This window comes from Brachyhypopomus gauderio, unplaced genomic scaffold, assembly GCF_052324685.1.
Source record: "Brachyhypopomus gauderio isolate BG-103 unplaced genomic scaffold, BGAUD_0.2 sc321, whole genome shotgun sequence".
In the NCBI taxonomy this organism is placed as follows: domain Eukaryota; kingdom Metazoa; phylum Chordata; class Actinopteri; order Gymnotiformes; family Hypopomidae; genus Brachyhypopomus; species Brachyhypopomus gauderio.
In genome coordinates, this window is record NW_027507142.1 from 39,355 (window position 1) to 100,613 (window position 61,259).

Consider the following 61,259-nt stretch of genomic DNA (forward strand, 5'->3'; position numbering starts at 1 on the left):
GTCCTGGGTCTCGCAGTGTTTGAGTCCAGGGTCTGTCAGTGTTTGAGTCCAGGGTCTGTCAGTGTTTGAGTCCAGGGTCTCGCAGTGTTTGTGTCCAGGGTCTCGCAGTGTTTGTGTCCAGGGTCTCGCAGTGTTTGAGTCCAGGGTCTGTCAGTGTTTGAGTCCTGGGTCTGTCAGTGTTTGTGTCCAGGGTCTTGCAATGTTTGTGTCCAGGGTCTCACTTTCTTTGTGTCCAGGGTCTCGCTTTGTTTGTGTCCTGGGTCTCGCAGTGTTTGAGTCCAGGGTCTGTCAGTGTTTGAGTCCAGGGTCTGTCAGTGTTTGAGTCCAGGGTCTCACAGTGTTTGAGTCCAGGGTCTCACAGTGTTTGAATCCAGGGTCTCGCAGTGTTTGAGTCCAGGGTCTCGCAGTGTTTGAGTCCAGGGTCTGTCAGTGTTTGTGTCCAGGGTCTCAGAGTGTTTGTGTCCAGGGTCTCGCTTTGTTTGTGTCCTGGGTCTCGCAGTGTTTGAGTCCAGTGTTTGAGTCCTGGGTCTGTCAGTGTTTGAGTCCTGGGTCTCGCAGTGTTTGAGTCCAGGGTCTGTCAGTGTTTGAGTCCAGGGTCTCGCTTTGTTTGTGTCCTGGGTCTCGCTTTGTTTGTGTCCTGGGTCTCGCAGTGTTTGAGTCCAGGGTCTGTCAGTGTTTGAGTCCAGGGTCTGTCAGTGTTTGTGTCCAGAGTCTCACGGTGTTTGAGTCCAGGGTCAGTCAGTGTTTGTGTCCTGGGTCTCGCAGTGTTTGTGTCCTGGGTCTCGCAGTGTTTGAATCCAGGGTCTCGCAGTGTTTGAGTCCAGGGTCTGTCAGTGTTTGTGTCCAGGGTCTCAGAGTGTTTGAGTCCAGGATCTCACAGTGTTTGAGTCCAGGGTCTCACGGTGTTTGAGTCCAGGGTCTGTCAGTGTTTGAGTCCAGGGTCTTACAGTGTTTGAGTCCAGGGTCTTACAGTGTTTGAGTCCAGGGTCTGTCAGTGTTTGAGTCCAGGGTCTGTCAGTGTTTGAGTCCAGGGTCTCGCAGTGTTTGTGTCCAGGGTCTCGCTTTGTTTGTGTCCAGGGTCTCGCTTTGTTTGTGTCCTGGGTCTCGCAGTGTTTGTGTCCTGGGTCTCGCAGTGTTTGTGTCCAGGGTCTCGCAGTGTTTGAGTCCAGGGTCTCACAGTGTTTGAGTCCAGGGTCTCACAGTGTTTGTGTCCAGGGTCAGTCAGTGTTTGAATCCAGGGTCAGTCAGTGTTTGAATCCAGGGTCTCACAGTGTTTGTGTCCAGGGTCTGTCAGTGTTTGAGTCCAGAGTGATTCGTTCCATGATCGCAGTGTTTCAGTCCATGATCACTTGGTGTTTAAGCAGCATCAAAGCCTGTTATTTCAAGCAGCAGTCCACATTTATAGATGATTCTATCCAGGCCAGAGAATCTAGATTTACTCGCACACGCACCCAAAGTAAATTGGGTTAATAGAGCTTGAGTTTGTGCTCTGAATTACACAGATAAGTTGCTGACTTCTCTCTCTCTCTCTCACACACACACACACACACACACACACACACACTGCATCTCTCTCTGTCCACCCCCAGAGAGGCAGCAGAAGGAGACGCTCTTCTCTCGGCTGCAGAAGTGGCTGTATGAGCGTTTTGGCGTTTACATCGAGGACTTCCGCTTCCAGCCGGAGGAGAACACAGTAGAACCAGAGGAGCCGCTCAGTGCGAAGCGGTAAAATATGGAGCACGGGGAGGGGCTGCATGTGTTCTGTTTACCCTCTGATTGGTTGATTTATGTGTTCTTGAATCTGAGATAAAGTCGAGTTCTCTGGATAAATGCTCGAGTTCTCCCCCTATTGGGCCAGAGAGATCATTACGTTGCTAATGTTACAGTGCTGTTAATGCTTGCATTACTAAGTGCTGACTAACCTCGCTGATCGTGTAACTCTGGGTGAATGAAATCAGCTGGACTTGTTCTCAGAATTAGAACAAGCCTGTAGGAGGCTAACCTTGTGTGTGTGTGTGTGTGTGTGTGTGTGTGTGTGTGTGTGTGTGTGTGTGTGTGTGTGGTTGAGTCATAAAATCATCACTGAGCCCATGATGACCACTGATAGATGTTCAGAAGATCAGGGTTCACAGAAGATCAGGCTGCACATGTACTGTAATATACTCTCTCTCTCTCTCTCTCTCTCTCTTTCAGGTTAACAGAAAACATGAGACGACTTAGTGAGTGACCTTTTAATTTGCATTATTGTACTTTTGTGTTAATAACGGTGGTCAATACACATAATGAGACGTGATCGGAACAAGTGTGTGTGGTGTGTGTGTGGTGTGTGTGTGTGTGCGTGTGTAATGTGTGTGTGTCCCCTACACACAGAGCGCGGTGCCAGACCTGTAACTAACTTCATGAGGAACCTGTCAGCGTTGTCCAGCTGGCACTCCGTCTACACGTCAGCCATTGCCTTCATTGTGAGTGCCCGTCTCACCTCACTTCCTTCTCACACTTTCTCTCCGTTCCTTCTTTCATTATTTACCTTTTCTTTTTTCTTTCTATGCCTCTGTCTTTAAAAATACATACTGCTACACAAATATTTCAGACCACAGAACCGCCACTACGTCCTCTGTAGTGTGTGTGTGTGTGTGTGTGTGTGTGTGTGTGTGCGTGTGTGTGTGTGTGTGTGTGTGCTGATAACAGCATGGATCACTCTGATCACATCAGTTCCCCAATTCTGATGATTGATGTGATCAATTACTGAAGGTCGTGTGTGTGTTTCACTGTTCTTAGGGTTGCACTCTCCTTCTTTTTATATCTCTATACGCCCATCAGTCATAACATTCCAAGCACCCAACATTGTCGGTTCTCCCTGTGTCAGCAGCACAGCTCTGACCTGTCGAGGCATATGCACTCCACAAGACCTCTGAATGTGTTCTCTGGTACATAGGATATAACAGTTAGCAAATGCTTTTATAAGATTTGTACTTGGCAAAGTGGGGCCTCTATAGGTCTTTGTTTTCAACACATTTCATAGATGACATATGGAGAATTTGTCATGTTCCCACCATCATCCTGCCCCCCCCCCCCCCCCCCCCCTGTATGAAGTTAAAAGAACACATGGTTCATCAGATCATCCCTCCATAGTCCATTCTGATACTTAAATGCCTTTTGAAGGCACTTTCTGCAGTGAAGAAGGATCAGCACAGGCACACTGATTGGTCAGAGGCTACACACCCAGAGGTGTGTTGGGACACCTGTCTGTCACAGCCAGCGTTCAGCTTCTTTGTGCTACGGTAGCTCTCCAGCAGGATCAGACCAGGAAGGTTCGCCTTCAGTCCCCGTGTCAGTGGGCCTGTCCCTGGTTCACGCTCGTCCTACTGTTTGGGAGATTCTCTAACCCAGTCATCGAACCATCACAGTTTGCTCTCGTCAAAGTCACTCTGATCCAGTTGTTACTGCTTCCAAACCATCAACTTCAAGAGGTGACAGTTACCATATGACGGGGTGTTGTTGTGACAAGATAATCAATGGCATTAATTTCACCTGTCAGGGGGTTTAATATCATGTCTGTGTATGGTGTGTGTGTGTATATATATCGGTACAGTTGGTTAGTGATGTATTAGGAACCACATTTGCAGCATTTTTACGAGTGAAATATAGTTGGAATATCACCTGAGGTCTCTTCCACATGGCAGCTGCTGTAGTGTGCTGGCAGTATTAGCTAGAGATTAACACTGTGCCAGTAATATTCCACCTGCAGATTGATGGCACTGGGTCCAGGAACTCCTGCCTAGAACAGCCAGCCATCTCTTTGTCCTCTGTAACTATTATCTGTAGTTATTTTAATGGATTATTATATGTACTGTGTGTGTATGTGTGTGTGTGTGTTTTTGTTCGTAGGTCTACATGAATGCAGCATGGCATGGTTGGGCCATCCCGATGTTTCTCTTCTTAGCCATTCTGAGGTTGTCTTTGAATTACCTCATTGCAAGGTAATGGTCAAATCCATTTCTCTGGGTTCAACTCTTTCACCCTGCCTTTTTTTTGGAGCAGGACTCGTGTCGTGCTGTTAATATGACTGCCCACACTCCAGACATAAAGTAATGCTGTGGAGTGCAGACCGAACCTAGATATGGGGTGGGGGGAGGGGCTTGTTTCTGAGTGTCGTTCGGCACTAGTTTTGGAAGGTGTTTGAAACCTGCCATCTTTCCTGTCTTCTCTACAGAGGGTGGAGAATTCAGTGGAGTATTGTGCCTGAGGTTTCTGAACCTGTGGTAGGTGTTCACGTCAGTCCCTCCGTGGTCCCTTTTAGGGGGCATGCGTGTGCAGGAAGTGACACGTTTGCGTGGGGCTTTCATTTCTTTTTTCCTCTCCGTTTCCCCATCACGTCTCGATTTAGGAGCCTCCAAAAGAAGACCTGACCGTGTCTGAGAAGTTTCAGTTGGTGCTCGATGTGGCACAGAAAGCACAGGTTTCCCACTATTTCCTGTTATGAATGGTGTTATTGGTCAGTTAGCATGCCCGTGTAGGTTCTTAAATGTCCAATCTTATCAATAGACCTTTTTTTATATTTGAGTAGACTTTAGACAAAATTTGTCCTTAAGTGGAACAAGGATTTTGTTCTGTGACATTCCTGCCTGTGTCTGAATTTCCATAGAATCTTTTTGGAAAGATGGCAGATGTTTTGGAGAAAATAAAAAAGTAAGTGACCTCATGCTGTGGTTGTAGCATCAATAACGTGGGCAGGAAATATGTGTAGGAAACATAAATATACACACCTCTAACCCTTTGCTCACATATGGAGATGGGAAAGTTAATGAGTGCTTGTTTGCGTGTGTATGCCTGCGTGTGTGTGTGTGTGTGTGTGTGTGTACAGTCTGTTCATGTGGGTGCAGCCTGAGATCACCCAGAAGCTGTACATTGTATTGTGGGTGGCCTTCATCACATCCTGTGTTCTGCCATACAAGCTTATGGGCTTCATTATCGGTGAGAGTATGCACGTACACACACACACACACACACACACACACACACACACACTCTCTCTCTCTCTCTCTCTCAGTGACATAGTTAGATAAATATCCCATCTGTTGTCATTGACAGCTTGTTTCAGGCCTACGAGTTGTGTGGGTGGGTGTTTTTGGGTGGTGAACCCACTCTCTGGGTCCATGCAGGGTTAGACATGTAAAGCCCTATACCTATGCAACCATACCAATACAATCAGAGTTATTGCTGTGTTGAGAATTCCACTTTCGTCACGCGAATAACCTCTGGTCAGTGGAACTGTGGTCAGGTGATAAGATACGTGATGGGTTCACTTAACGTCAGTGTGTGGGTTACAAGGTGAGTTTCCAGTAAAGTATCTGGTGGGTGAACACCCACTGATGAGCTGACTTATGTCACAAATTAACACACACACACACACACACACACCTCAGCTGTTGCCCTGGGCATCGTAGCTGTCACAGGGCTGGTATTTTTAGATTAGCTCACCACAACAGCGCGTTTGAGTTCTTGATGTTACACCGTATCTCTTCTCGCACTGCAGGGCTGTATGCCGGCATCAAGTTCTTCATCATCGACTTCCTCTTCAAGAGCTGCCCCAAACTGCGGGATAAGTACGACACGCCGTACATGGTGTGGAACAGCCTGCCCACGGACCCTCAGCTGAAGGAGCGGAACAACGCGGCCGTTTCCAGACGGGTACGCTGCTCACCTCGCCCGTCCAAGCGCCTGCACGCACCCGCTCAGCCGCCTTGTAGCCAGGCCGGCAGAGAACGTCGGAGAGGGTGGAATGTTCTAGTTAGTTCGCTAATGTTTGGTTTATATAGTTGTGCAGTTAGCAAGTTCGTGACTGTGAATACGTTTTAAGATGTGACGTGTGTGTGTGTGTGTGTGTGTGTGTGTGTGTGTGTGTGTGTGTGTGTGTTTTACTGTATAATAATTGTGTCTGTCTATAATTTTCTAGTGATGTTTATATGTCCATCCATGTGTATATACACATATACTACAATGTGTATATGTGACTGGTATATATGTCTGTCCATATATAATGAGTGCATGCATACATCTGTGTGTGTGTGTGTGTGTGTGTGTGTGTCTCCATGTGTGGTAAACACAGCAAGGGCCTATGAATGGGTGCTGGTTGTTCGTCACATCTACTCTTCTGTTCTCTCTCTCCCTCCTCTCCCTCCCTCCCTCTCTCTTTCTCTTTCTTGCAACCTCATGTTCTCTCACTCTCAGCTGTCTTGGTGTGAGAAGGTAGGGACTCTGGTGTTCCCCCCCCCCCCCCCCGACTGTGTGTGTGTGTGTGTGTGTGTGTATAATGCTACCAGCTCACCTTAGTCTCTATACCTGTCCGCTCGCGAGTGTTTGTGTGTCTGTGTGAGTGTGTGTGAGTGTGTGTGTGTGTGTGTGTGTGTGTGTGTGTGTGTGTGTGCGCGCGCGCGCGATCTGTTTCGGTGACGCACCCCATGAACACGAGCAGTGCCTGTGCACAAGCGGACCCAAACACCCGGTGATCTGCTCAGTTCTGTACTCTTATGATGAACACATTGATATTTCAACCCTTTCAACACAGGCGTTTCGCCGTACTCTCTGCAAACAGGTCCGGTGTTGTGGATCCGTTTTCACAGACGGCCTCCTGTATATGAGGAGTGACGTTTGGGTGCAGGAACTGACTTCCACCCTGTTATTTTACAGATGAAATGAACAGTTTCCCACAGAGCTGCAGAAGTATCTGCTGTGATGGCTAGCTGTTAGCGCGTCGGCCTTAGCGCTAATCCACCATTTTAGCCCCGCGTAGCTTTTCCGCCTCCCTCCTTCCACGTGGACGATTTCCTTTTTAGAGTTTTTTTTTTAGAGTACACCCGGTACTTTTCCGTCACCGGCACCCAGCCTAACTGTCATAGTTTTGTACCGGCTGACTGTACTGCACGACCTAGAATACACACATCCCTCCCGCATGAATTCACACCATTACTAAACAGACTAACCTCCGAGACTCGGCGATGACTGTCGGATGAATTAGGAGCCGGTGGAAGACGACGGTGTGGGCGGGGTTGTTCTGAAGGTCTGACTGGTGCGCCGGTGCTGTCGCAAGGCGTGGCGGCCTGAGGGAGGGGACGAGGGCGGGGTCAGAGGGAGGGGCCAGGGCTTGGGGGGAGGGGCATCTTTGAACAGTTGCTCAAAGCCTTTCTGCTGTGTGCCCAGGTCCAGCCGGTGGTGTCGCGGAGCAACTTGGCCACCGTGCCCGCCGGCGCAGGCAGGGAGGACGAGAGCGGCCGCTCGCACAACCCCAAGAGAGGCGCCTTCCACGAGATCTTCAGCCTGCCGGAAACGGAGAGGCCCCTCGCCGGTGCGCCCCCGCCCGCCCCCTCTCTCTCCTCTCCTGCACCTGAGAGTGGAGAGGCTTCGGTTCGGCCCTACGTGGCTGCGTGTCCGAATGTTCCACCTGGGGTGACTGTGGGTGTTTTGCTTGTCTGCAGTGTGCGAGAATGGATGGAGATGCTGCTTGATAAATCGGGACCGGAAGATGCCCACCGATTACATCCGCAACGGTGTCCTCTATGTTACTGAGAAGTAAGAAGCTTCTCCACACGCGCGTGCGCGCGCGCGCGCGCGCACACACACACATACACACAAAACCAGGGACATAGTTTCCCTGAGTTAGAGATTTTGACTGATATTAAATGAATTCATTATTTTCATTATTTTTATTTATGAATTCATTATATTCATTAGTTATTAGTTACACACCCTCATACTCCTGGAATTGGCTTCTCTAAGTTCTTGTTTGTGTCTCTCTCAGCTACTTGTGTTTCGAGAGCTCCAGTTCCAGATCGAGCTCCTCCAAGAAGAACAAAGTCATTAAACTATTAGACATCACAGATATCCAGAAGGTAGCTGAGAACATCTCCACATTTACCTCCTCAAGTTCAGATCTTTCTAGAGGCCAAAGCAGAGCTTGATTTTGTTCTCATTCTTTGTTCTCCACAGTATAAAGTTTTATCAGTTCTGCCTGGGTCTGGGATGGGAATCTCCATTGCCACACCCTCAACACAGAAGGTAAGCTACACTTGCACCCACAACAGTGATATTTACCTGTTTGAGGTCAGGTCAACTCCACAGCGCAACACTACAGCCTTGCGTTTTGCCAGCTAAAGGCAGGCCTGGCTCCTTAACAGGCTGAAGTACTCAGGACGAGTTGAATCTTGAGTTAGCCAGGAAAACATTGAACTGTGTAGTGCTGTGGACCTTCAGAACTGAACCTGTCGTAAAGATTTGCTCTCAAATTATTCTGTGAGCAATTTCAAACGATTCACTGTTTGATCTCCACGTGTCCTTCTGTCTGATCTCTACATGTCCTCCTGTCTGATCTGCCAGCCCTTGGTCTTCGGTGCCATGATCCACAGAGATGAAGCCTTCGAGACGATCTTCACACAGTATATGAAGATCGTGACCACAGGCTGCCCAGAGACCTAAAGCCCTTTCCACCTGCACAAGGGTTAGGAGAGAGTTATGGGCGTGCCAGAAACGCACCTTTCTTTCACTTCGAATGGTTAGGAAATTTCATTTGACGGACAGAAGCCTTGCACCAATGATTGGTGAAGAGGTGTGCACATTCCGGGGATGGTGAGGGTTTGGGACACTACTGGTTTTTAACTGATGGTTCATGGCGGAGGGCTTGGGGGCTGGACCTCCTGGCCAGCCCGACTGCTCCGTCTCGTACACTGGGCAGTTTCTGAACCCTCTCTAGACACCATTTTCTTCCTCCTGGAATTCTGATTCTTGCCTCGCACGTGGAGACGGGTGAACGAGGGCCGCCACTAATGCATATTACCGATGACGCGAAGCCTTTTTGCATTGGTTTACATTGTTGCTGTGCACACACACACACACGCACACAACACACATTCAACTCCTGTTTGACCAACGGTGTGCTTGAGTCTTGTGCATCAAAATTTGATGCCTTCTGCTATGTAGCTCTGTAGCAGGAGAACCCCTGTAGTTTCACATGTGAAATGTTTTAAATGCCTTTCTTTTAAATCATATATTTTTATAACCAGTAGAACAATTGATATTTGATTGAGTGACTGATTGATCAGCCGATCTCGAGATTGAATGTTAGGGGGAATTGTGCACCAAGTGAATCCATTCTTAAGACTAAATTTGTAAGGTCATCACCCAGGTTTTAAATCTTAAGTGCTCTTACTGAGCTAACATTAGAAAAGTCAAATTTATTTCGTAATAATTTTACTTCAGTATTTGTGTCAAAATTCCAGTGTAAAATTGTTTGAGGCGGTGTACAGGTACAATCACATTGCACTGGTTTGTGAGATTACGGTATCTGTTCCTTTGTTGAAGGACGGTGAGAACGAGTTGCACATGTTTAATTGCAATATAATTTGATCTAATTTCAAAGAGGTATGATGCATGTAAGACAGTGTGAAGGTATGATACCTTATGCAAAGATCTAGTTGTCTGTGTGACTGCTCTTTTAGTAGAGGTAAGGAAGTTTGTAACTAAAACCTAAACTTTGCTTTAGATCAACCTAGTTCTGAAACTATCAGACTGTCCAAATTTGGCTAATATTTCAGACTCAACAAAATTTTCATCTGGTCCTCCATTTGCAATTTCTCTATGAAATGTGTATTGGGGACCTTGGGCAAGTATAACTGTTTTGAACGTTGACATCCTTCAACAGTGACTATATTCAGTCAGTCTACATTTGAGAGGCTCTTGATTTGCCGTGTATTGGAGCACCTGGAGATGTTTTCTAGAGATGTGCGGATGATTGTTCAGCTTTACACGTCACCCTGCCACTGTGATATGGGTCCCCCACGCTGCCGACTGCATTATGTCACATGACTGTGGGAGGTCTTCTCAGTGTCTGGCTTGATCTGGCTTTGTATTTACGACGCACTACACCGAGCGGTTGTCTGGCACTGCGAGTTTGCAGAACAGTAGTTGTTGAGAATAAGCACTTTCGCTTTCTATATATAGCTGCACTTTCTGCAAAAGGGCACGTTCTCTGGTTGGAATAGCACCGTCTCTGGCTAAAAGCCGGTCTTTTGGCCGTGGGGGGATATTAACATAAAACATCTGCTCCGCATCTGCCTGGTCTTCAACTGATAATGATCTATCAGCCTGCAAGCATGAAACTGCTAGAATTCTAATAGTTTCGGAGGGAAGATGCAGGGGTGTATTAGCATCCGAGTTTGTGGCGCGGCGCTGAAATGCGCAGGCTTCTGATGCTGCTCTGTGCACGTGACCTTGGACGATCCCGGCACGGTGACTGTTTTCTTCTTGAACCGTTTCATGTGTTGAAACGTGCAGTGTGTCTGACGAGCAGCGCGGTTTGCAAGGACGAAGGGGAACCAGGCACGGAGGTGGCGAGGAAAACGCAGACGAAGGGTCAGCCAGTCGTTTAGATCTACATCCAGTGTTCACTCGCACAACTCGTACAACTGCACTGATTAAAAAAAACAAGCAGACCGAAGCCAGTTGGCACAGTACGGGTTTGGTGAGCACTGGGATTGTGGAATGGCCCTATAAAACAGAAGTCGTGAAATAACATAGAACATGGCCATCCTGGGGAAATGTCAGACCAGCTTGTCAAATGGAGCTCCATCCCTAATTTAAAATGCTCCCTCCGTGGGAAATTATGTTTCATACAAAACTGCTGTTTTCTCTGGATTTGTCGTAATCGTTCTCATTGTATTAAACTTAAGTCTCAGAAAAGTGTATTAAGATAGTAAAACCTCAATTCAATTATCAATAGGAAGTAAACAAAGTTTTAACGATCGTGATAAAGATGTTCCAAAGATTAGAGTTACAGATATTCTTACATAGTAATTCTTAATTCTTTAGCTGCCTTTTATTGTCACTTTAAAATTAAATGGGTAGTTTGCTCTGAATGTCTTATCTAGCCTGCTGACTTTTGGATAGGCAGATTACCCATCAGTGAGCTAAAACAACCATCATATGGATGCTTTGACATTAGTGTGCCTCCCAAATACATGAATGTCTTTGACATTACATACATAAGCTGATTATTGTACTGTACGAGTACTACTGAAGGTTATCCCAAGATTACCGTAACGTGGTAATCTCCCAGCGTAGCTCCAACACAGCAGACCTGAATATTTAGACGCTGCTGAAGGCTTTGATTAACTGGGCCAGGCCTAGTACATTTGGGTTAGAACTCAACACCACAGCAGTTATAGGACCAGGAGTCGAGCATCTCTGTCCTCTGCTTTTGAGGCGACCCCTTGTGGTCAGTTGTAATAGGGCATTCGAGGTATCTTGCAGCTGCACTAAAGAAGCACGGAATGTATTGTGTGATCACTAGTTTTGCCAAATGTTTGTTTTTTTATCTCCCTTTGGCCACAGTCTGTCTAAAACTGTGATGTTTATAGAAATACGTGGTTTAAATCCATATATTGTGCACCAGTTTGATCCCAGAGCACTTGTTGGGGGTATGAAAACTGGGTATGAAAATCTTTGTGATTTTTTTTTTGTAATTTTCCAGGGCAGCTTGGAGAGGTCACGTTAACACACACTCCTTTCCACCTTGTGGGGTTGAAGACAAAACTCTTAAATATATGTCTACAGAGTTCTCAATTTGACACAAATTCACTTCAGAACATGTGACTGTATTATGTATTTTGAAAATCAATACAGTTGCTTCTAAAAGTCATGTTGAGCTCTAGGTCTTATTATTAGAACATTGACGGTCACTGTGTCTCTTCAGATGTCTAGCTCTGGTATAGTATTTATGTGAATAGGTGTTAATGATGTATTTGTTCTAACTGTGTGTAAATGTTCACTAACTATTTTTCATACTTTTCTTACACCATGTACTGGAGCAAAAAGTGACATTTACATACAATTACATTGGACAGATGTTAATTTGTATTATTGTTATTATTATTATTATTATTATTGTCACATTTGTTGCTGGTGTATGAAATCAACTAAAATTGAATTTATATTAAGTTTAATGCTGTAATATAAACATAGTTCTGTTTTCAAAGAGAACAGTGTAATGTAAAATCATTTGATGTATTTTTTTTTAACTGGAATAAATGAGATTTAAAGTATTTTTTACTTTTCTTTTATATAATTTCAGTCTTTCCCTCACATCACCCCTATTTACTTACTCGCTACACCTTTGAAGCCTCGTCACAGATCATTTGGGTTTTGCAGCCAGACGTATTTAATTCTTAATTTTATATATTAGACCCGTTTTGCATAGACACATTGATAAAAGTATATTGCATACATTTTATTCTATTTAAACAAACAAACAAAAGCCTTATTGTTCTAAAATGATTGTAAAAAGGAAGCCAGAAATAACTGAAAAAAACATTTTTTGTTTTTGCACTTCAGTTGTACTCTTTAAACGTACAACAATAGATCACAAAATATTCATGTTTTGAAATCTAATATTGCAATCAGGGCAGATTCGTAAATTTTTTAAAATGTAAATTAACTACTTAAAGAGATTATATTAAAGATACAGCATCTGGAAACTTTCTGGATGTCATGGAGTTACTTAACATGCAGTAAGACTTTACTTTATTACAACCTCTAGAGACCCAACTGTTTTGTCACATTCATCATATATAGACTCAGGTGACCTCTTACCTACTTCAGCTGAATTATTCCTCTATGTCTGACAAGTTGTAATCTTCAGTGTCTCTGAGGACTTGATTAAAGTTAAAAGTTAATTGGCTATGTGAAGGAAACCAGATGTGATGCTAAATCCTGCCTTATTTGGTTTAGATTATTTGATGGCTATTTGCTGTTCTGTTAGATAACTATATGGTGTGATTTTTGTGTATATATATATATATATATATATATATATATATATATATATATATATATATATATATATATATATATATAATGAAGCAAAAGCAAAGAGAGATTCCAGAAGCAAAAGACCTTACTGGGAAAATCCAAAAAAAACAAAAAAAAAATGGAACCAAAAACTCAAAATGCAAACGAAAATAAGTTTCAAGTAACCATTTATATTTTTAAAATATACTTTTGATATATTTTTTTCTGTTTTGCATTCACAACATACACTTTCTGTTCTTGATGCTAAGAATTTTGCCTGCAGATTTACGTTTGCTTCTGTGGGACTTTTGATACAAAAATCACACCATATAACTACCTCTTGCATTTTTTTCTTGTGCTGTTGAATTACTCTCAGCTTCAGTTCCAGATATAACCACTAGATGTCTTCCCAAAACACGAGTTCGACAGTGAATACAACAATGCCATCTAGTTTTACATTTTTTTTATCTATGTGCATGTCATAGCGGTTTCCTGACCATCTGTTTAATTGCTAGCCTGTTTGTAAACAATTATTGTTCATATACAGTAATATTTAAATATTACTTATTTAAAGATCTAAAAATGGCTGCAACCATGATTCAAATTCTGTTAGTCCAATGTTCTGAAAATGTAAACATTAAGCAATACCGTACCCGACTTTTTATAACCACTATATAATCTCTGTATTGTTCATTTTAGTACTGAGGCAAAGATATAAAGCAAAACCCTCATATGAAGCAGCCTGAAGTCTGTTCTGATAATTCTATACCTATATGTGACCTCGGTTATGTCTAGCCCACTACCATTAGAGGGCACTGTTGTGTCATGAGAAAACAGAACCGGTAGCAAACAGGGAACACAGGGAAGGAAAATCGTCCCTGCATAAAGAGCTAAAATGTTTTTATTATATTCCACAATACTGTCAGCACTTTAAAAGGCTTCATATTGTGCATAATCATGCTTTTATTTAGACCAAGGGTCCAGGTCAATTGCCTTTCAACCTCAAAATCTTTTAGTAGTAGTGCACACTAGGTCTGCTTACTTTGTCTCCAATCACAGAGCGTGGCTTACAAACTCCCCTTTGCTCAATAACTTAAATTCACTAAACCCTCATTTGTGTCTTTGGCCTGGGTCACACCTCACCACTTTAGCCATCTGTGTTCAACGCAGGTAAAATAAATAAACAAATAAAGTCTGGCTTGTGGTCAGTCCCATAGCTCATAAGTGAATTTTGAAGTGCTTCGGTTGGGCAGTGTGACAGGATGATGAAATACCTCGGTGAGTTTGCCAGCGCACTGGTACAGCAATATCGCTGCTGGAAACGTGGACCTCTGATTAAACACATGACGAATGATACATGACGAAAAGGCATGCAGGTATGATAGTGTCTTAACGTTGAGCTTCTGTGACGAGGACTCTGGTCAGCTGACCACGATGTACGTTCAATAACTACTAATATTAAATTAAATTATTAAAATTATTTCATTATTTAAATTAAATTAAATTTTTAAGTCTTGTGTAAGATTTTACCATGATACCATTCTATATGTGATGACATGGTCTTTATAACAGAAGCCTGCTCTTTAGCAGAGCCCAAGACAGGACCTTGAAACATACAGATCAGATTTCCCCTGTCTAATCAACAATCTTTGCAGCTAGCCCTTAAATTCAACAAGGGATACTTAACAGGAGGAAAATGACAACAAAATGTCTGTTTTGAGAAGAAACAACATTCCAGTTAAGCCAGGGAGAGACCAAAAACCCCCCTCAGAATTCAGAATTAAGGTTCTCTCCTCATTTACCTCAGAATGAGAGAAGTGGTGATTACTTGCTCCCTGAAAGTCTCTCTGGCTTCCAAGCTTCTGTCAGCCGCCTGCTTACACTCTGGTCCTGCTGTACATACGGAATGCAAATGTCACTGTGAAATTGATTTGAGAATTGAATAAAACCTCACTGTGCTGACTTTGTGGAATGGGAGGAAGCTTACCAGCAGAAAATGGAAAAAGTCCAATCGTGAAAAGCATCGTGGAGATTGGCCCCAGTTTCAAACAGAGACAAACAGGGCGTTTTTGACTCTGTACTTCACCATTTTGGATTTGCCATTAAACAAATCCTTCCTTTGATTTTTAAAAATATTGGCACCACTGCCTTTTTCATCTTTGAATGACCTCTCCGGTCATTTCTTCTGATCCACGGCTCAACAACAGTAGTACGGTGCACAGGAATACAAAGTGTGAACACAGCCCAGCAGCATGAAAAGCACAGACCTAGAAGAATAAACAAGAAACGCAAGGGACAGTTACATGGGACTGGACACAGAGACAATACTGGGCTGCTGACGTGTCATCTGAGGAGGTCTGTGGAAAACTCTCCATTGTTTGTCAAAAGAATGGTCAGGGGGCCGGGGGTTTCATATCCCCAATATCCAAAGCTGGATCTGGGTAAATTTCTTAGTAGCATCCTAAGCCATGCTTCTTGGGTCATGAAATGGGCTTAAAGTCTCAAAAGCGTATTCCTTTATGGTCCATAGATGTAAATACTCTCAAACTAGTGCTGACAGATGGCATGGTAGTCTCATTGTCCTCGATTTATCTGCAGTCTACTAAAATCGTGTGTCTGTCCAATTACGAGCTGCGCGGTCCGACAGATCCGGCCGTTGGAACGGGAATACGGGCCCCGAAGACAACGCCGTCCCTCCTGGGCTTCAACCAGGACGGTTCCCACATCAAAGCGTCTGCAGCGTGCAGTGGAGTTAATGGTACTCTGTAGACCGGAGCCGTGAGCCAGGACTACGGCCGCGGTTCTCCGCTCTACATCCAGCGCCGTGTGGCCGAACCTCTGGGGAGGAGCAGATGTTGGGCTTTGTAATGAACGCAGTCAGAGGGTGATGGAGAAGGGATATTTTTAGGCACTCTGGTGGAGAGACACTGGCAGGGGTGGGCCGGGGCGGGAAACCCCCTCCTCCCTGATTTATGACACGGCAGTTTGTAAACGGAGGTGTGTGTCATTGTCCAGTATGGGGGAATCAGGGGGAGGGGCTGAGAAGCAAGAGAGAGACAGGAAGTGGAAGAGAAGAGCAGACGGAGGGGCTTAAGCTGGAGGGAATAGTGAGGACTGAGGTATGATTGTGGGAACAGGAAGAGAGAGGACTCGGGGCCCACAGTCCAGCCTAGTTTCTTCAGGAGACCAGATTAATGTCGGGACTCTGAGCAATGAGGCCCGACATAATGTGTGTGCCAGGGTGACCCGGCTCTGCAGTTAGCAAGCCGCATCAGACACTTGACACTTCATGAAGTGCCCATATTTTACGGGCGAAATGTTGGGAGCCGAGCGGCCACAGAGGGATGTGACCCAGAGCCATCACTCTCTCAACATTGACTGCTGCCTCTGTGCTGAAGAGAATATTTATCAGGGGGAGTACACCCACCAACATACAAATCAACCGACGCCTTATGTAAGACGACCTCGGACCACGAGCGCTAGCTGTCATTAGCATAAGTGTGTTCGCTCGGCTATCCACACAACTTGGCAGCCATTACCTTCGACAGGCAGACTTTACATTTATCAATAGCAAACATGCGTGTTTTTTTTTCCTGAGTTTCTATTCGGAAAGGTTTGACCGTTCATGTTTTATTCATTAAATCTAAGCCCAGCTGGCTTTACCAGGTTTCTATGCTGCAGAGAGGTCACATTAATACCGTAGGCCACATTACATACTGCCGTTGTAAGAAAATCCTGTATTTCTGAAAATAGAGAAATAAAAACACATTCTTAACATACCATCTTCCATCATGCACCCACAAAAGTTAATTCCAAGTAATTCTAGACTACATTTATTGGTCCATGTGTCAGGAAATACTCTCCTGATGTAAAATACAACCCCCCATGTCCATGATGAACATGTCGATGTGATATGCATACTGATGTTATAGGGTTTTTTTTATGAATAGTAAAATCATTTCGATGCCTGTCACCAAGACTAAAGCAAGCTAATGGATATTTCTGTGAGTTTTCCAATGAGGGGATGGTTTCAGAATGGTGACTGGCAGCCTCTTGCTGTGGGAACTTTATGCAATTAACAGCTGACATTCAGGAGCCCAATTAAGGCCAATTAAAACAAGGCTCACCAGAGTCCCCAGCCTCGTGTTAACTGAATGGTAATATATTCTGAAAGTCTAGTTCAGACATCTACTGTCACGCCTGCAAAACTTAAGAATTCATGCTACTTAATATGGAATTTTCATCAGTCCATTTGTGTAGTGGCAGTTGTGTTAAATCCATTCCCTTCACCCCACACATACACACAACAAACAGAGACACAAAAGTCACTATTCGTTTGTGAGTTTTCATTTTAAGCTAATGGCCACCGTGAATGATATAACCTAGTTTTCTTCGGCTTCAACACAGGTTTTATGTAAGTAAGAACCAAACACTTGCATGGTAGATGTCCTTTTAAAGATTATGGCATAGGTAATAATGGCAACTGGGAAAAAGAAAAACCCCTAACTCAGTATTATTATTGCTAGATAACAAATCTTCAGCGTATTCCTAGGAGAGCTGCCACTGGAGAGAGATGTCACGATGCCCCCGGACTTAACCAGAGAGTGGCGATACCTTGGCAACGTGTAGACCTGTGACTCTCATGTCCCTGTAAGACGTGTAGGTGTCTCGTATGTCCTGAAGATCGACCCCAGTGCCCCACCTTGGTTTGCGCTGCCGGCCTCCGGCCTGATCCGAGCGGTGATTACTATTCCACTCATCTCTGAGGGGAAGAACCGCCCCACTGTTTTGAATACTGAAATCGACGTGGTCATAAAACACAACACAGCTGCCATGGTTTTTATGATAATAGTCTTTCTCTCACTCGACATTATGATGGCTGCCCGGCCCAAATCTTCATACTGATTCACCCTTCATCTCACTCTCTACCCACATCCACCCCCCCCACCTCCTCCTCCTCCTCCTCCTCCTCAACAAACGTTTCTCATGAATAACTGAATTTCTTCCTGCTTTTCTCTCGGCGTTAGCTCGTCCCCCTCGCTTTCAAAATGAATTCAGCCGTTGAGCCCTCCGAGGGAATAAACTCTATCGCTTTCACGTTTTTTTTTGACGTTAGCGTTAAACTGAGCCTGTCTGATTGTCAACCGCTAATGAGCGCGAGCTCTTGTTTTTCCCGCCATGGCTGCCGCACACGCGCACAGGGGTGACGGCTGCGCGCTTTTAATGATGTCGCTCTGCCCGAACATGCGGGAAGAGGGAGCGTTTGGCTCTAATCGACAGATGTTCGAGTTGAAAAAGGAACACCACGCTCAGATAGCTTCTAATTTCCTCTCAGATAGCCAAGCGGAGCCGCTCCCCTCACTCAACAAGTACAGATCTGCTGGCTGTCGGATCGTTTAATTACAGTGCAGCTATTAACATATAATCTCCTGTTGTATTGTCACGCGCACTCACCTGCTTTCAATCCGTCCTGGTTAATACATACCGAAATGGCTCCGTCTGAGGTTTTCATTGTTTTTGTACGGATGCGCTGTTCTGTTAAACTCACCAGAGCACAAGGTGGATACCTTATGTCCTTCAACTATTTCTATTTCTTCGTAGCTGACGACCATTCCCACGGTCTTATTAATATCAATTCTGATTCCACCCTTTGCAATAGCTCTGAATGTTACTGGTGGTATGGTTCTGCTATGGCATTGTGTTCTGGGATTTTTCGGCTTGATAATAAAATAAGTACACTGCTGTCACCGGCGTGACATATTTGATCTGGACAAGACCTTGTGGACTGCCATTACTTTTCATTTTCACTGTCACCCACACAGAGAAGGCCTTTATTATATGTTTGTGGTTTAGGGAGACGTGTCACAGCAGGCTGGGAGACTTTATAAATGAATTCTTTCTGGAGGCAGTTTGGTGTCAGCACCTGACAGGCACGGGGATGCAGGAATTTAGTGATGGGTCAAAGGGACAGTGGAATTGTCTTTCCGTTTTTTGCCCACGTGTCCTCAAATGCCTCCAGATAAGACTACACACTCGAGCGCTGGAGTGTTTTCCGTGACTAACTGGTTGAGTGTGTACAAGTCCGCACGTAAATCGCCCTTGTGGGCCCTATATTGTAACTTTCGCGCCGTTGTGCCACTTCTCTGTGCTTGCAGTCCACGCCCGAGTCGCTCACATCCATTCCTGTGAGATTTGATTGCGAGATGTTTTAATAATTCTTCCTGTTCCCGCGTCTTTTCTCATTAATAGACAGAGACACGCTGTTCTGTGAGCTGCTCCATTTGGTTTCCTCCCTCCGCGGTTTCCGCATGCCGGCCAGATTTACTGCGTCCACAGGAAACTAATTTAATTACCCAGTCGTTCTCTATGGTGTATGGTTGCTGTGCATTGTATATTAATAAGAGGCCCGTGAAAGCAGATTCTTGTGCTCGCGGGGCCAGAGTGAATGTAATTGTAACACCATGAAGGTGCTCTCCACTTAAGCCATGCTAATGAGCAGTCTTTTTAATCGTGTCGGGTGAGGTAAGGTGTGGTCTCACCGCTTTTGGCCAAATGACGACGGTGTCATTCAGAGCCTTGGGTGTCCTTTCTCCTTCACCGCAGTGATGTGCGGAGAGGGAGACGTGAGTGCGGTGAGCTGACTGCCCACTGGAGCGAGGCTGCAAAAGGGGGTGTCTGCCTCTGCCACAGGCTGCAAGCACCACGCAAGTGGGGGTGCACGGGAAGCCAAGAGCGTCTGGGGTCCGCTAGCGGCTCGGCTCGGCAGAGCGCGGCAGATCGGGCCCGCGGGCACCGGAACGCGCGCTCGCGCTCTTCTGATTTTTGAATAATTTCTGTCAGACTCGGCCCAAGTCTGAGCTTAGTAGAGGCTTCCCAGGGGAGGAGGCCCGCTTTCTCTGCCGATGTTTGCCACTGGACTCGCTTGACTTTTTCGGATGCCCGGAGGTCTCTTTGCCTTTGAATAATGAAGCGGACTTGTGCTCAGTGCGGACTGCAGCACTGGTGAGCGGTACTTCATACAGGGAAGAAAGAGCTGAGGTCAAGAAAGATCAGCTTTGGAGTAAAATGGCTTGGAGTAAAATGGCTGTTAAACTCTGTTTAACGGATTCACTGACCCAGTGTCTATAGTGGTTCCACACTATACCGTAAAGAACACAATTGTAATATATAATTTGTCAGAATGTAAACAAAAAAACGTCTTAATTATTTTACTTTATTTGACAAATTTAGACTCCAGTTCTTTGTAGAGTTCAGTCACGTTCATGCAGTGGTAGCTCTAGGATTTTTCTGAGTAAGGGGCCATCAAGGGGCCACAATATTCACGGAGGGGCCAACCATTTGTCCAACGTCCTTGCACTCGTTTTGGTAAGGTTTATACATTTCACCAGTCACACCATGTTCAAAGTTCCTATCTGTAAAATATCTCAAATGTGTGATGTGTGCAGAAAGAAAAGCAATGGTTTGACTGAAGGATGGGGTCATTCTGTGTAGGTGGCGTTAGTGAATACGTGTACGTGTTGAGCAGTGTTCACACTTAATGTAACAGAGAGCTGCTGTCTAAGGTTATTTCTGTTTTGTGTGTATCTTGGGGGTATGCAGACACGTATGGCGCATTACTCTTCAGCCTAAGTTCATTTGTGTTTGTGAGGTGTCGGACCGCAGCCGTGTGTCTCTGCTTGACCGGGCTCCTGCCATCTGGAGGTACCGCGCCGTCTGCTCACTTCACCCCTCAGTTGGGTCGCCATTCCGGGCTCACTGGCTAGTAACGCTCGCTTAGTTCCACTAACGTACACGTCTCCCTGCTCCCCCGCAGCGTTCGTGAAGGAAACCTAAAACAGGTTTAAAAGGAGACACTGGAGGAGGCCAAGGATGTGGGTCCAACTGCGACGAAGCGAAATTCCGCCCTGTGGATGCGATGGCCGTTACCGGTGTGTTAGCGGCTGTTACACGTTTTCCGTTTGTCTTGTCGGGAATCAAGTGTTGACACATATTCTGATAACTACAGATAGCTACTCAACCATTTACTGGGATTTAGTTCATGTAAGCGCGCACACACACACACACACACACACACACACACACACACACACACAGGTAAAAACTGCAACAGAGACCATACTGAAACTACTTCAAATGTGTTTTACTCATCACTGGACAATATTGGCGGTGTGTTAGTGGTTGTAAATAAACTTTATTATACTAATTCACTGTCAAATACATTTTAAAGTAACGCCAGTATTTGTTCCGGCATCTGTTGTTGCATTATCATGGAGACATTTAAGCCCTGTCCTTAGTCTATTCAGGCGTAAATAAAGCATATGAAATGACATGTTCCAGATCATCTGTAAAATAGCCTGATAATTTACCGGAGACTGAAACGTTTGTCTAGCTCCCACGTTTTCACAGCTGAATGCTCAGATATTTATAGCCAAGTTGGTGAGGAGTCGAACACACTACCAGCAAAGCAAAAATGTATATATCATTTACACGTTTTAAATAAAAGCAATTCAACACAAAGTTTGAGAAGCAACATTTTGTTGTGTTTTGGTTGCATTCCCTATATATAGTTTTTGCTTATAGCGCTCAGAAGGATACTGTCAAGTCTATATAAACATTTTTCTATACCTTTACCATATAACGGACCAGCCATCACCATCCTGCAGTGTTCTGCTTCTTCTCAAGGTTCCGTCAAGGTGCGGCGATGCCTCTCAAAAAACCCGAGACAGGTATCCGATCCTGCAGTTCTGCCGGTGGCCACTGTGTGGCACCCTTGCAACGCCGAGCAGCATGGAGCCGCCGTAGCGAGGAGCGTTTTCCATGCCACGAAGGCTCCGGCAGGAGGGATTGCGCTATCGCTGCCATGCCAAGTCACGTGAGGGAGGGAGTGGCGCTTATCGCCCCCCATGCTGTGCAAGCGCCATTGTTAAGGGGCAGGCTTGCCTGGCTCATTAGGTCTCCATGGCCAGGGCTGTGCGGGAGCGCTGGTCTGGCTAGAGACACGGCTCTCCGGCTAGGCAGCACACACATATCTGGAGGGCGCCAGAGCTGTAAAAAACCCACTTTGCCTGCACGCAGGCTTTACAGTTGGGAGCATCTGACCGAGAGCCTCTGTCGTCGGAAGGGGAGTCAGCGGGAGGTGCGCCTGTCTCGCCAGACGGACGAGGCGTCTCTCTGCACTCCCCACGTCTGCATGGCGTCTGTGCCGGAATCTCCGTTTCATTATAAAGGTTGGTGAGGTGTCCAGGTTGGCAGTCGGGGGAGAGGGAGAGGAAGAGGAGGAGTTGGAGAGGAAGAGGAGGAGTTGGAGAGGGAGAGCGGCGTTCCAGAGGGCCGACAGACTTGGCTGCAGTCACCGGCTCGCTGCTCCAACTGCTGCTGAACTTTATCTAACGCCGCAGGCCCCCTGTTTGGCCAACACCCCCCCCCCCCCCCCCCCCCCCCCCCAGCGCCAGGATGAGGGAGTGGGGCGGCCGGGCCATATGGCGGTGCCACTTTGTTCCACGGTCCAGCACCGAGCTCTCAAGTGGTGCGAGTTGTAAACCTGACAGGACACCTCTCCTCTCCCTCCGCCCTGTCTGCTGCCAGGACAAGCAATGCAGGGACACCGTCCCTCTGTTTCAAGCAGCCACTTCCATGTCCCCCTCTACGCTTGTAAACGTGTCCTCCATAAAGGCCTCTTGCCTTCATACTGATATTCCAGATCTGTTCCAGTCATTAATATTCATAGTCATTAGTGCCCAGGTGGGGAAAATAATGATGAGTTGCTGTCTTGTAATGGCAGTATGAAATAGCGGAAACAGGATAAGGACAGTTTGATTCAGATACCTCGTCTGACCCTAATACATGCCGCATTCCAGTATTCCATGATAAACAGTTTGCTGAGTCATATTTTGGGTGAGCTTCCTTGCCCCATGTTAAACCTGAGCCTAGACTTTATAGAATAAAGACGTTTTTTTATGGTGATTCACTACTGGCACAGCATAGCAGTCTGAGACTGGCCTTAATCTATGTCCTGGAGTCTGACCTTTAAAAGTGTGAAGTGTCTTGGTTGTGTGAGACTTTTAGTGGACACGTGTTGAGATGGTCTCCCTGAGAAATAAGGCTTCATTTGTAGTAACTCCGTGATGCTCAAGGATGGTCCCATGAGCCAACCTGCCAGCCCATGTGAAGCATTATCATGTCATAACACTATAGTTTAAGCTCTCAGGCACTTCCAAGTAATTGGAGGCCTTAAGTGGGAAGAATATTATCGTCAATTAGGAGCAATCTCTTTTGTTAAGCCGGGTTATAAAAAGGCAGTTTTCCGGGATGGTGATTATAGCCTATAGTACCCTTGTCTTCTCAAATAGCACCGATTATATTAATTTATTCTCTTTTTCATTCGTGCTCTTCTCTTATGATGATCGCACTGAACGTTTTAGAAGTCCAATAACACACTCCCACCTATGCACACACACACACACACACACACACACACACACACACACACACACACAGACATTCCTCCAGGTGTGACATCCTGTAGCTCTTCTTCCTGGCACAGGTACCACATGGCTGGCATTGGTGTCGTTATTCTAAAGGCTTTTGGGAGATGAATGTACTGGAAGCAAAAGTGGTGTGTCCAGTGAGTGTATGGGGCCAGAATCTGGGGAGAGCCATGAGTTGATGTGATGGAAACAAGTGACCGTCGTTGTTCACTGGGACAAACAAACAAACAAACAAACAAACATCGATAACAACAGAGCACTGGGGCAGGATAGAAAGGTGTCCAGAAGTACACCAGTGGTGCGCGTGCCCGGTTAGACCTGCACTGGGCCGTTCCCAGTGTGACCAGCATGAGCGGTGACGTGTGGCGGCCAGGAACCAGTTTGAACAGGGACAGACTGGAGTGGAATCAGGCTGGGACGGTCTTAAGGCCCATTCACACCCTACGGTAATTACGGATACGGACCCTTTCGTCCGGTTCCGGAGGTCGTTTCATCCGTCAGTGGGTCCGTTGCCAGAGCGCTTACGAATCCGTAGTAACGGAGCAATATAAACCGGAAATCAGGGGGCAGTAGAGAGTCAGAAGCATCGGAAGTACACCAATTCGGGAAAATCAATGAAGAAGAGTACTGGACTTTAAAAAATGGCGCTCGAGTTAGAAGAGAAACTTTGCGAGTTGGTTAGAGGCTACATGCTACGGTGCCAGGTCATCGCGATAAACAGCGATGCAAAAACAGCTGGGAGGAGATTGCTGGTGCGCCGGTGCCGGAAATTTGACTATACTGCCCTCTAGAGGATGTATTTTAAAAAATCATAACAACGTTGGAACCGGAAAGAGGTATAGTGGCCCCCTACTGAGGCTACGTTTGGTACGGACGGACGAAATTCGTCCGTGTCCGGAGGTATAAAGCAGGCTTTACTCACCCACGCGGCTACGTAATGAAGCGCCATTCACTTCCGCATTTTGATTATACCCTTCACCAAAAGAGACTTGCGCTTGAAGTGGAAATCAAGCCAGGGTGCAAAATGTTTGCGATGGGTTAAGGGTCTTCTTCTCTGAGCGTGCCTTTGTTTACTTAACTTTCAGCCTGGGATGAAAGCAACTTTGGATAAAAGAGCGGAGGAAATAGAGAATATTTGTGGCATCAGCAGACAAATGTTTACCACTCAGCTGCGAGCAAAGCCAGGGACTCTGTGAGCTAATCAAAATAGCTGGAGTGTTTTCTAACAGAGAGCTTGAGCAGTAACAGAGAGTATCTGCCAGTCCTGAGGCTCTACTCCGATGAGAATTTGGCTAGTTATGGGGCCCACTGTCATTGCTGTCACTTGACAACGTGAAGGGGGCGTGTCCCACCGTTGCCACGGTGCAGTGGAATGAAGATGAAAAGGAGGCGTGTGCCGTAATCAGATTGTCTCCTGTAGTTGCGGTGCGTATTCATCTTACGCCCAGGCCCCGCGCCGTAAAGTCCGGCCGACATAAATCACAATTGGCCACCAGTCAGGTCCTATTCCCTCCGTGGTCCTGAGAGTGCGGGTTCGGGCCGGCAGCGCCCGGCTCCGAGCAGAGCAGGCTCGCCCGCATCCCACACTGGTGCTTATTTACACAGGCCAGTGGGTTTTCTCGTTCTTTTTTTCCCTTCGCGGGGAGAGGACTAAAATCAAGATGGATTCCGGGTTAACGGCGTAATGATTTTGTCTTCGAGAAAATCATGGTTACTTTGATGGTAACCATGGAGCTAAAAGGAGCCCAGGGCAGGGGGCGTGTGCAGTGGTGTTGCTCGGCCACCGCGCTCTGTGGCACTGTCTGCTCACGTCGTGTTGAATTCCTGGGCGACGTTCCCGAGGTGCTGTGGTGCAGGTGGAGTGAGGGGGCTGCTGCACTCGTCTACTAGTCCAGTCACTCACACCCTGATCCTCCACAGGAGAGGAGAGACACCTGCCAGAGGAGAGACACCGGCCGGAGGAGAGACACTGGAGGAGAGACACCTGCCAGAGGAGAGACACTGGAGGAGAGACACCTGCCAGAGGAGAGACACTGGAGGAGAGTCACCTGCTGGAGGAGAGACACCTGCTGGAGGAGAGACACTGGAGGAGAGACACCTGCTGGAGGAGAGACACTGGAGGAGAGACACCTGCTGGAGGAGAGACACCTGCTGGAGGAGAGACACCTGCTGGAGGAGAGACACTGGAGGAGAGACACCTGCTGGAGGAGAGACACCTGCTGGAGGAGAGACACCTGCTGGAGGAGAGACACTGGAGGAGAGACACCTGCTGAAGGAGAGACACTGGAGGAGAGACAGTGCTGGAGGACAGACATTGGAGGGGAGACACCTGCCGGAGGAGAGACACATGCTGGAGGAGAGACACTGGAGGAGAGACACATGCTGGAGGAGAGGCAGTGCTGGAGGAGAGACACCTGCTGGAGGAGAGACACTGGAGGAGAGACACCTGCTAGAGGAGAGACACCTGCTGGAGGAGAGACACCTGCTGGAGGACAGAGACTTGAGGAGAGACAGTGTTGGAGGACAGACACTGGAGGAGAGACACTGGAGGAGATACAGTGCTGGAGGAGAGACACTGGAGGAGAGACAGTGCTGGAGGAGAGACACATGCTGGAGGAGAGACACCTGCTGGCTGCCCAGTCTCCATTCTGCTGCCTGTGGACCTTGATGGAGATTTGCTCTTGTGGTCCACAAACCATCTGGTTGAAGTCTGGCTGTCAAAACATTTATAAATGAAGGACGCATCTTTGAGGATACTTCTGTCTGAGTGGTACTACTCAACTACTCTTGAAACAAGAGATCTGAATTGCCGTTGCCTTATGTTTTTAGTAATCCATATTAAAATGAAACTAGTCAGAGATATAAACATCACTAATGTGGCCTGCTTGATTTAATGTCTATGACGTAATTTTATGGACATATTAACAGTGGTAAAGACGAGCTTAATGGTGATGTGTAACGTTTTCCACAAATGAAGTCTGACCACTGCAGCTTTAGAGCGAAACTATTCAAATGGAGCTCATTACCTTGTGAAAGACCACGCTCGCTTACAGGCAGTTGCACCAGGGCACTTCAAACCCGCCCCGCATCGTCTCATGATGCTAATGACCGGTTTTCTGAGTTTCCCAAGTCTGGACTGCAGCTCCATCCCCTACACGAGCTACAGACGGAGCGAGAAGACACCTCACTGCACCACTCCTCCGTCGGGTCGTGAGCAGAGACCCAGCTGTGTGGCGGGGACCAGTGCGGCTCTTATCTGAGGGCAGCATTGTGTTGGTTTCGCTTGTGCAGTCAACTGTTAAGGGTCAACAAAGGAGCTGGAGGTCTTCACACAGGCCGTCTCCTCCCCGAGAAACGTGCTACATCCGTGTGCTGTGCACCAACTATGGAATATCTTTGAGGAACTGTGAATGCAGCTGCCCCGTGCAATAAAGGGCAGGTGTTCACACGTCAGAAACAGGCGTCACGGTGGGTGTAACTGGAAACGAACGCCACGTCTAGGTTGGTTGAGAAGACTCACCCCCCCCCCCCCCCCCCCAAATAAGAAAACAACAGAAGCTTCTGCTCCAGATCATTGAGGAACGACCCGGCGGGACACTGATGGGTTGAGCCTCCCGCCTCCACGCGTTCGCCATCGATGGATCGACAAGTCTGCCTTTGAATTTGCACGAGCGAGTCACGTCTCATTGCCCCCCCCCCCCCTCCATCTATTACGGCAGCCTCCGCCTTCGGGAGACGCGGTAAGGAGCAGAGGGAGTAAGTGACATCTGACAGGATGGAGGAAGGCGAGGGAGAACTCCACGGAGCAGTCGCATCAGTAATTAACAGCTGCTTTGACTCCGCGTCCATTTGTTCTGCTGTGCGCTCTTGTGGCCCCGCCCCCTGACACCGGGCAGAATGAGATCAGCTCCCCGCAGACACCCTCCATCTGAATAGACCTCTGTCTGCTCCTTCTCAGTCTTCTGTGTGTTCGCAAGACAGAGGAGCCATTTTAGCCTCAATAGACTGACTGTGGCACGCTGATAGGGGGGACCCTTTTGTGTGCCATGGAAGTACTTGAAAATCACAAAGGTACAAATCTCATTTAGTGTCGGTTTATTGTGCCAGACACTTGACGCATAAGGGGAAAAAGAAACAGCCTCTGTAAGTTCTCGTAATAAAGCAGGGTTGGCTTTTTTCTTTCAGCGTCACAGTTCTCCTCAACGCGAGGGCGCTCGCAGGGCGGGTTCCGGGGGCCGAAGGTGGGTTTAATGGACTCGAACCGGCCCGCGTGAACATATTTGCTGGGAAGCGCGTATGTGCTGTTGGGGCCAAAGCGCGGGTGCGCTAACACGCGACGGGTGTTGTTTGGGCTGCAAATAGCAGACGGATCTTTTTGCGTTTCTCGCCTACAGGAGAGGACAGGGGTGCGAAAGGCTAAAGAAAGACACGGCACAGGTGTGCATTATAGGCACACACACGCAGCTCTGCGGCGTGTACAAATAAACAAATAAACACAAAGAGATCCAAAGCAAACCTGGAGGAGAGTTAAAGAGTCGCTTTAAAGAGTGGAAACAGGCAGGGAGTACCAACAACCAGTGCATTCGCTGTTAATAATTCCAGCTCATATTTGGGCTTGAAATAACGTTTTAACCTAGTTAATAGATATGTGACTCCTTTGCTCTGTGATCCACTCTTCATGTCTTTATTTACTTTCTTTCCCAGGGAGTTGGTACATGGTCAGATATCCAACATTAAACCCGCTGGTCTTATGAACATTCAACAATGCTAAAATGCTCATTCAAAGCTAAATCAATTTGGTAATTTCTTTGGCTTTAGTTTTTTGAACAATGGTTTTTGGTGCTGTAATTATCGACTCTGACAATAATATCGTGAAGAACAAATATTGTACTTAATTGTTTTAGGTCAACTGAATCGACATGGCCGGCTCATTATTACAAAAAAAAAAAATGAATACAGAATTGATCTCCAATTATTGATCAAGGTAACTTATAGTGTTTGCAGTCAATAACCGTTTAGTCTCCAGCATTTTTTCTTCTTCTCTTTTCTTTTTAATGATCATGTGTCTAGGCTGCTCCGTTTTCCGAGCGTGTAATAACGACGGACGGAGGGAGTGTGGAGATGACTCAGAGGCCACTGGCCCCCGTGTTACAGAATAATCATCACACCTTACGGGAATAAGCGCCAGCCGGTGTGTCGTGTCACGACTGCACGCTTTGAGTGATGTGCTAATCACCGGATTTGTGAAGTGATTAGTGCGGACGTGCGCCCAGCCGTATGTCACCGTGTCACTCTTGCCCTTTGAGTGTGTCGTGCTCGTGACCGAAGAGGGCAGTGGCGCCCGAGCACGACCCTGGGGATGCTGGGTAGGAAGGGTTACTTTAAAATTGTGTTCTGTTACTTATTACCTGTTGAAATGTACCTGGAGTCTAATACAAAGGATCACTGTGCTAAAACAACACAAGCTGTACATTCGGTTACCTTTTTATTACTTTTTAACATGTCCTGCCAAAGTATTCTTAAGCACTGCTCCGCTACTGTACAGCTGCCAGTATTAAAGTTTACAAACACACAAGTTAATGAACTCAGTCTGTTGCTGGTGCGCAGTTTGACACGTGTGCTATTTGTCCTGTCCCTACACTCTTGTCAAATTGGCAGGCCCACCAGAGTAACCGTCCCAGACAGACCCGTCGTTTTGGAACGAAATCCTTCATACCGAACCTGTGCAGCTTTGTTAAGATACGCTGCCCAGAAACACTTTGGTGGTAGATCATGGGTGCGTCTGTTTTAAATATTTACGGAGGATAGGTGAGTTGCCAGGGACTCTGGGCCCTGTGAAAAGACGTCAGGTTGGACTCCACCAGTGCAGCTTTGTTTTAAGGCCCGTGTCACTCATGGGCCTTCCTTGGCATCCATCACACCACAGAGGCAATACAATAAATCCTGTCACAATTGATCCAAAATGCACCCTAGGTAAGAACACAACGCAAGAAACACATTTTAAAACAACAATAATAATAACAAAAACACAGCCTACATTTCAAGCTCAAGGTGTCGTGGTGCAGTCATGGAAAACAAGAAGACAGTAGAAAACAAATGGGCTACGAGATGCTAAGCTGCAATGCAATAACGTTAGTAACTGCCATATTTTTGGTTGTAGTACCAGTCATCTAATTACTGCATGAACTGCATTGTGTAACTGTAGTGCAACAAGTTACCCTTTTCCCATTGTGTTTAACGCTGTTACATGTATCCCGTTACCACCCTGATGGCGTTGTCACGGTGACGGTCGGGATGCAGAACAGCTGTCACCGAGGCAACAACAGCGAACAAACAACCCCAAAACAAACGCACTACTGCAGCCACCCCGACCACAGGGATTCAGTGCCGCGTTTGGTAAATAATGGTGTCTGCTACTGTTTGCGAGCTTGCGGTGGGTGTACTGGCTGCTCCCGGGGTTTACCCCGCCTACTCTCTGCTGCCGTTCGGGGGGGGGGGGGGGGGGGGATCATCTTCTGGGCTCCAGGGGGCAAAACCAGTAAATGTGCTGGTGCACGCAGTGTTTTCTTCCTGTTAGAAGAGGCTTGCTGTGACCAGTATGTTTGAAAGCCAATAAAAGGAGTCAGAGTGGGTTGTGAGCCTGCAGTACCCATGTAATCATATACATGCTTGTAGTAATGGTAGTCACAAGGGCCTCTCTGGAGGCCGCTACGATTCAGATTGCTTAGTGGTTTGAGCCCCTTACAGATGCGTGCACACACACACACACACACACACACACACACACGCACACACACACACTGAACAGCAAATTGTGTTCTTCTTGTTTGCCTGACACCTTTCGCAACCTTTCCAGTGACAGATCTCGACACAGGGCCATGTTTGACTTCACAGCCACTAAATGTGTGAATTCAACTGTCAGCGGCTGGAAACCATCAGACACTCTGCGCACTCACACACACACACTCACACACACACTCACACTCAGGCGGTGTGAATTATTGCAGCACTTTTAGTGAGACACAGCTGTTTGTTCCATAAATTTGAGGGGATTTTAATAGAACCGCGTACATATGCACAGCGATTTCTCAAGCCAGGGCTGGGAGAGTGTGAGGCTGACCTTTGTTATCCAAGAGTGGAAGAAGTCTCCTTCTTTTGCCAGACGGATGATGACAAATGTGCCTTATTGCTCGACCTCCAGGAGAAGCAAACTCCTCATTGGTTGAGCCAAGGTGGTGGGGACAGATTAGGCAGTACACCGGACAGACAGGAAGGAGATGCACTTTTGATTGTGTCTTTACTGTGAGGAAGCAAAGAAGATGAGGTTTTGATTGGCTGAAGGGCAAAGGGGGGAAGCGAGATGAATTTTTGATTGGACGAGGGGGCAACCATGTTCCTCTCTTAGCTGGCCTTGAAGTAGGTCCATCCCAGTGGGGTCTGTCATGATCAATGTGGTCATTACCACTCTTCTCTGGCTTGACTGGCCCGCTGGTTTAGCTTGAACGTATAGAATAAATTAGAAGGAAATGGACTATAAAGAGAGAGCAGGTCAAACCAGTAGCAAATGTAAATCCATTGAATGAAATATATCAGCAGGTTTTATCCATTACTCAGGCCACTGGCTGTGTCAGACACCCATGTGCTGTCTAAAATAACAAGAGCACAGAGGGTAGCCAGGACTTCAGAGTGCCAAAATGGAAGTATATCCTGGCATCACAAAGATCTTTTCCTCCAACAGTAGTTGAATGGGGGGAAAAAAAGACTACATTCACCAGCTGTACCCGAGGACGCCTTGTCCAGGAGAAGCTTATCTGAGAATGCATAGCTGATGGATATCGTAGTTCAATGGCTTGACGCTGACAAATATGTAAAGGCAGGAGTTTTAGACAAGTTCCTCACATGGAGGAAAATCAACAGGATCCTTCTGCATGGTCACTGGCTTTCACCAGCTCATCTGACAGTCAGACAGATAGTTACATTTCTCCTCCTGTTCCAGCTCAGTATTTGGAGACTGAATGAGTGTTTGCTTGTTTTAATAGGTTCAGTGAATGGAAAGGCTCCAGGTATATAGAACTCAAGAGTGTGTGTGTGTGTGTGTGTGTGTGTGGGGGGGGGGGGGGGGGGGGGGGGGGGGTATCCTACTGGGCAAAGCGTCAAATATATAGCAGTCTACCACATGGGGGAGATGTGGGACCAGCTTGCAATCTCTCTTCCAGCCACAAACAGGTTCAACAAATTGGAACAATAGATTCAGGGACACGTTCGCATTCTCTCCCTCCAATCTCCAGGAAAGGGAGACAGTGCTGGTCCGTCGCACAGTAAAACTAGAAGGGTATGGGCCCGGCTACATGCCCAAGGCCCCCCCCCCCCCCCCCCCCCCCCCCCTCATACTGGGCTCGCTGTGGAGATGAGAGGCCTCCTGGGTGAACAGTGCTTTAACCCCATAAAAGAGCAGGAACACTGGTTACTCTTCAGTGGATTCAGTTCAGTCAGGTCTGTTTCGCTGGCGTGGTGACCCAGGGCACCTCACGCTGACGGCTGGCGTGGACACGAGGGAAAGCGAAAGACACCAGACTGATGAAGACGTTGATCTCTTAGTGCGAGCTTAGTCAGCCAGGGCATTCATCATGTTGATCATGTATTCTTTCCGCCTGACCATAAAACAGTTTGACTTTGACTTTACAAAATACATAAATAGTTTGCCATTTCCTGGATAGTGAGATCATTTGTACTTTTAACATGAGTCTCATGCACCATCACTACTTGAAAATAATTTATTTTTCATTTATTTATGTTGCGTCTTTACTCCAACATAGTAAATATGAGTAAGTGATTTAACTCAGAGGTAGAATGAACTGCACTGGCAGATAACCTATAGGTAAACTCAGTAGCTAGAGGAGTGGTTCCGCTAGTAAATAGACCCACTTTATATACTTCAATTTATATTTAATTTCATTTTATTAATTTATTTATACTTTATTTTTATGTTTTATATACATTGTCCATTGAAAGTTAAAGTATCAGATTTCTATTCAATTCAATTCAATATCTGGTATCAGACAATTCAATTTCAATCTGAACTTGATCTGCATGTGATAACTGGTGAACCGGATATTATTATCTGTAAAAATCTATTAATTTGAAATCAAAAGGCTAAACGAGTGCACTGGCTGAGCGCTGACGAAATCACTCCAGATGCGCCGTTTTTAAACAAACCTGTTTTCAGTCAATTAAACTCGCAGTGAACCGAGTCTCATTTGGGTAGTGGGAGCGTTAACAAACGCAATATGGCTAATGGCATCATTTAGCAGAAGATGGCGGCGTGGACACTGGACGCCAGGGCGCTTCTGAAGGGCTCACTAAAGGGGACACAAAGGGAAACATTACAAAGTGTAATTACTTTAAGCACCATTAGGGATGCAATAACTTGGAGGCCGGCTTTGTCGGGGCCTCTAGAATTGGACATGGAAAAAAGTAATAGTCCTTTTTATCTCTGTCTCTTTCGGACTGAGCGAGCGGGGATAAAAATCAGGACCTGTTATCCTTCACATTCAACCTCCAGAAAAGGCCGGTGTGGTGGACTGACGAGGCTTTTGTACAGGGCCTCCCTGCTGGGCCGGCAGTAATCGTACGGATCTTTTGTATCGCGGTGATACCTGCTTCCATACACCGGCGACTGAACAACGGTTTTTTGTGAAAGTCCGACTGTTCGTTTGTAAAATGTCCGACAGCCGTGAGAGAAAACACAGAATTGGACTACAAACGTACACTCGCTTCGGGTCACGGGTCATTAACGCGGGTTCCTTTGTAATATTGTTTCCGTTTTCCCCTCATTCGTGCGTTATGTTCCCTGCGGCATCTGGTGCGTTGACGCTGCTGCGTGAGCGGAGGGATTCACGCGCGCTGTCTGAAGAGGAAGATGAAGATGAAGGTGTCGCGAGACGCACTGCGGCGTGCACGAGCGAGGACTGTGGCGGGCAAACGGAGGGAAATGGCGCTTGGCGGGAATGGTCTGCATCTCTGTTCTCTCCTGCTTTATGCCCCGGTGTAGTTGGGCCAGAAACGGTTCTCTTGAGAAGTTGGTAAACTTGCTGATCAATACTGCAGTGTGCGGAGTGCGGCAGGTGTTGGGTTCCTCACACCTCTTCATTGTTTCGCCTTATTTGCTTTGATGTGTTTTGGTCTCTGATTGATAGCGTTTTGTAAATACCTTTAATTAAATGGCCCCATTTTCACTGGCGTTCGATTACAATGGAGACGTACGTCAGCCGCGGAGCTCGGGCCGCCCCATAGCTCTGTGGACGGGGAAGGGGAGGAGTGCGTGTGGGGCTCAGGTGGAGCTCTGACGGTGCGGCCAGGTGGAGAGAGGGAGGTGGGGGGTGTTGTGGGGGTGGGTTAGTGAGAGACAGGGAGAGAGAGAGAGCATCCAATCTCATCAGAGCTACTGAAAGGCAGCTGTATAAAAGTGCAGGGTGAAAGTGTGGCTGTAGTCACCCGCACGACGAGTCGCCTCCGAACGGTTATTCCAGCGCTCTCCGACAGCCATTTGTTTGTTTTCTCTGTCTCGGTAATCTCTCGGTGGGTAAAAGAGGCCCAGGAATGAGACGGCCGGCCTCAGCGGGACGCCAACCGCAAGCTGCCGAATAAATCAATAAGGACGTGGCAAGGAGGGGAGGAAATGGAATTTGCTCGGCGGACGGTGAATGGGAAAATTACCCACCTTCATTGCCATGCCGGCCCAGATAGCAGACCTAATGTATGGCCCGTATGGAAACGGTGGGCGAGATGGAGGAGAAGAGTGGAATCTCTCCACATCGCAGCCGTGGGGGAGCAGGGGAGTCTAGGGGAGAATTTATTTCTCCCCTGCAGTCATTTTTTTGTAATAAGCCCATTAAACCGGGAGGTGCCTCATTCGTCCGTTTTGCGGCAGGCCGCATTTATCAGGAGAATGGGCTTTGAGGAGCGTTCAGTATTATTGAAGGCTCTTAAAGATAACACAGAAACATGGAGCGCTTTCAAGGAGCAAATTCGTAACGGCATCCCATGTAAAGCGCAGTGAAATTGAACAGGCTACAACTCCCACCACTGCGAGAAGCGTAGCGTGTTGTATGCCCACTCCGAAAGGGGAGATCACGCCGATAGCTCGAGACGCGCACTACAACGATCTTAAACGGAAAAGAAAACATCGCCCTTGTGATATCTACCGATCTGTGTTTCGGTGATTAAAAACTGGTGGTTCAGATAAGTACCCCATGGAGACAGAAGCACAGATACAAGCAGTTATCTTGTTTTTAGCTCTTAATCGTGCTTGACTCTAGGAATACAAATGAAACTTTGACAGATGGGTGAGATTAGAAAAGGCCCTAACACCAGTTAATTGTTCCCAGATGAATGTTCCACTAGGCCTGGTACATAAAAGATCATAAAAATTTCATTTAACCTTTATTTCGCTGCAATCGCGTCATTCCTCGAGTTCGGGTCTTTCCCAAGGTTGCAGCGCGGGTTCGGGGGTAGGGGAGATGTTTGCTGCTCCCCTGAAACACCTTGGGGTTAAGTGCCTTGTGCAGGGGTATAAGTGCTCCGAGGAAGGGTAGCCAGGGGCAGGAGAACCTCTGGCTTTGCTCCAACATCTCTGCGGAGCCACGGTGAACCGCTGCTTCCCCCTCCCAGACAAATGACCTTGGCACCACACAGAGTACAAAAGCAGGAACCTTTATATCAGTGAAGCTTGAATTGGGAGTTCCTTTAACATCTGGATCTCTCGCGTCGGCGCCGCTATATCCAAACCGTCCCGTTCAGCTGCGACGAGCTTCATCAATCTCCTCGAGTGTCAAGGAGATGCTGCTTATCAGCTCTTCAGGCAAGACTGACCGGCTTTCACTCGAGAAAACAAACAGTACTGTATTTCCTATTGACCTAGTTCATTCTCGTCTTTACTGGCCCGATCTTACCACACGTCTATGGTGCAAGAGCTTTAAAAAAAAAAAAAAAGAATTCACCACAGCGTATCAATGTTTTAAACTTTATTTAGGACTTTATTTTATTTTAACCAATATGCATCAATTTTAACATCTCAGGTCATACATCATTCCATATCACCTTGAAGCCTGCAAGATGAATGTGCTGTTTTCAGTTACAACTGCCGGCTTAATTGAACTAAGCAGCATATCTGGGGGAGGGTTATCTTGCCTGCCTGCAGTTATGATCTCTGCTGGGGTTGCTGTCTGTATGTAGCGGGGACCGGCTGGGGGCCAGTAACGGCGGTGGAGGTGATGTTTACGAGGGGGCTGAGGAGGGTTTTAAATTACGCCTCAGGTGCAGGCAGAGAGGGGGCTGGACGTGGGCAGAACCGCACGGCGCCTCAGGTCTCCCCGGCACTGGAGTGTGAGGTTTGTTGTCACAGCCGTCGATGCATACGGGTATGTAAGTGTTTGACTGGCCTTGAACCGGAGCTGCCAAACACAGCAGCTGTCAGATGGCTGCTGTTTGCGGGGGCTGAGATGGAGGTAATTCCCCACACACACACACACACACACACACACACACACACACACACACACCCCTTGTGGGCAATTCGTGGTCCATCTATGACTGCTAGTGTCATCATACATCGTGGCACCACCTCGCTCGAGACGCACAATGGGAGGAGTTGGGGATAACGATTTAGAGGATCTCCTCAGGAGACTGCGGGTTCGTCTCAGAGGAGGTTGCGAACGACGCCTCGGCTTCTCGGAAAGCCCCACACAAGCGGCGGACGAGAAGAGGGAATTTCACCGAATCACGGCCCGCTGGAAGGTCCCTCGGGCAATCGGAAGGAACCGCACAGCATCTGATCATACGAACCTTCAGCTGAAGCAGTGAGAACAGAAGGGCCCGAGGCTAGTTTATCATACCGCGTCTACAAAGACGGAAAGACGAGACGCTCATGCGAGAAGTACGAAAGCCCAGATCCTGAAGGGCTGGTGTGCAGCAGGACCATGACACGGGTGTTGATGTTCCACCTTCAGTCAAGTTCTCCTCAGACAGGGGCCTCCACGGACATTGGGGCACAGTTGTTGGATATATACTGGGCACTCCGAACCTTGTGGTTCAGCCCAGAACACTGAAGGTAATTAAGGGTCCAGCAAACATGCAGACCATGGCTAGGACACAACAAGTCAACAGATATTTGGAGAGGAATTGGAGTTCCTATAAGTAGGATTTACAGGCCACACTGACAGCATAGAATAATTAGAGGGTTATAGGCTACACTGTCCCAGTGAGACTGCAATCCGATGCTTCACGCTTGCGACAGCTAAAACATCCCAAGTACATATGTCTAGCATAATAATGCTGTGATTGGCTACTTCTGTCCATCTTCTCATGTAAAACAACAACAATAAAACTAATCGGAACCTCAGAAATGCATTTTCATAATCTGGGACACAGTAAATGCTACAATCAAAAACATCAAGACCAGCTTGACTTCGGAGGAAGACGAAGTGAGACAGAATCTCTTCAGTGTCAACGGCCTTTCTGAGAGCCGTTGGACAAAGCAAGAGACTATCACTAGCAACCTGGTCACCCCTGTAGATGAGAAATCTTGTAAGACGACCAAACGGCAATACTGAGACAGCAAAATCAAAAATATGAGTGGACGTAAAATCCAGAGTCGACATAATTAGCGGCCAGTGAAAGCTAGTTACTAGATACTCGACTGAGCTGCGTCTCAGTAACTAACATTTCAGTAAAATAATTCACTTCTAATGAACTCTACAGACAGATCTAACAGCATATGGGGCAGCATGTCCTTAATCCAAACCCCCATGCGTGACCTCTCTTCAAAGACTTCTTCGGGGTTCAGTGAGAGTGTGGGCCGCCTTCTCTTCTTCCAGTGATTTTGACAGGCGAATCTATATTGCACAGAGAGTATATGGGTCCTCGAAGACCGTCTGCTCTTCGATCCCTCTTGCAAACAGCTTGATCAACTGGCAGTGCGCTCTAGAAAGACAGAGAGAGCAGAGAGCTGTCAGACTATATGCTGGGTAGCAGAGCATTACATTTAAGCAGACCGAGTGAATAAATGGGGGGGGGGGGGGTCTATTGATTGAGATGGCTGTAGTGATGATCACTGGAGGGATCAAAGTTGCGACGTGTGTAAGTGTTATTGTTTATTATTCGAACTGCTGAAATTATGCAGAAGGCCGGGTGGTCTTTCAATGACACGCAAGCTAAAGACGTAGATATTAACTACCTGTAGCGGTCTTCATCCATTCATACGGTGCATGAATAACTGGTTCAAACCCTAGTTTCATACATTAACCAAAGAATTATTTATTAGGCTGGTTTTAACTACAGGCAAATGGCTGACATTGTTTCTCTTGCAGTAGGGAGTTCTGCATAATTGATCTGGGAGCACGGCAGCTCTGTGGCCAAGACAAATCACAGCCTACATGCAGCTTGCTTTCAATTCACGTTGCACTAACCAGATCTGAAATCTCTTCTGCAGGACCGGGAGGTGCAACAAGCCTCTGCAGAAAATGTTCCTCTGAACGTATTTCGGAGTCGTCAGAGCAGTTATTGGCAATCCGTGGGTATCGTTGAGCAAGGCTGTGTGGAACGAACCTCGCGCGTCGACGCCACACCTTGCGATTGAGGATTTAAGAGTTTCATTTGCTGTAATGCCACTGGATGCCCTGAGATTCTCCCACCACTCAGGTGAGATCTAATCCCACCCTCTGCTCCCTCTGGCTGCCGTACCACCATCCATCTCTGCACTTCATTTACCGAGTCGCTTGAGGAACAATTACTGGAGAGGAAAATGTAAATGAATGGCCCCCCTATTTTAATTAAAAGGGAGTAAGCTTTTAACCGTGGAAAGGCCATTAAATTAGAGGACATTAGACAGCTATGCATCACCGAAACAGGAAAAATGGAGCATGAAATAAATGAGGCATTCAGGACCGTCATCGTGCTACATAAAGATTCCCCAGCGAGAGGCGACAGCAGTGCTACTCCCTTGGAACATATAGGAGTTGTCGGTCTGGGGGCAGGCCGAGTCGCTGGTCCGATTTCTGCTGCGGAAACTCCCTCCCACTCCTGAACCGATCGATCGCTGGTCCGATTTCTGCTGCGGAAACTCCCTCCCACTCCTGAACCGATCGATCGACGTTCCCGATCCGATTATCACGACACGGATGCACTTCTGTTGCATATGGCTACGTGTGGAGTCTAAGAAACACGCGTGGCTGCAGTGCTACTTGGTGATTGCGTGATTCTAAGCGGCCGACCGGCTTCGTCCTCGCGGGGCCCGCACACCTGACTTGGATGGCGGCGTGCGGCAGGATCTCGCCGTCACAGTTCCAGTTGCTGTGGGCGGGCACGCAGCCGCACGCCGGGTGCTCCCTGCAGATCTGGCTGAAGAAGCGGCCCCGCCCACCGGCTGCGCCCTCCGTCACATCCAGCTCCGAGTCCGTCTCCTGGTACCGGGGCGTGAAGTGGAACCGGCGCACCCGGTACACCTCCACGAAGGGGTGGTCGAACTGCAGAGGAGGAGAGGAGGGGAGGAGAGGGGAGGGGAGGAGAGGGGAGGAGTTATTGAGCAGACCGCAGACGCATATAACTTCTCTGTGCCCAGTTCTACTCCGGGGCTTTTCATTCAGTTGAGACGAGTGCCAACAATTTTATTGTGCTTTACGACGTCTCCCATACCGCTATATGCAGCTTTAAAGACCTGCCAACTTTGGCTTTAAGCAGGGTGCAGTGCACAATGAATATATTTAGTAGTCTCTTAATATTGATATTGCTTTAATGGCCTCTGTAGAGTGCTGCGTCTTGCCTGTGTTCTGGGCCGATATCCCCTGATTTGGAGCTAAAGCGGTCCAAAGACATGATTCAACTGTCAGGACTAATCGGCCCCGCCGGAGCTCTAGAACATTAATGCACGTATTTTCGTAAGTGTGCACTTATCACGTAAAGGTTGGGCCAGAGACGCGAGTTTGACATGACAGGTGTTTGGATGAGGAGGACAGCTTTTTTTCCCCCCATGGTGCTATGCTCGACCAATACACACACCCGTGTGCTGTCTGTAGTGCATTTACCCCGGTGAGGGGAACCGAACACGATGGTGGACATGTGAACGTTCGGTCTCTTTGACCATAACGAGTCACAGAACGTTTCCCTCACGTCACGTGTAACGTCAGAGAGCAGCCGGGCGGACTGAGGTGCAGGGCTGAAGAAACAGCTGGTTCACCCTGCAAGGTGTTATTATCACTCTCACCCATGATGCAAAGCACCCAGGAGAGAGAGCTCCCTGACGAAACAGAACCAGGATGAGGCACGGGACGGCCCACAAGGCACGGGAAAGGCGGCATTACCCAAAAGATAAATCTAATACTTCCGCCTGTTTGTGCTCCTTCGGTCTTGGGTTCTGGGTTCTGAACCTGGACCGCGGCAAGGGTTACAGGTTTTAAAATAAAAGTAAACTACAGTTTAGCAGGGAGCTCTTTTCTTCGCCAAGAGCGGCTCGGTTCTGGGCTCGGCTCTGCGGCCGTGATTCGTCGGCGATCGTGACGCGGCGGGTCACCTGGTCGTCCTTGTTGAGGTGTCGAAGAAGGTGACGGAAGAAGTCCAGGCGAGAGCACTTCCGCACCAGGATGAGGTCCACGCTGCCGTCGGCCAGGTGGGCGGAGGGCGACAGGCCTTTGGGGCTGCGAGGGCATGCGCAGCTCATGCACGCCGCGTTGATGGCCAGGAACTTGCCCCGGATCACCTGCCACGCCCCTTTTGGCTCTGAAACGCACAACAGCACGGGTATAGAGTTCATCTCAGCAGCGACGGAAGTTCAGAACTGAAGATGCACTCATTTGAATAAACTCCCTTTATTACAAATGTAATATTGTGTTAAAGAAAACTCATATTTAACTTGCGCCTGCATCGAGAGCTCTAATGAAAAATTGTGAAGTATATATTTTAAATTAGTTTTTGTTTTCATGCCAGGACCTCTAGAAGATGGGTTTCTGCCAAAAATAATATCTGTCAAACCAGAGCGAGTGTATATGGAAATTTGGTGATCTGAGGATTTATCATCATCCTGCCACATCTCAATAGCACCACTAATATATGGGTTCTGTTAGGCCTGAAGTGATTTTCTATTTTTAACAGAGAGATGATCTGCTAAGTTTAACGGGAGGCATGACATTTGTTCAATAACTGCTATTATCCTGGGATCCATATCCATCCAGTGTTGCAGTTGAAAAGATGTGCAGTAAAAAAAAAGAAGAAAGAAATATGGCAGATGGAGGCCGCCTGCTTGGTTAGCTCTTCTCTTCTCTGTAGCTCCAGTCATGATGGTTTGGTTTTCAAGGTAAATTTACTCGAGTTTGTCAAAACAGTCGAATGGTAAGTGCTTGAGGATAACTGTTGCAAAGAGGAAGTGCTTTCTGGATGGGATAGAGATCTCAGTCATAGATATATCGCCTAGCCCAGGGTGGTAATTCAATCCATCCATCAAGGTTGTCTGAAGTGATTTTAAGAACAGGGAAATTTATTAAGGGTCCAATGGGATCTGGGTGCCAAGATATTTTAATGATGTAGTAGAAGTCCATCTAAAGGGAAATTCCTGGACCTCTGAAACCATTTCAAATTATTCAATTGTATGACCTTAGATTTAGTTCAGTTGGCTTCATGGGCTGGATTCCTGTACAATTTTGGTTTACTACTCAAAGTCCTTTTCAGTCTAGACTGACTAACTCCCGATTTATCCCCAAAAGACATCATACACATTGAGCCAAATGGATTCATTGTATGTGACCAAGCAGGAAATATCTTTTTAATGAACACCATTCAAATAGACTGCTGTGTGATCTGCGGTGATAAAACGCAAAATTAGGTCCCCCGTTCTTCTGAGTCATAAACACAGGAGAGATCTGCCAATGTTGGCTCATCTCTGGAGATGTGAAAAGCCAATACATTTTAATTGGAAACCACTGATTAGACACTTAAATACACAAAATGACAAAAGAGACCTTTTGGCTTGTGTTCATTTGCAGCCTTTTGGATGGCACGGTTCCCTTGCAGGAAGCTCATTAGCACTCTCCCCTGGGCCAGAGCAGTTACTGCAGAGCTCCACTCCAAACCCAAAGCAAACAGGAAAAAGGAGGTGTAGGGTAGGAAACCGGAGTGCCATGTATGGCTGCGTGGTAGATTAGCTATTAAGGACGCATACGCACACACCTCACCCCTCCCAGTCAGTCCGGTCCTGCTACCAAGTCTGATCAACCTCGAGAAAACGCCCGGGAAACTATAGCGTCCAAATGCCAATTGGGGACGCGGAGGACTCCGTGTGCGACTGTAAACAGCACTTCCCCGCGAGGGGCGGCAAACAGACGGAGGACGGGAGGCCGCGGCTGCTGTGTGCCAGGAGACGCGTCCCCGGAGCGAGCCGTCTCCGTGCACGGGCAGGCTGGACCGCTCGTCCTCGTCTGACCTCACGTGGAGGTAGAAGCTGGGGACAGATCGGGAGGACGAGAGGACGCAGGGAAAGGCCGTACCCTCTGCGCTCGCGCTCCGCGTCTCTGCGGGCCACGGCTGCTCACCGGCATCGGAGACGTCGTCCTCGTTTCCGCAAAGCCGCTTGTCCACAGAGGGCTGCTGGCATATATTGCACCTAATGACAGAAGACATTACCCATCAGGCCTTGCCTCGGAGGCACAGAGGTCTCACAGCGCGTGCCGGTGGAGTGTTAAAGCAAACACAGGGACCAGCCGCGCGGTGGATTCATCTCAACGAGAGACAACGGTCATAAAACGATCATTAGATGATCATTAGACAACTTTCGCTGGAGCTGATGAGAATGAACTGTGTGCAAATGAGAAGAGGAGCCAATTCTCACCCAGATCGACACAGCGTTTTGTCTCTGGGAGTCCCGCCGTTATCAGCAGGAAGAAAGGAGACGGTTCCCTCGTAGTAGCGATGTGACAGAAATGTTTTAGCACCTGTCACAAAACACGAGAATCCCATTTAAGGATGGTAGAAAATGAAAGTACAAATCTAAGTGCAGCATCCTCTCTTTCTCATCCTCTCATCACCCTCTTTTTCTTTCTCTCCCAGTATGTGGGTGAAGGGAGGTCTTACAGACCTGAGATGTCATAACGAGCCGGTCCCATCCAGCGTTTCCGCTCACTGTCCGTCAACATATCACCATAGAAACCATAACCAAGCAACGAGACAGAGTAGCGGATGAAGGTGTCGTTGGCGTGAACGGAGCATACATCCATTGGCTGGCAGTCACCTGTGCAAAGCAGGAAATAGATGCGGAAAAATTTATGTTGCTTGACAACATGCTTTACATATCAAATTTGCATGCAACCACATCTTCCCAGCAACGGTGTCATGGAAACATTTGTCATGGAAACATTTGTGACTGTCACATAGGCTGGCACCAACACCTTGTAAATCTCTTCATTTTTGACACACGGACCTGAGGAAGCGTTCTCCAGGTCAGTATGCACTTATGAATATGAATATGCCTTTCGGCTGTGTTGTACGGCAAGCATTCTCTTGTTTTCATAACAATGTTTTTTTCCTACAGCATTTGTTGCCGGGCAGCAAAGTATGAATGACACTACCTCCCCACTTCCCAGAATCCTCGCCTACAGCTGAATATGGGCGTGCGTGTGATTGGTCAGTGGCCCGGTCCAGTTTTGTTTATACTAAATTAGGCCCTATTCATCTATTAAAGAGCTTGGGCTTATGTGCACGCACTGTGGTTCAAAGGAGAAAAAAAAAGGTGACGTGTTCATATCGCTGTCGTATATCAGGGTGTGTCGGGCTTACGTGTCTACTCACCCACGACGATGTGCAGAGCGGAGGTCACGGGGTCGTTGGAGCCTACTGTGGCGTAGCATATGCAGTCCGTGGAACCTGTCAAAACATGCTCTTCAGATCATGACAGAGTTCCAGCGCCTCACAGCAATTTGAAATAATCACCTCACCGAACGAGCACCATTTGAGGGTCGAACTAAGGAGAACCTGACACGTGCTCTTTCTCTCTCGCGATCCTGCTCGCGCCCCCGACAAGCTGACGCAACACGGCCGTTGGGAGAATTTGGACAAAAATATTAGCGGTAGCAGCAGTGGTAGTCATTTTCCCATTCCTGTGGTGTACGCCGTTTTAGCTGACTCACAAAGACATGAAGTAAAGCACCTTTAGCAGGGAAGCGCTGTCATTTCCAGAAATGAGATTTCAGATGATGTCCTCTTACTCTTGCTCACCCCGCTGTGCCTTGCTTCATAATCAAATTCTTCTACCTCACAACAGAAACCCAGTGAGCCCAGAGAGAGCAGAGGCAAGCACAGAGATAGCGCCATCGCTAACAAAACCTAACATGTTATTTCAGCGTCCCTTTTATTTTTGGTCCTTAAAGGTGAAAAAAAGCCTACATTTCTTGCAGACACAAGGACCTAAAACCTTCTAAACACTAAACCAGGTTCTGGATTTCATGCTATTTTATCTATTTAAAATTCCTCTTAACTACCCATTTACCACACTGACATTAGTATAGGATCCCTTTGTTATAGATATAATCTGTGAAATGTATTTAATGATAACAGAAAGCAGTGTGACAGGAAAAGCCTCTAGCCTAGCCTCCTGTGGTTCATGTTGTCATGTCTGGAAAACTTGGAGATAAGGTGCTTAGTAGGCAAAAGTCTGCAACGCATGCTGACGAGGTCAGTGGTCTAGACCCAGAACTTTAAACCCTCGGTAAAGGGCTCAGTGCCCTCATTTGGCCTCGTAGCATCGCTGTAACTGGGGAAATCTTACATTCTGATAAGCTGTGGGCCATTAGGTACAGGGCTTTATCATGGCTCCATTGATTTCAAGATCTTGGTGAATGGAGGATTGTAGTTCATGTTACATTTCTGGTTTTGTTCATTGTCATTACCAAAACTTTAATAGGAACACTAATATATTACATTGGACTATGAAAACTAATATGTTATATTTCTAAGGTGGACCCTAATATCTCTCCGAAGTAAAAGACGAAACGAACACACTATAAGGTCTCTTGGCTCAGAGACACCTGGAACGTGAAAAACTGCTACTCTGTGATGGTAATCCCTCAGAATCTGAAGCATACGGCTGTGTGCAGCTTCTGTTTGCAGTGTGAAAACCCAGAGTCTGTTCCCCAGCTAGCCAGAACAACTGTAGTCTCCTGCGATCGCATGCAGCGAGACCCTGGCACGGTGATACACGCCACAGCTGCGGGATGTATGATGATTTGAGGAATGTCACACAGAGTGTGGGCCTTAATGGAACGGCAAGGGACGGACCGTTCAGGCCCCGCGGCCGTGGTGTCAGAGCAGGGCTCTCCGAAGCAGGCTAACGGGAAAAACAAAAAAAAAAACGGGAGGTTGTGCCAATGCTGGAGTCTGCAGGCGTGCACATCTCTTCCCTGCCTCTGGAGGCAGACCCGGGAGAGGACGGGGCTCACCTGCGGGAATGATCCCGACACGCAGGCTGCAGGGTACCAGCGTCTCGTCAGAGCAGTTCTGGTCCACGCCGGCGTCGCGCTGCGTCCGGGAGATCAGGCCGTGCATGACCTCGCTGAACATCCCGTCTCCCCCGACGCAAACGACCCTGCCGATCAGAAGCGGAGCGTGAGGGCTTCTCTCTGGGTGACGGCTGACCTAGGACGGGGCTCGCGCTCGCAGAAGTGTCACAGCGAAAACAAAAGCAGACATAAAGGCTCCACTCTGAAGGGCGTGGCCCCCGGCCCGGCTTTGAAGCTCATTCTGTGTTGTCATCAAAGCTCTTTTTTACTCTCCCCTGGGGACATTCCATGCAGCCAGGGGGCGCCGGTGTGCTGGACTGGCGTGTCTGGAAACGTTAATCTAGGCTTTGTTACGAGAAGCGTGAACCCCTCGCCGTGCAAACGAAGAGCGTCTGCCCGCTCACCACCAGCGAACGCTCACCCGTCATACTTGTGGAGTTCGGCTTCCGTCTTCAAGTGGTCCCTGGCGTGATTTGCGCGCTCCGTCACTATGGAAACACAGACAAAGCCACGGTGAGCGCTCGTGCTGACGCCGGTGCCGTGGGGGTGGGGTAGAGGGAGGGAGCGGCAGCACATGATTATCTTCATCTACTAGTAAAAAACGCTGTTGCGCCAGCGGCCCGATGGAGCCGATCGATCACGCCATGCGGGACGGTAAACCGCGGCCGCAGAGCAAACGTTTCTGGAGCGCGTTTCGTTACAAGGCGTGTCGGGGCTGACGGCAGGCGGCCTTGAAACGGATGGCTAGCAGAGGGGCTTCTCTCCTCCACCGATGGCGCCGTACGCCAGAGAAGATATATGGGGCTTATTAAAGAGCCCGCCAGGCGGCTCGCCCGTTTCCTCTAATGACTCCGATTGAGCGGCTTGTGTCCAGGAACACGTGGTGTGCGCCAATCGTGAAACGCCAGCATCGTTATAACGTGACGCAAAAACAAATACCTTTAAGCTAGTGCTAGATAGGCGAAGGCGTGAACGCCATGAAATATGATTGTGGGTCTGCGTCCAATCCTCGCCCACCAGACAAAAACCTGACGAAGAGAGTCTAACCAAAATATGACTATTTGCCAGTAAAGATTTGTTTGCATTGCATGAATATTCATTTATTATTTAAATGTTAATGCAGGCGGCTGATGGGTGCTCACCGATCACGTCGGTGGAAATTGCGGCACGGGAAAAGATGGGGGCCACTTTCTGCTCATAAATCCTCTTCCCACGTTGTTGTCCTCCATAGGGATTTATGTAGACCAGCAAACGCTTCGGTCGAGCACCTGCGAGGGGGGGGGGGGGGGGGATTGTTTGGTTTATGAAACAACAGCTTTTTAATTTATTGAACCATTGGGTTTTCAGTTCAGCTACAAGACAAACAAACCTCATCACATTTGACAACTTTGAACACGCCTCTATAATCTGCACTAGGTACCAGAAACACAACTTTCAAAATTAAGCCCGACTCAACCACATCTTAAATCTGAATGAATGAATGCCTGCTTTATTGCTTAGTCTCTACTTTACAATAGTGTGCCTGAGAAAACGACATTGTTTATCCAAACCCCAATTCTCTTCAGAGAATTCACTGTACCCTTCAATGCCCACATCTCTCAAACACAACATTCCCGCTTCGTTCAATTCACACATTTCATTACAGGCATTCTTGTGTGCCACTGGTGTAAACAGTAATTCAGTGTGAAAACCTAGCCTAGTACACTTTAACTTTACAAATATGTCAACAAGTATTAACGAATTAATTAATCTTTTGGAATTAAATCACCCCTGAATGCATCAATGAAACAGTGTAACACCAATACCTAATACGCCAAATTTATTTAAAGCTACATTGTCAGGATAGAGTAAATAAATGAAATGTGTATGTAAATGAGAGGACGTATAAAAGTAACTTCATAACTAGCACCATATGGCTTGCGTAAAGCTTAGCATGCAAGGTGGGTTCCAGAGAAGTGGTTTAAGGACGTACCCAACAGCGCGAGCTGCTCCCTGATGGCGAGGACCCACTGCAGACACAGTCTACGATCAATGCAATGGAGGGTGACTTCACTGCACCGCCAGCGGTGTTTCCTGCCCCTCTCCACGTAGGACACTGCAGCACAGAAGGTCAGACACGGTAATGCAATTACGCTTCGTACGTTCCTCTGAGAACGTCGAAGGACGGAGGAAAAGGTGACTCGCGCGGCCCACGTCACCTGATAAAACGTTATACCCGGGAAGACGGAATTCAAGACGGTTGGTTCGCTTACTGGTCTGAGCTCTGTCCCCTGATAAGAGTGTGATAAAGAGACTGGGAAGCGCATGTGCGTCCTCGCGTACCTGTGAAGGCATGCTGGGTAAATTCAGCGGGGCTCTGAGGAACCTTCTGCCATTCCCACACGTCTGCGCTGGGACCGTCCTCCTCCGTCTCTTGGACGGCTATGATCTCACACAGCGGGACGCAGCGTCTGCCTGCTGGAACATCAAGAGGTTGTTAACCTGTAGCATCGCTGACATTTTACAACAGAGGGGTAAGAGTTGGATTTTAATGACATGATGGAGATGATAAGGCAGAGATATGCTGTCAGGCAGCGGGAAAGGCTCGAACAAGTTCTTGAATGATGGGTTCTGTTCTCCAAAACAGAAAGGAAAGTCACAAATATCAGTCTTCCTTTAATATCGGAGGATTAGCCAGAGCTTGCTGAAATGAGCTCCTCTCTTATTTCCTCTTGTACCTTGACACTGCAGAATATTAATCACCATCTACATCTCACTGAAGCGGCTATCCCTCTTGGAGGCCTTGAATGTCACCCTGAGGGCCTGTGCTATACAGGCAATGTTCTTACACAGAGCCACTGACCGAGAGACAGAATGAGCGTAGCCAGATATAAGACAACAGAGAAGAAGATGAAGATGAAGATGCTCCCTTAATCCCCCCATATATAATGTGAGTACTGTGTATCAGTACAGCATGTTAAAGTATCTTCATCATGGGACAACAACATAAATGTAATGTGAGTCTGACCCCACGCAGATGCTACAAGGTCAAGTGTGTCATTTTACTAGCGAACTAAGCATATGGACAATATGTGGGGTTTTCGTTGCAGTCTGTGACAAAAGCTGTGATGTTTTTTTACTTCAGTTAGAAACTACAAACAACATTAACAGCACCGGACAGACATCTGTTTCAAACACGCTTCCTTGTGCTAGCAAAAAAATAGGTTACTTTAAAAAAACAACATCAACGCCCCGAGCAAGGTGTATTAAAAAAAATACGGTGTATTTTTGGTCAAGAGTTTCTTTTTGTTCAGTGCTCAGTGACTCGGTCAAGAGGTGAGTCAGCCTTAGTTTAGAGAAAACCAGTGTTCCACCTGCTAGGGAAAGTTCATTCCATTACCAGAAGAAGTCTGTAGACCAGAAGACTCTGGTGCCAGGACAGGGAAGAGTCCTGATGCACGTCTTTGTTGTGTCTCCACAGAAGGATGTTCACGATCAGCTACGCTAATGACTCGAAGCGAACTCAGTGCAGAGTGAGCTTCGTTATCTTCGTTTAAGAGGTATCTGGGAACTGGTCCAGTTTGGCTCTGTAGGCGAGCATCAGTGTTCTAAATCTAACGTGATCAACCACAGGGAGCCAGTGGTAGGAACCGGTGACACGGAAGAACTTTGGAAGGTTGAACACTAACCACACAGCTGCATTCTGGATGAGTTGCAGGGGTCTAATGCCATGGAGTGGCCAGGAGCAAGTTGCTGTAAATCGATACATAAATTCATGCATTTATGTAGCTTTACAACAGTCAAATATAAGCTGAGATTTTATTGTCGATCATTTATTTTGCTCCTTTTTCCATGTGAGCTGATTTGATGGGAGGAGTCAATGATACAGCACCGTCTGCAGAACGTCCAGCATGTGGCGTTAAACTGGACCGACTACAGCAGAGGTGTGCCGTGCCAGAACCGTGTCAAACACTCAAACGCCTCCCACTCACTCACCAACCCTCCACGCTTCACCAATTACCACCGCCGTGCATCATGGGAAAGGTTAAGAACAACATCGCTGTCGCCCCAAAGTCGCCTCAAACGAGCCATTCCACTCTCGGCCACACAGGCGTGGAGGAAGACGCAGAACCTGTTTGTTTTAATTGTCTCGCAATTAGCTGCATACGCTGCCGCAGGCGACATTGACAAAGCAGTTGCTTGCCAGCGTCCAAAAATAGCCTTTAAGGGAAAAAAAGCTAATCGAATGTACACGTGGACGCAGAGGCGGTCTTTGCATAGAGGCGTGGCCTTGGGCCCCTCCCACTGCAGCCCACTGTAGGGGCCCCCTGATTAGCTGACTTATTTCTCGCATATTAATGTTGATGGGCCCCCTAGCTAATTTCGCCTTGAGCCCCCAAATTGCTAAGTCCGCCACTGCGTGGACGTACAGACAGCGTCTACCTTATAGAACCCCCATACTCAAATAGCGGCCCTATCTATTTCTGGCCCGCGAGCTGTTTTGAAAAGTGTTTTTTTTTTTTAGAAATCTTTTTTTTCAATCGCGCTATCCGCTCTTTTTTTTTAATCGCGCACCGCGATCTCAAGACGATGCCGGGGATTGCCTTATGGCAACAACAAACAGATAGCAGACTCACAAATGCGTTCACCCCCCCCCCCCCCCCCCGGAGTAGCACTATTTGTACTGATTGGGGTCAGACAAGGACAAATGAAAAGTCTTTGACGTCATGCTTAGCCTTAGCCAAAAGGCATGTAGAGGAACAGGAATCTGGCAACATAGCTTTGGTCCAGTTTAAAGGTTCACATCACCCATCTCTGTAGGGACGGGTCACCCATCAGTGGAAGGAAACTTTTTCGTTGCTATCCTATGCTTTTCATGTAGTACCGAATTACTATCAGCAATGCAATTAGATCTCCTGATCAGTTGTACACTTCTTCCCTTTTGAGTTCAGATGGCATCATGTCAGACGACAACAGACACGGCTATGGATACTTTCACGGCAGCTAATGGTGTCTATAAACTGGACACCACAGGAGGTCTAAAAGATTCAGTGACGGGAGCCCTGCGTCTGCGATGGGGGTTTGAACACAAGGCAGCACCGTTGGCTGTTTGAGCCGGAGGCTATGGTTTCATGGAGGAGCCTGGGCTTTCTGGGTAGCCATCGCTAGGGAAACGCAGGCTTGAGCACCGACACGGTTGTGCAAGGAGGGGGTGGGGCCATCACTGGAGGGGGCGGGGCCATCATTGATGCTTACATAACACAATGACCTTCCCTCCCAAGCACATGCTTGCTGTTTGTCCCACACACAGCTTTAGCCTTCCCCAAACACTGGTTTAGCGCAAAGCTACCCTTCACGAACACCCTCTTTTGTGTCCCTTTCCATGCTTTAATGTGTAATGTGAGGAGCTCAATGCATGAGTTGCACGGTTAATTTCCATAGTGGACAGACCAAGCAAATACCGCAGCAGGCTGTCCACACAGACATGACTCAGAGTGGTGTTGGCTAGTTTAAGGCAGGCGGAGGGATCAAATTAATCCATAGAAAGATTCCATGGCTTAGGAGGAGCAGCTTGTCTTCTGTGCTATCTGAGTGAGAATGGAAATGAACCGGACACTCTGAAAGGCATATGGACCTGGGGAGGGACTGGTGACAAATATCTGCCTGCAATGACAGACAAGCACTGACGTAAATGAGAACACATGTTCTGTAGAACAGGCCGTGGTTAACAGAGGAGCACGATACAGCACGACGCACTATCGATAACAACAAAGTTCATTCTCATAAACATTACTGAGCTTTGCCACCCGGGTGCAAAATCCTTTTATAGTGCACTAACCCTTCAGGAAAAAGGTCACCATTTGAAGATATATACAAATATTACCCCTGGTATCTACCATATAAAAAGGCAACACTGCATTAGTTTGATACCACTATTTATTTCCACACAATATTTCTTCAAACAGAGTACATCAGAAGTAGTTCATGTTTTACAGAGCTATAGTACTTCTGAGTGGACAAAGAGTTCTCATCTTGTGAGCTTCCAAGTTATTTAACAAAGGGCCGGGTGTTTATAGTCCATGGTGCTCAGGAAGGAAACCTAAAGCCAAAGCCCCAGAGCTCTTGGGGAAAGATCTGTTTAGACTGGTAGATAAAGGCCCGTATTGAAGAGTGCAATCTGGCACTAAAGTACACTCTGTTCTACACCAGCTCGGAATGTACGACACCGGGTGGAATGTGTCATTAGATTTCGCCAATGAAACATTTAGGCTAAATGAAAGCGAACTTTCACATGCACACATTTTATTCTCATAGTGACTCACAACTGGGACCTGAACAAAGACAGATGGATTCAAATGCAGTCCTGTCCTGTAACTCTATGTTAAAGGTTGACATTGTTCGCATTTCTAAATGTTGAATGGTTAGAAGGTAATGTCTGCAATGCTGTCTTCCAAACAAAAGCTTGAATTTTGGTTATTATTCAAAGGCAGGCTTGCCTGCAGTGGTGTGAGTGGAAAGAATCACTAGTAACCAAGTTAGACAAAACTATGCTGCAATTGCATGCTGTCTTAGAATCCATATGCTGTCAGAATTTAAGTAAAGGTTGTCCCTCACTATCAGGACAAAACATACATTTTTCAAGCCATTTGTGTCCCTTTACGGGAGACCTCACAGAATACCACAATATGGAACAATTGCTAGATTTCTTCTTTTTAACAGACTTTTTTTTAAAGTGACTGAGTTACATATATTTCCCTTTTGGAATATAACCACATGCTGCTGAAGTGTTTATAACATCATATGCATTGTAGGTTGAAGCTATAGTAATTATCTAGTGCTATCTATAGCGTTATCTATCTATAGTGTTTTGGTGTTAGAAGCATGAGGGATCTGTACACACACAGCCGCACACTCACGCAAACACATGCACTCTCAGTGACCTTTAACCACATAAATTCCTGTCTGTGTGGTGAGGTATTCTTTAATTCCAAAATAATTTAACATGTGTATTTTGAATGGCAAATTTACAATGGCAATGTACGTCCAAACCAAAAACCCCACTAAGGACTCTTATAATGTTCCAAGTGCAGGAGTTACAGAGGAAACCCCCGGGGCAACTGATTAACAGCTCAAGGTTGAAGGTAGCCAATTATGGAAACTCTGGGTGAAAAATTAAATATCCCTGATCACACCTTTATTTTTGGAACAGTCAGTAAATGAATTATAACACATGACTAAGAGGTCACCAGTCCGTTGAGAACACCGATCACATGAATACAAGTAAATATCCAATGCCTTTCTGTCTCTAAGCTACTTCTATGCTATGAAGTCAGCACATTTATCATCAAACCCTGCCAGAATCATCATGCATGCTCTTATCATGCTCAAACATGTTAACAAACCCTAAACTCATCCACTACTGGCGTGTATTACTCCGACAGCTTTGTTGTTTACAGGCGGATGTGTCTGATTCGCCTAGAGGGCCGTTTCTTTAGATCTTGAGAGCGATGCACGGAGCACGTCTCCATGCATGGATCAATTCTCCATCTGATCCAGCGGTCTGCAACTCACCAGGCTTCAGGGAGCCGTAGACGCTGGCGGTGCGTTTCTTGGTGGCCACGTCCCTCCAGGAGAGACCAGCGCTGCTCAACGACACATCGCAGACCCTGTTCTCCAGAGTCAGCCGCGAACACAACAACAAGCGCGCTTGTTTGTCCATGTCTCCGCGAAGATCGTCCCGGTTCGAGCAGCAGCTATCTGAGTCTCATCGTCGGGTCCACGCTCGTGAAGACGCTCGTGAAGACGCTCGCTCGCGGTGCTGGGATCCCCTCGCGCGGCTCACATAGCGGATCGTTCTCGCCTGGATGGAAGAGGTCGAGCTCGAGCGCGGTTGCGTCACCGCGTAGTTGCGCGAGGAGCGACGTTGGGTGAGCGCGAGCGCGAGCGCGTGCGGCTCGAGTGAGCGTTGTTGCCGCAGTTGCGTCACCGCGTAGTTAGGGGAGGAGAGACGTGGTGAGCGCGAGCGCGAGAGGCTCGGTGAACGCTGCGTTATGCGTTATGCAAATGTCTTTATGTGATAACGTCAGTCCTTAATATGTTTGTATTTCATCCAATATTAGTTTAACGAAAATGTAAAACGCATATTTTTTACAGTCACTGTTACAGTTATCGTACATTATGTTCTAACGACTTTCCTTTGACGAAATGTCCAATGTAAATGTAATTATGAAGAATAATGAAACAAATGTTACACTTTTGGGACATAGAAAAAAAGCAAGGCATAAAATACTTACTTATTTATTACTTACTTATTATTAATAGCATCTCATTACATCCTGGGATTGATAATCTTAGGAAGGTTTTGTAGAAAACAATTTATAAAGATGGAAAACAATGAAAAAGTAAATAAATAAACAATACACTCAAATAAACACGAGAGAACTGAAATGTTTTCCATAATTAAAAATTGCGACACTTGGAGAATCTGGGAGGTAGTTTGGTGTGAATTCTAGTTTCTAGCTGACCTGTGTCCGAGTTTCTAAGAGTTGTACCTGGGTTATATGGGGTTTATAGCCCAAGTTATTCAGTATTTCATAGACCAGTGGTACTGCTTTGAAGTACATTTTATTACGACACGAGTCTATAAAAGAAACAATGACATTTCTTCTTAGGTCCCTAGACTCAATTTGTACACACACACACACACACACACACACACACACACACTTGCATATTACACAAAATAATTGAATGGAAAAGTTCTAGACAGTTGGCAAGGAGTTCATTAATTTATCTATTTATTTATAGTAATTTAGAATTCCACTTAAAATGAAAACGCTTTTTATCTTGTATGTATAATGCAGGATTCCTAGTCACAGCTAATAAAAATGTTTAAATAGACTTGACATAAGAAAGCCTTGCCTGAGATAGCTTACTTGTAAGGACACATAATTAAGAGAAAATATGTTTTCAGTTAATGCCTATGACATTACTCATAGCCTGTATTGCAATTTCGTAACTTTTTGTTATGTTTAAACACAAACACCACAGCACTTTATCAAATTTGTTACTTTCAAATGGATGCAACAAAATTTAGCGTTTGTCCTTCTGTTACATCTGATATTACTCTACTAAAATATAAAGTAATACTTGGGGACAACAGCGCAAATGTCTCGCTCTTTTGTTCATAAATTCTGCCCATCAAAATCTCTAATAATGACACAGCGGCGTTTGACAGCACAGCGGAAGACTTACAGCGGTACTCACTTCTGATTGGACAATCACCAGCGTTGCTCACACTAACCAATCAGGTCGCTGCTTGCTCAGCGTAGGCTGTATCAACATGGCGGCTTTCTGAGTTTCCGAAGAAGAACTAAGGTGTAAATAAACACACTGCGCACTGTTCCCGCAACGCACTGCTCGCGGCGGCACGTTATTGATGACCCATCCGCGCGGAGAAGGAAAATGTCGAGCGACGGCGGGAAAAAACAATTTTGGAAACGAAACACAGCAAAGGTTCCTGGCAGGTAAGTGACGTGTTAACGTTGTGCTAAGCTAGGCTAAGCTAAGCTAAGCTAGGCTAGCTCCTTTTGCTAGCTGGCCTGTTAGCCTAGCTTGTTAGCTTAGCTTAGCTTGTTAGCTTAGCCTAGCCTGTTAGCCTAGCCTAGCTTGTTAGCCTAGCCTAGCCGTCTAATGTTTTGTAGCCAGCCCAGCCGGTCAGCGGTAGTGTTGCCCCTCTCTCAGGGGGCAGTTGTGCTCTGTGGTGGGGTGAACACCCCGGTCGTGGGCGTTTGTGTGCAGTAATGCCGTTAACACCGCTCCAGGTGTCAGTTTGGGTGTGTAGTACCAGTACGAGTTACTGGTGCAGCTGCAGCTAAAGTGGCTTCCTGAAAGGGCCGTTTGTTCTGCTTCACGGACGAATATCACACTTCATTCAACATAGACTCGTTTTCTTACACTTACAGGCAACGTCAGGAAAATTGATTTTGAACCTTTTTTGTATTATACAGCAACGTGGCCAACTGGCCAGCCAAGTTCAGCTACACGACAAAGTAGCTGCTTAGGCAGCTTGTAGCTGTTTTATTAACTCTGTTGCTCCAAACCTCCTGTACACGTTCAAATTATAATATATTATTTTGAAAAAAGTGTCTGTGTCTATCTGTCAACTGTCAGGCAAACGTCATTATCTTTTAATAACCTAACTTACATGTCAGTTACATAGTTTGGCAAATAAATGAAAGCAGTAAAAAAAATTACTTTTGAGCACTTGGTATGGGCTTCAAACACTTTAAATGTTATGTACAGGGTGTCTCGTTTCTTTCTTATTTGTCTTGGTTAATCAAAATCGTATTTAATCGTGTTAACTTTTCTCATTTTCGTTTACCTACAGTTGAAGTTTATAAAAAAAATCTAATATTGTCAATGTGAATTCTTCTGTTTGCAGTATACAACATGTTTATGGAGCCCAGCACCCACCGTTTGATCCCCTCCTACATGCTAAGTAAGTCCACATGCATTTGAAGGTCTTTCATTATACTTTGTTATGTCTTGAATGAAAAATAGATTGAGCGGTGGATAGCAACAGGCTATTGCATAGTCTCTGGCTAATTGCTTAAGTGATTATTAAATTGAGGAAAGAAAAATTCTAAGCCTAAGCTAAACGAGAGTCCCATTACCTCTTGATCTAATTTTGGTCAAGGATTATTTAATAAGAGAGCGTGCAGTGACCTTTTTGTAATTTTAGGTAGTCATTCCCTCATGCCAGGAAATGACATGGCAGATGCAAAACCAATATCTGGAAATGCTGGATTGGTGCCATGCATAAACATCCTAAAGCATTACAGTTCTGAGGGGAGTGATATCTTTTATATCGACTGTACTCCCGCCCCACCCTAGTCAACCTAAGGACAAGCGTGTTTTGTTGATGGTGCTGCGAAGATCAGTGTCCACCCTGGGTTGTCTCGAGAAACCGGTCGGTGTAGCTTGACTGTCCGACAAAGTATTTGAGCGATAATTTATGTCCTGTTGACGTGCGACGTTATTGTCCACCACTATTTCACAAAAAATCTTTTTTAAACAAGGAGTTTTGCGCAGGACTTTTAAGCATTACAGTAACAGGGTTATTGTTATTTGTTCTTTGTTATCAGTTATTAACAGGGCAGCAATCACGCTACCATGTAACAATAGATGTTGACAAGGATGAGTCAGACACTGATGAAAAATACTCGCGTGTAAGATCAGAACCTGAGAGGCCTTTTAGTTTCATGTTTTTGCCTGAACGTGTTTGATTTAACTTTGATGTACCTCTGAGCTTGAGAACCCACCCACTTCAGAAAATAAATAAATAAATGAAATGAAATCCCATGTGACGGTCTCCCACTCCCTCTCGTTCAGTTTGATCAAAGCTGGAAACAAGCCCGCCTCCACGAGCGCGCCGGGCAAGCCGAAGAAAGCCACCACCTTCCAGGAGTTCGAGAACATCACCAGCGACGCCTGGGACGTGGGAGACGACGACGACGAGCTCCTCGCCATGGCCGCCCGGAACTTGAACATCGAGGTCGTAATGGAGACGGCCAACAAGGTCATAGAGAATCACAGCAAGCTCCGGGAGCGGAGACAGCGGCGGCGGGACCAGGCGCTGGAGCCCGAAGAGAAGGAGGAAGAGGAAGGACGCGACGACGACGAAGATGAGAGGGAGGAAGAGGAGGAGGCGGCAGAGACGACGGCGGAGATGTCCTTCAGCTTCGAGCGCCTCCCCCACGGCGACAGCCGGCTGGTGAAGTCTCACAGCGAAGGGCCTATTGGCTCGCCAAAGGGTCAGTAGCCATCACTGATATCACTGATATCACTGACATCACTGACATCACTGATATCACTGACATCACTGACATCACTGATATCACTGACATCTCCTCTTTTCTTCTCTCTCCTCACCTGCTTCTTCAGTTTATGTGCAGTTCCGCTAGGCTCAGTAATGTGCATGGGGTTTCATTAGACTTCACAGATTCTTTTTTGAACATGTAAAGTCACTAATGTAGTATTTGTCATAACAAACGACAACAGAACACTGTATAATGTTTATCCACTCTTAGAATTTGCGTCTTTGTTTTAACGTGAAATAACCGAAGTCTTCTGATTGTTTTCCTCTCAGCAGTAGTTCTAATGACGTTCTATGTCATTTGCGTTTACTGTGGTTTAGGCCAACGTGCTGGAGGGTGTCGAGAAGTGTGTTCCATGAATTATCCTTGGTTTTTTTTTGTTACATTTTTACCCATGCTGTGTCGGAGCATATTTCAAGTGGTTATTTAACGCTAATGGACTGTGAATGTTGTAGCCCGGAGCGCTATCTCACAGACCTCATCGCTGCACGTTCAGGCCGCGCGTGTGCTGGCAGGAGGAACCCCAAGCCTCTTTTAATGCGAGAACTTCTGCTGTTACCCCTGCTGCTCTGCAATTGTAATAGAGACGCGCTCTAAAGCTCAGACGTGTGTCCACCTGCGGTGGAGTTCAGGGAGGTGTGTTGCCTGGGTTTGTTGTGTTGTGTGTGTGATTCTCTCACACACACACACACACACTGAGGCAGAGAACCGCCTCCCTCCCGCCTTATGCTCATAATCCTCAGGCTGTTGATCAGGTTGGCGACAGATAGCTGCAGGAACAGCCTTCCTGTGTGTGTGTGTGTGTGTGTGTGTGCGCGTGTGCGCGCGTGTGTGTTCTCGCTAGGCCGGCGTGACGGCCTTATGAAACTGTGCCGATGTTCCTGTCATCATCAACGATTCAGGGTTTGTTTTCCAGTGCTGGTCATGCACTTTTAATGCCCTTGCAGGAGCCTGTTGTGTTACATGTGTGAAACCTGGAGCAGTATGTTCACATCTCCTCACTGCAGCCCTTCATCGAGGGCGCCTTTGGCTCTGTGTTTATACGGTAATACTTTATATGTTAGATAATAATCACTCATAATATCTGACGCCTTGAAGCCATTTATTGAGAATTCCAGACTAAATGCTTCTCTATGATGTTGCTCTGTTCATTATGAAGTGGCTTTTCACTTCTGGCTCTTGTCCAGAGCGTTTCAGATTCATCAGCACTGGCTGCCAAGCTCATATGATGGAATGTTATCCAAACCACATGCACAGTCCCAGCGAAAGCGTGTTGGGAACAGTCGGTTTTCAGAATTGCGGAGCGATGCTGCAATCATTGCATCCGCGTCTGAAAGATTGAAAAGGATGGCCTGGTGTTTTTGTGTCTTCATCGAGCTTTAAAAGCACCCTCTAAAGAGAAGATGCAGCCTTGTAAGATGCACCAGGCCTAATCCGTGGCCATCCTTTGTGTTCATCTGGAATGTGGTGAAATGGACGTGGCTCCGGGTAGCATGTTGAAGATGGCAGCGCAGAAGGAGATTGAGAGCAGGTCGTGTCTGACCTTACCCCTTTCTTAAGTGGGCCAGTATAACCGCACATCAGATTAAATAATTTCACGGCACGAATGGAGTGCGCTCGAGTGAGAGATCCGTGTCTTTTATGATGTTCTGGTGGTGCGGTCCATACCTATAATAAGGTCCGTGACATTCCTGGCCCGGCCTCCACGTCGGCACGCGCAGTGATTTCGACCCGGTGGAATACGTGGAGGTTTTAACCGTGGGTGGTTCGTACCCTCAGCTAAAGATTCCGCAAAGTGACCGAGAGACTTGTTGGTGATTTTTTCTTTTTCTCTCTCCGGAGATGCTGCCAAATGCCTCCACCCCTCCACCTCCACCTCCCGGGGTTTCCTGGCGCAGGCTGTGCCGGCCTGCGGGTGCTGTGTTCTGGGAGCAGCAGTCTCGAGTGTGTTGAGTATGCTGTGTGATGATACGGGCTCTTCGGTAACTCTCTCTTCTTCTCTTGTCCTGTCTCCTCTACAGCGCTGGCGGGGGAGAGGGGGGCCCTTCACAGGCAGCAGTCGCTCCCGCACCGGCCCCCCGTCATCCCGCTCGTGGCCCGCATGGCCGACCAGAACACCTCGGGAACCCCGGCCATGACCGAGAGGGAGGCGTCCAGACTGGACAAGTTCAGGCAGCTGCTGGCGGGCCCCAACACCGACCTCGGTAAGACGGCCGTTCCGTTCCGGTCGAGGGACGGCGCGCCGTTCGTCACGAACGCAACACCAAATGACGTGTTTATAAGACGTCGGTAACACGTTGATGAGCGGTACCGTCCAGACGAGCACCGAGTCCTGCCGAACGACTCTGATAACGCGCCACGGTCCAGCCGCAGTTAGTCTTGATTACACACTGCACTGCGGAACATGACCGGTGCATTCAAAATAAAAGTCAGTCATTTTATTTCACTGAATCAAGTAATCGCAGAGTGCTGATGAGGCTTGACAAGTGGCTGTGAATCAAGCCTTTCAGAACCAGGCGTGATGCACTAAAACCAGTCTGACTCACTCTCCCAGGAAAACACCGCTCGCCTGTAAAACAAGGCATACAGGTCCACAGTTAAAGCCTGCATAGATAAATAGATGTCACGGTGAAATTGTTGGTAGGGGGGTCAGCGCAAAACGCAAAGTTCTACATTCGTTGCCTCGCTGTAACCGTCAGAAATGAGTGACCGTCGGTTCAAGCCGTCTGTTTTTTCGTATCCCACAGCAACCCTTGATGCACCGAGCATGATCAATGCTCTCATGGACTGAGAAAAGAGTTTTGCTTGAGGCTGTTGTTAGCTACACACACACACACACACACACACACACACACACATGAGAGCACATTTCAGTTCATGCAGAATTTGTGCATTAATAACACAAAGTGGAATGCAGTAGCACTGGTCTGACAAATGTCTCATGAAGAGAAGTGAACTTATGGTTCACAGGCAGTTCTCTCTTCTTTGTCTCAGTTCCTCGTATGGCGTTGCTGGGTCAGAGCTCAACACAACAGTTCAAGTTGTTTTCAATGATGTTCTAGTCACAAGAGGAAATGGTTAAGAGAAGAACCCAGGAGGACATTTCAAACTGCTTATAGTTCTCGAAACGCAAAAAAATGCAACAAGTATTTGAGTGACGACGTGCATGAAATTCCACTTAAATTATTAAATATTCTTCAATTCTCCTGCTTTGAACAGGCTGGTTTGATCTTACTTTTCCACTGGGTTGGAATGCCACGTTAGGTGCACACGATGACGACGTGTAAGTTGAAAACCGTGAACGTGCCGCAGACTGCAGGATCACCACAATGGCAGCGGGGTCACCACGACCGTGGCATCACCAAAGACCTGCCATAACGGCCGCCAAAGGGCTTCTGCGGAGTCTCTTGTGCGCACACGCATCTCAGCACGTCTCAGCACGTCTCAGCACGTCTCAGCACGTCTCAGCGTGTCTCAGCGTGTCTCACCCCACATCAGGAACTCCTGACACTGCGTGAACATCTCAAGGATTCCTGCTTTGTTCTTCTCCTCAAATTTTGGTAGCTGTCAGATTTCTGGGGGATTAAAGCCGGTAGGCAGATTGATAATGAACAGAGTTCCAAGTGAAAATGCTCCTGTGTTTTGAATTGCACTCCCATAATCTCTCAAGTTCTTATGCTGTTTTTAATATATTTTTTAAAGAAACAAGTTATTATTAAACTCATCCTTGGCGCTGGAAGGTTCCGGTTGTTCTGTCATGTTGGTACGAGGCTGTTTATCCAGGCCTCGTTGGGCCGGATCTCCGTCTCCTCCTGCCTGGTGGAAGATCTCGAGCGGCGGTACTGTAATCGCTGAGGAAGAACAAACTGCCGTGGCCGTTAATGGCGTATTTTGCGTATGTGCCGTGCGTGAGAACGACCCGGGCTCAGTCCCCCGAGCTTCCCCGCTGATCTCGAGAGCCTTTTTGAGCGGAGGCCTCCAGGCTCAGGGACCGCCAGCTCTCCCTCGGCCTGCCCCGCCTGCTTAATCTGGTTGATGTTGCATTATTAGATAGCCAAACTGACTAGCTGGTTGCGGGGAGCCGGGATGAAATATGAACTTAATTCCCGTGTACATAATTACCGGTGTGTGTGTGTGTGTGTGTGTGTGTGTGTGTGTGTGGGGGGGGGGGGGGGGGGGGGGGGGGTGACAGAGATAAATCAGCCTGTTGTCCTTTCAGGGAGTTCAATGTCCTCTTCTCCTCCCCATGACATGGAATCTGCTATTGAGCAGCACATTGATCACACTCGACACCGCCGCTCGGCTGCACTTCCTCCGTCTCTCAACAGGGGGTGGGGAAGTCGGGTGTGCCCTCCGCTGTACAGCACGGCCTGCGTGAGGGAACGGTGATGTGTGGCGTCAAACAGCAGGGAACACGAGAATCTCTTCAGAGGTTTTGTAGGGTGGGGGAGACTTAGCAGAAGACTTTGTTGGACTTTCTATGAATAAATTAGTGTTATGAATAAATTATAATTTAATGGCACTTTTAAATAAGACTATGGAGG

At 47.1% G+C, this 61,259-nt stretch overlaps 3 protein-coding genes across 9 annotated transcripts in view; 2 read left to right on the forward strand and 1 right to left on the reverse strand.

Moving 5' to 3' along the window:
* gramd4a (GRAM domain containing 4a) overlaps positions 1-12,082 on the forward strand; it is a 41,315-nt gene extending 29,233 nt beyond the window's left edge. For 2 of the 5 annotated variants that reach the window (XM_076996010.1, XM_076996011.1), the window contains 15 exons: positions 1,590-1,725; positions 2,194-2,219; positions 2,371-2,462; positions 3,889-3,980; positions 4,214-4,262; positions 4,388-4,459; positions 4,646-4,689; positions 4,865-4,974; positions 5,537-5,691; positions 6,232-6,249; positions 7,201-7,345; positions 7,476-7,569; positions 7,799-7,889; positions 7,987-8,055; positions 8,374-12,082. In XM_076996010.1, coding sequence (XP_076852125.1) covers positions 1,590-1,725; positions 2,194-2,219; positions 2,371-2,462; positions 3,889-3,980; positions 4,214-4,262; positions 4,388-4,459; positions 4,646-4,689; positions 4,865-4,974; positions 5,537-5,691; positions 6,232-6,249; positions 7,201-7,345; positions 7,476-7,569; positions 7,799-7,889; positions 7,987-8,055; positions 8,374-8,472 — 1,292 coding nt within the window. In that variant the 3' untranslated portion in view covers positions 8,473-12,082. The remainder of the gene's footprint in view (positions 1-1,589; positions 1,726-2,193; positions 2,220-2,370; positions 2,463-3,888; positions 3,981-4,213; positions 4,263-4,387; positions 4,460-4,645; positions 4,690-4,864; positions 4,975-5,536; positions 5,692-6,231; positions 6,250-7,200; positions 7,346-7,475; positions 7,570-7,798; positions 7,890-7,986; positions 8,056-8,373) is intronic. The other 3 variants (XM_076996007.1, XM_076996012.1, XM_076996008.1) reach the window with 2 other exon arrangements.
* Positions 12,083-35,346: 23,264 nt separating this feature from the next.
* On the reverse strand, positions 35,347-52,796 carry cerk (ceramide kinase). 3 transcript variants are annotated; one of them, XM_076996004.1, is made up of 13 exons: positions 52,409-52,796; positions 47,180-47,311; positions 46,830-46,952; positions 46,000-46,125; positions 45,279-45,345; positions 44,798-44,943; positions 43,152-43,226; positions 42,442-42,594; positions 42,196-42,298; positions 41,855-41,970; positions 39,889-40,094; positions 38,622-38,845; positions 35,347-37,304 (listed from the first exon to the last, which is right to left on the reverse strand). In XM_076996004.1, exons 1-13 carry the CDS (start codon positions 52,554-52,556, stop codon positions 37,217-37,219), a joined length of 1,707 nt encoding a protein of 568 aa, XP_076852119.1. In that variant the 5' UTR covers positions 52,557-52,796; the 3' UTR covers positions 35,347-37,216. The 3 variants fall into 3 exon arrangements, with proteins under 3 accessions (XP_076852119.1, XP_076852120.1, XP_076852118.1); XM_076996005.1 differs by having other exon boundaries at positions 41,900-41,970; positions 47,180-47,314; positions 52,409-52,795; XM_076996003.1 differs by having other exon boundaries at positions 47,180-47,314; positions 52,409-52,795.
* Positions 52,797-54,145: 1,349 nt separating this feature from the next.
* Positions 54,146-60,454, forward strand: LOC143504708 (TBC1 domain family member 22A-like). The gene is made up of 5 exons (XM_076996006.1): positions 54,146-54,363; positions 55,281-55,337; positions 56,231-56,652; positions 58,737-58,919; positions 59,935-60,454. The coding sequence occupies exons 1-5, from the start codon at positions 54,302-54,304 to the stop codon at positions 60,000-60,002; spliced, it is 792 nt and encodes a 263-aa protein (XP_076852121.1). The 5' UTR covers positions 54,146-54,301; the 3' UTR covers positions 60,003-60,454.
* The last annotated feature ends 805 nt before the right edge of the window (positions 60,455-61,259 follow it).

Coding starts and splice junctions, on each gene's coding strand:
- cerk (XM_076996003.1), bottom strand. CDS start 52,556: ATGGACAAACAAGCGCGCTTGTTGTTGTGTTCGCGGCTGACTCTGGAG. Junction 42,299..42,441: donor GGCTCGTTATGACATCTCAG/GTCTGTAAGACC, acceptor GTTTTGTGACAG/GTGCTAAAACATTTCTGTCA. Junction 40,095..41,854: donor GCGGAGCGCGAGCGCAGAGG/GTACGGCCTTTC, acceptor TGTGCGTTTCAG/AGCCAAAAGGGGCGTGGCAG.
- LOC143504708 (XM_076996006.1), top strand. CDS start 54,302: ATGTCGAGCGACGGCGGGAAAAAACAATTTTGGAAACGAAACACAGCA. Junction 54,364..55,280: donor ACAGCAAAGGTTCCTGGCAG/GTAAGTGACGTG, acceptor TTCTGTTTGCAG/TATACAACATGTTTATGGAG. Junction 55,338..56,230: donor GATCCCCTCCTACATGCTAA/GTAAGTCCACAT, acceptor CCTCTCGTTCAG/TTTGATCAAAGCTGGAAACA.